We start from the raw sequence: 72089 nt of genomic DNA, 5'->3' as shown, positions 1-72089 counted from the left end.
CTAATTCTGGCTGCACACAGCTTTAAGAACAAATGCATAAGAAGTCAGAATTGAGAAGACAAAATCAGACAGTGAATACCAGTTCTGCACAGAAACTGAAGAAACAGTTGCTGTAACATTTATTCATTTATTAAATCGTTATGCTACCCATCACTGATACAATAACTTTGGGCAGCTTACAATATAATAAAAAAGTAAAAAAAAAGATAACACAAGACAATTAAGAGAGTTAGACAGAAACATTAGAAATAAAAACCAAGACAATGAGTGACCTGTGGATGGGAATCTTTCTATTCTGTCAGCCATCTCCAATGTAACAGGCCCCTATCGATGGCCCCAGGCCAGGAAGCAGAGCCAGGAATATGGGGCAGATCTTACTTCCAGTGGAAGAATATTCCTAAGGCAGGGCCAGTACATTAAAAAAAAAATTGGCAGACAATGATCGTACAAACTGACTATAAACAACAGCATGATAAAGTAACAACAATGGTACATTAGAAGATCTGCAAGAGATGCCATTTGCCTTCAAGTAAGAATTGGCCACACCACAAAATAGACAAAGTTAATGAAAAAGAAAGAAGCCAAAGTGCTCTGGGGCTTTAGAATTTAAAGAGGCAAGCACCTGCTACAACACCCAGAAATAACAATTGTTGAGAAGAAAGACAAAAAAAAATATTGAGAAGAAAGATAAAAAGTTGACTATTGCAATACTTGAATACAGGAGAAGATAAGACAAAGAACTGAAGGAAATCACAAATACAAAGACCTGCAACATTGGTAAAAAATAAATAATAATAAAAAAGCAAAGATAGAAACAATAGTAATAGGTGCTGAGGGTACAATCCCAGAACATCCGCAACACCATTTGTAGAGCATCAGCACTGACAAAATCTATCTATCTATCTATCTATCTATCTATCTATCTATCTATCTATCTATCTATCTATCTATCTATCTAAGTGTGGTAGAATGGAGAGTTCAAAGTGGGCTGGACATAGATCTCTTGTGGGTGCGAAGGGACTCGAAATTGATAATGTGCTTGACCCCTCCCTCAGACTCAGCCTGGTCAACTCCTACATCTTCTTTGTCTGCTTATTGGAATTGGCTAACAGATGTAATACTGGGATGGATAGCTTTTAAAATAAATAAATAAATGGAGATATTCCTTCTCCTTACACTCCCAAAAAACAACACCTCCAGCAGAAAATTTTGAATGTTGCCATGCAACAATTAAATCCAAGCTTTTCTACTCCCTTAAGAATAAAGGTATTTGAAAGAAATATCAGGATCAGAGTTAAATTATATACCGTTTCCTCTAGCAGGCATAAAAAGTACAATTATATAATTGCATATTCTATGCATTCAATTAGAATTTCTATACAACAGTGTTACCAGCTCTGTTTATTTCTTGTTGATATAAAGTTACTTATCTTAACACATGTTATATAGTGGCCTTTGCCTTCTCAGAACTCTCTAGAATGAATTGGTGGTGTTTTTTTTTTTTACAAACAATTCAACTGTTAGTGTGTCAAATTAGAAAAGGTTAAAATATAGTTATATAAGTTAATTTGCACCAAGTGCCACATATGGATAGTGCATGCCTAACAATCCCCGTTTCTTTTATGATTTCCTAAGTTGATAAGAAGTAGACAAACCTTAGTAACAAACTGGCCTAAATTCTGACTCAGTCTCAAAATCACAAATTCAAGAATGGCTTTACATGATATTGTTGTGGACATGCACACTTAATTGTTTGCAAAACATTGTCTGTTTTATGTTAACGAGCTCGAAGAAGTCCCAAGATGATGAAATTTAGGTGTGGGCTCGGCAGCAACTCCTGTTTCTGTTTCTATCATCACTTTTATTTGTCTTTAAATCTTAAAAAATTTCCTTCAATAGCTTTAAATTTGGTCAGACAGGTTCTCCCCTCCCTAGATGACAATATATGTTTTCTAATGAGAGTAGGGAGGGAAAGGAAGTTGCTGTAATTAAAAAATCAGGCATGAATTATTCAAGGTTGTCAACTGACTGTTTTAGAAAACGTTAAGAAAGGTGAGGTTTTCTTCTTCGGAAAGGTCAGAACCATTCAGAGACTTTTCAAAGAGTTGTAATGGTAAATACAATACAATTTAAGCAGAAATGAAATGCAGTAAGATTAAAGGAAGAGGCTGGAAAAACACACTAACCATCTCTGAATGTATTCAAGATAAATTTATATAAAATTATGCGTAAGAACCATGATAGTTTAGCTATAAAAGCAAATGGGGTATTTGACCCTATTTCAATTTCTCACTTTCCTAGTCCTTGTGTCAGCACCTTTAATTCTAGACATACTTTAAGTGAGCCAGAATCATGAGAACACAGAAATATATTACTCATCTAGCTTATCTGGTTTATTTTCATATAAGCACATGTTTGCTCTTCTAAATGTCCTACTATTTCCATTTCCTTCCATTTTTTTTTTAATTTTCCAAACATTTGCATTAAGTATTTCTGCTGTCCCCTTTATGGATTACTGCCTGGTTGTGGTGAAGGGGCTTGCGTAACTCAATGAAGCTATAAGCTATGCCGTGCAGGGCCACCCAAGATGGACAGGTTATAGCAGAGAATTCTGACAAAATGTGATCCACTGGAGAAGGAAATGGCAAACCACTCCAGTATCTTTGCCATGAAAACCCCATGGACAGTACTAAAAGGCAAAAAGATATGACGCTGGAAGATGAGCCCCTCAGGTCGGAAGGTGTCCAATATGCTACTGGGGAAGAGCAGAGGGCTAGTACTAGTAGCGCCAGAAAGAATAAAGCGACTGGGCCAAAGCCGAAAGGACGCTCAGCTGTGGATATATCTGGTGGTGAAAGGAAAGTCCGATGCTGTAAAGATTTTTTCTCCATAGGAACCTGGAATGTAAGATCCATGAATCAAGGCAAGCTAGACGTAGTCAAAAAAGAGATGACAAGACTGAACATCGACATCTTAGGAATCAGCGAACTAAAATGGACAGGAATGGGTGAATTTAACTCAGATGACCATCAGGTATACTACTGTGGGCAAGAATCCCTCAGAAGAAATGGAGTAGCCTTCATAGTCAATAAAAGAATAGGAAAAACAATACTGGGATACAATCCCCAAAATGACAGAATGATCTCAATTCGAATCCAAGGCAAACCATTCAATATCACAATAGTCCAAATCTATGCTCCAACCACTGGTGCTGAAGAGGATGAAATTAACCAGTTTTATGAAGCCCTACAGCACCTTATAGAATTAACACCAAAAAATGATGTCCTTATCATCATGGGGGATTGGAATGCTAAGGTAGGAAGCCAAAAGATAACCGGAATAACAGGCAAGTTTGGCCTTGGAGTACAAAATGAAGCAGGGCACAGGCTAATAGAATTTTGTCAAGAGAATACGATGGTCATAACAAACACTCTTTTCCAACAACCCAAGAGACGGCTCTACACATGGACATCACCAGACGGTCAACATAGAAATCAGATTGACTATGTGCTCTGCAGCAAAGATGGAGAAGCTGTATACAGTCAGTAAAAACAAGACCAGGAGCTGACTGTGGCTCAGATTATGAGCTTCTCGTTGCAAAATTTAGGCTTAAATTGAAAAAAGTAGGGAAAAGCACTAGGCCACTCAGGTATGAACTAAATCATATTCCTGATGAATATACAGTAGAGGTGACAAATAGATTTAAGGAATTAGATCTGATAGACAGAGTGCCTGAAGAACTATGGATGGAAGTTCGCAACATTGTACAAGAGGTAGCAACTAAAACCATCCCAAAGAAAAAGAAATGCAAGAAAGCAAAATGGCTGTCTGAGGAAGCTTTGCAAATAGCTGAGGAAAGAAGGGAAGCGAAAGGCAAAGGAGAAAGAGAAAGATACACCCAATTGAATGCAGAATTCCAGAGAGTAGCTAGAAGAGATAAGAATGCCTTCTTAAATGAACAGTGCAAAGAAATAGAAGAAAACAACAGAATAGGGAGGACCAGAGATCTCTTCAAGAAAATTGGAGATATGAAGGGAACGTTTCATGCAAAGATGGGCATGATAAAGGACCAAAATGGCAGAGACCTAACAGAGGCAGAAGAGATTAAGAAGAGATGGCAAAACTACACAGAAGAACTATACAAGAATGAGCTTAACATCCCAGATAACCACAATGAGATGGTCACTGACCTCGAACCAGACATCCTAGAATGTGAAGTGAAATGGGCCTTAGAAAATCTGAGCAACAACAAAGCTAGTGGAGGTGACAGTATTCCAGCTGAGCTATTCAAAATCTTAAAAGACGATGCAGTAAAAGTGCTACACTCAATTTGCCAGCAAATTTGGAAAACTCAACAGTGGCCACAGGATTGGAAAAGGTCAGTTTACATTCCAATTCCAAAGAAAGGCAATGCCAAAGAATGTTCAAACTATCACACCATTGCACTCATTTCACATGCTAGTAAAGTTATGCTTAAAATCCTACAAGCTAGACTCCAGCAGTATGTGGATCGAGAACTACCAGAAGTACAGGCAGGATTTCGAAGAGGCAGAGGAACTAGAGATCAAATTGCCAACATACGCTGGATCATGGAGAAAGCTAGGGAGTTCCAGAAAAACATCTACTTCTGCTTCATTGACTATGCAAAAGCCTTTGATTGTGTGGATCACAACAAATTGTGGCAAGTTCTTAAAGAGATGGGAGTACCAGACCATCTCATTTGTCTCTTGAGAAACCTATATGCGGGTCAAGAAGCAACAGTGAGAACTGGACACGGAACCACTGATTGGTTCAAAATTGGAAAAGGAGTCCGGCAAGGCTGTATACTGTCGCCCTGCCTATTTAACTTATATGCAGAGCACATCATGAGAAAGGCAGGGCTAGATGAATCAAAAGTTGGAATTAAGATTGCCGGGAGAAATATCAACAACCTAAGATATGCAGATGATACCACTCTAATGGCAGAAAGTGAAGAGGAATGAGAGGTGAGCCCGTTGATGCTTGCAGGCTTGAAATTCAACATTAAGAAAACCAAAATCATGGCATCCGGCCCTCTCAATTCCTGGCAAATAGATGGGGAAGAAATGGAGGTAGTGACAGATTTTATTTTTCTGGGCTCAAAGATCACCTCAGATGGAGACTGCAGCCAAGAAATTAAAAGATGCTTGCTCCTGGGGAGGAAAGCTATGGCAAATCTAGACAGCATATTAAAAAGCAGAGACATCACCCTGCCAATAAAAGTGCGCATAGTCCAGGCCATGGTTTTCCCAATTGCAATGTATGGCTGTGAAAGTTGGACCATAAGAAAGGCTGAGTGCAAAAGAATTGAGCCCTTTGAACTATGGTGCTGGAGAAGACTCCTGCGAGTCCCTTGGACTGCAAGGCGTTCAAACCGGTCAGTCCTAGAAGAGATCAACCTTGACTGCTCTTTAGACGGTCAGATCCTGAAGTTGAAACTCAAATACTTTGGCCACCTAATGAGAAGGAAGGACTCACTGGAAAAGGACCTAATGCTGGGAAAGATTGAGGGCAATAGAAGAATGGGATGACAGAGAATGAGATGGCTGGATGGAGTCACTGAAGCAGTAGGTGAGAACTTAAATGGACTCCAGAAGATGGTAGAGGACAGGAAGACCTGGAGGAATGTTGTCCATGGGGTCGCGATGGGTCGGACACGACTTCGCAATTAACAACAACAATTTCTGCTGTAGAACTTGGGTTGCTGCACTTGGCTTATTTGTAGAGACTGATTCACCACTTGCAGCATATGTTGTGAATGGTATGAGTTGATTAGGAGACCACAAATACGTAAAACAGCTTCTTGGAATTGAGAGCTGGACTTCTTCTGGTCGTCTAATATTTGGAAGCATCATAGTTCACATAAATAGTAGACATTGACTACAGTAATGTGTAAAATATGAAGAAAATTAAGAACCAAATGAAAAGATAAAATGGATAGATGAAGGTTGTGAAAGGAGTTAATTACAATCCTTAAGATATTAAAAAGAAAATGAAATAACCTTATAAGGAAATAAGATATTAACTATGGCATATTAATTAAATTTAATTACTTGGGTATTAAAAGCTAAGGGAAGACTTCTCCCCAGAAAAACCTTTACAAACTATAATATCCTAAGGAATCAGAGGTGACAGTGAGTTTTCATAAAATCTTTTTAAAAAGCTATGAGAGAGGGATTAAGTTTAATTAAGTAACTTTTGAAATAAATTCTTCAATTTTAAGTGTAGACTATCAGCAGTTGTGATACTTACTGAAGACTATGAAAGTATCATAAGACATAAAATCCTTACTTGGCTTCAGCTATAATTTATGACCAGTGAAAGAGCATCTTAGAGGTCTTCCTTTTTTTAAAGTGGAAGACGTACTCCAATTTCAGACAAGATCTTTGATGTAGAAACATCTTTATGGTCCCAGTGGAAGCTCTTGAGATAGCCTTTTCCTTTGTTGACATTCCAAAATTTAAAAAAGGAAAATGAGGCATGCAAAAAATAGGCAAGGGAACTGAAGTTGTAGATCTGTTACATTAAACCTTTGACCCTCAGTCATGATTCTAAAGAAATTTCCAATTTACAACAATCCTAAAAAAATTGTAGATTAATTCTATCATATTTTTAGATCAAGTGGTTTTTAATGGCTGCTGAATTAATTGAATCTTGCTGTTCCACATCCTCTTTATCACGCCCACAGTAGAATGTATATGCACAAAAAGTGCATTTTTTTTTGTTTCCTGCCTTTACTGGAAAAGCAATAAGATTTATTCACACCCACATACCTTTGATAGCTCTTCCACTGAAAGAATTTCTGAGAAGCAGGACACATAGTCATCCCAAAGGAAACACACCCAGTTTTTTTACTAATATTTTAAATTATGGGGAGTGGGCCATACCACCCCCCCAATTTTCATTTTCTAGGTGCCAAGATTGCATCACATAAATTCATCTAGACTTTACATCGCTAAAATGACAGTGCTCTCAAAGAGACCCTGAAAGCTTCATGCCAAAAAAATTGGGATATCTATCTTCCTAGAACATACCCTTCCGAGCTCACTGAGCATGCTTAGATTTCATTGAACTCTTTGGGATTTCTTTTATACTTGAGATATTATTTTTCCCCATTTTTTAAAAAAAATATTTCTGCAAGCCATATTTTTCTGAACCTACCAATACCTCCCCCTTGTATATGAATATTGTTATTTTGTCTGTCATAAAATCAGGCTTTTAGGTATGGGTTGCCAAAATCAGCATAGCCATTAGATGATAGTTGTTTTTTAGTGTTTACGGTGATCTTTTTAGTGTTATCTCTTGGTGTTTAACAATGAACATTAAGTTTACTGAGGGTGAAGGTTCGTCCTCTGAGCTTGTGAGTTGGTTTCTGAACGTTTTATTACTAAGCTAGGAAATTTTCAGCAGAGTTTAGGGGATGTCAGTGTTCTTCTGTTTATAAGGGCTGCGATGGGTTTTGTGATGGGTCAGGTATAAGTCGTCATTGAGTCTTGTGATGGGTCTTGTGAGGGGAGGTTACATCAGGTCAGGGTCATTGGGAGGTGAACTGCTGGTTGGTTGACGGTCGATATTGTCTCTGGTTGGCTGTGTGGTTGATTTGGATTCTGAGGGTTTGTAAGCTGGTTGTAGGTCAATGTGTCTGTTGATGGAATTGCTTGTGGAGGGCCAGACTTTGATGAACTCATGAGCATGGTGGGTGGTAGCCTGGCCAATGTTTTTATGTTGCTCCAATTGAACTGGTGCTGTTTGGTATCAGTGTGGGTAGAGATTAAGGATTTGGGATCACGGCATTTGGCTGCCAGCCGGTATTCATGGATCCTGATTTTTAACTGACGTAATGTTTGCCCCATGTAGAATTGGTTGCAATGGTTATAATTGATTTTGTAGATGATTTGTTTCTTTCATCCTTCTGTATCTTGTTTTTGGTTCTGGATAATTCCTGTTGGAGTGTGGCTGTGTGTTTGTGGGCTATTGCTTTTCCTAGGAGTGGGACAATTCTGGCTGTCATTTCCCACACCCCTTTTATGTATGGTAGGGTTAGTTTTTGCGTCGGCTGTATGGTGTGTTGTGATTGGATGCTGTGTGCTGGAATCTGACCCTGATCTGATGTAACCTCGCCATCACAAGACCCATCACAAGACTCACTTATACCATCACAAGACCCCTCACAGACTCTCACTTGACACACCCATACCTGAAGCCCTTATAAACAGAAGAACACTGACATCCCCTAAACTCTGCTGAATATATTACCTAGCCTGGTAATGAAATGTTCAGAAACCAATTCACAAGCTCAGAGAATGAACGTTCACCTTCATTACACCCAAGCTACAGATATTCGCCACTATTTCTAAGTTTACTGCTTATTTAGTGAGTGTCTGGATTTTTTTTTTTTAATGGAAAGTTGATAGCCCAATTTAAAAATCAGCATGAATGTGAATAGGACAATACTACTTGTACTGAAAATTGGGGGGGAATTATGCATAGCAGAAATAGAAAGAAAGAGATTGCCTTACAGGTAGTATGGAAGCAGGTAAGGATAACGTTGTACATTTAAAAATGATTAGTGGCCCATATTTGTATGGTGGAAACTGAATTGTGCAAATGACCTCTGAATAACTTTTGCTTAGAGAAGAAACCATCCTTCTTAGTGATCAGCACTTCACATATAGTTTATAATACTTATAGAATTGTTGTATAAAATTCCTAATTTGTAATTATTTGAATGAATATATATGTTGCTGTGTATACACACACACACACACACACACGGGGGGGGGGGGAGAAGCCCTAATTTTGAGGTGAGGCACACACTTAAAAATCAAGCTAGGGTGGGAGTGGGGCGTGGATCTGCCCCATATGCCCCGCATCCACTTACCTTGCAGCCAGGCCTCTCCTCACCGGCCCATTTCTTCTGCGGCCTCTTCTGAAGCCAGGCCTGCATTTTCAGTCATAGGTCTTTCCAGAAGACCTGTGCAGCCAAGAAGCGAGCTATGGATTGAATCCATAGCTCGATTCTGCAAGATCTCTGCAGCAGAGGACAGAGCTTTAGATTGAATCCATAGCTTGGTACTCAGCTGCAGAGGCCTTCCGGAATGGTCTGACTGCAAAATGCAGGCCGGAATGCAGCTGCAGAATGAAGCTGCTCCTTCGGCCCCAGAAGACGTGGACCTGCTGGGTGGGGCTGTCGGTGCTGGAGGTGAGTAAGATATCCCCCAAAAATAAGACCTGCTGCCTCTTTCGAAGGCAAAAACTAAATAAAATAAGACCCGGTCTTATTTTTGGGGAAACAAGGTGTGTGTTTGTGTGTGTGTGTGTACATACACACACACACACACACACACACACACAAAGCTATATTACTATTTAACTCTTAGTCTGAATTTTTCACTTCACTATTGAAATAACAGTTAGGTTTGCAGAATTATGTAGAAATTTCTGACCTATAGCACATAACCCAGGTAAAAGTTCTCTTTTCTGACTTTTCTGCTGCATGAAGATGACTCTCTCAATGAATTATCTCCATACTATAGTAGACTTGCAGGGCTAATAGTGGTTTCAGTGGGGCTAATTTCAGAGAAAAAGTTTGTCTTATATAAAAAAAGAAATTTTAATATAATGGCCCTAGTTTTTAGACTAGTTTTCTTGAATTTAGTGTCATTGGTCCTCCCAATGATCTCTGTTGAAGACCAGGAAATCTGTAAGATGCCAGATTGTTAAAGACTGGTGCAATAAAAGTAACCTGGTTCTAAATGTTGATAAAACAAAGGAGATTATTGTAGTTTTTAGAAAGAGCCAGCATAGTCATACTCCACTTAGTATCAAGGATGCAGTTGTAGAGGTAGTCAACAGTATTAAGTATCTTGGGGTGCAGATAACTAACAATCTGAATTGGTTTCTCCACACTTCATCCTTAGTGAAGCATGCAAACCAGTATCTGCATTTCCTGTGTCGGATCAGGAGAGCACATCTTTCTCCTTCTGTCCTGGCCACTTTTTATAGAGGCACGATTGAGAGAATTTTAATAAACTGCATCACTGTCTGGTCTGGTGGCAGCAGTGCCTCAGATAGAAATTCCACACAAAGAATGGTAAGGACTGCTGAGAAGATCTTAGGAAGCTCGCTTATAAGCGCTATGTGCTTAGAGCTCAAAGCATTGTTAGAGACACCCCACATACTCACTTTATGGTCTGTTTCTTTTGCTCCCCTCTGGGAGGAGGATTCGAAGTATTTCTAGCAGGACTACCCGGTTATGTAACAGCTTTGTCCCCTATGCCATCCGTCTGGTAAACAAGATTCATTTTCTCACCCTGCACATATGTACATAATGCAAACTAAACTACATTGTTTCTCTGTGACCTATATGTGGGCATATGCATAATTCTGTATTTATTTATTTTTGTCATATTTATGTAGTGTATATTGGAGGTGGTGACCCTTTGAGAGCTGTATGCAATGAAATTTCATTTTAATGTATGCCAATTAGTATACATTAAAAGTGACAATAAAGTTATTATTCTATTCTATTCTATTCTATTCTATTCTATTCTATTCTATTCTATTCTATTCTATTCATCTGAATTTTATGGGCCTCCAAAACCATTTTCTGATTTTAGGAAATCTCAAAATATTCTATTCTATTCTATTCTATTCATCTGAATTTTATGGACCTCCAAAACCATTTTCTGATTTTAGGAAACCTTAAAATATTCACAAGAAAAAATGTCCTATGATTCTGAGCCTCTTTTCTTTTCTGATAAGCTATGTATATCAGCCACAAGCATCCTATCATATCTTCCCCCTATGCTGAGGCCCCAGCACAATACACCCAGGCTGTAGGCACAGCATGCACATGGCACACCACAACCAGCTATCCTGCTTTCCTGACAAATAACAATTTGTTTTATGACAAAAGAGGAAATTGCCATCAGTTTCACAAGAGCCAGCTTGAGTTGTTTGATGTGCTCTGCCCTGAGGGAATAAGAGACCTTTCCCTCTCTCTTTCTCTTTGCCTCTCCTCTCCTTCCTTCTATATTGCTCCCCATTCCTAATTAAGGTCTAAGAAGTTCCCAGCACCTGCATGGAAGCAGCCTTGAGAGAAGAGGAGAAACAGCAGCTGGAAAAGGGAAGCCAAGCCAGATAGGCATCCAGATTCACCAAGAGTTTCGCTTACAATCCTTGAATATTTTCCAAGATAGAAGTCAAAAAAGTGATGGTAGCTGGCATTGGGTGTGACGTAGGAATCAGCAGAAGAGAAAGGACTAGAATAAAAAGCTGGCCCCACTACTAAACTCTTTTTTAAAGCATTGAGCAGTTTAAAAAAATCTGTTTATTTTTTAGAGATTTATATGCTACTTCCCATAAAATATCACAATGCAATTTACAATTAAATTTAAAAATATGAAGTTGAAACAGTTACTGTAAGATATATATTTAGAAAAATGCTAATGTTCCATTTGAGAATATGGAATCGATACAAATTTAGGTCATGCCCAAAAACACCTTCGAAGCATTTTATAGACAAAAATAATAGGCAAACACAAATGGTGACATACTAGAATTTTGTCAAGAACAATTTAAAATCAGGAGAATTGATGACAAAAGGATAAAGTTTTTAATGCTTTTCTTATTTACAGTTATTAGAAATATTTAAAGTAAACAAGTTTATGCTTTTCATCATTTTAAGACCAAATTTAATATGAACTGTATAATATGAATGTAATTGCTAAAATGTATAAACTTTTATTGAAATTTGAAACAGAAGAACAAATGAATGAATGTATGTTAAAGTGGGTTAAATTTCAGTTATACAAATGAAATGATAAGAAAATATGTGGTTGAAAGGATTGAAATTTACACTTTGTTATAATCTGAAAGAGTTTTTATGAAACGATGTAGCATTGGTCTATGTCATCAATTTTGGATTCATATGTCTGATGGGAGACATAATAGAGCTTCTTGAGCTTCTTGGGAACATTGCTTTAGTTTTATTTGGATTGATGCAAGGCCATCAAAATGTACTGTTCTATTGTAATCTGGCCTTGATGCACACCAATAAATGTATACTATAAATTAAAACATAGGTTGCAGAATGTAGATTTATGTCACACCTTCCTGGATAGGTGTAGAAATTGTGAACATATGGCAAACTTGAGAGCCACAATGGAACTATCTGGTACTGTTCTGATGCAATTTCATAATTAAAATAAAGAGAATGGAAGCGGTGATCAAATTCTCCTATTGTTTGTTTCTGGATATTGAATCAAACATTGCTTTTAAATCCATGAAGTTTTCCTCAAATTTAAGAGAACTATATTTTTCAGTTAAATGTGACTAGTGTTGATCCTTTCCTTTAAAACCATCTCGTTACTTCATTAAGATTTTATTCTGCAACATTCAGCACTTTGCACAATTCCCTGCTGGAATAGCCGAAGGAGAGCAGGTTGATATGAGCTACACTAGAGAAATCTATAGTGATTTGCTGTTATATTCTATTACCTGCAAAGACAGAACCAATATATCCAGCTCATTTTTCCTGACTGGATATTGAAATCTGGAAACTAAACTGAGGAGTTTTTATATGAAAAATAAGATGTTCTACAGTTGAGAAATTGTGTTTGGATATGGGACCCTATTTAAAAACTCTGGTTAAGTCTGTAAACCACTGAATAGATTTTACCATCTTTTCAACACTCTTAACTTATTAGATATTTCCAGGAGTTATATGTTGCTTACAGTATATGAGACTATCTCATATAATGATTCTAAGTGGCTTATCCAGATCCATAAAACCACAAAATTACCCTCCCTCCAGGTGTCAGACCAAACAGCCCACCAGGTTCAAGTACCTGAATTCCTTCCATTCAGAACATGCCTTTAGCGGAGATTAGGAAAAACAGATAGGAGAAGAAGCAAACAAATTCATTCATTTATTCCTGTTTAAGCCACCAAATGATTTTTATTTAGGAATTAGGAAGATGGACAGGATGGCTGGTGCCCAGAAGCTGACAGGTAGGGAGAAAAGGGTTCTTACCAATAGAAAAATTGCTCATCCAGAACTCTGTAGAACATCCAGTGTGAAAGATGATTTTTTTCTGCAAATTCAGACATATTACTGTTAATGACAGAAGCATATACACATTATTTCCAGAACAATGAAAGACCCCAATCCTATTTTCCTGGGCTTCTATGATAACTTTTTATTCTTATTTTTAAGTTAATGTTTTACTGTTTCATATTTAAATATAAACTGACTGCTAAATTTGTAAACAGTAAAACCCCCTTTTTAATATTAGCTTTCCAGAAAACTGCATCTTAGGGGAGAAAGTAATAATTTAACTATGCAACTGTTCTGACATGGCAGCCTTTTAGTCTCTGTCCCATCAGTTAGTAAAGGAGAAATATAATGACTAATCACTTTAATTTATATAGTAACTCAAATGATTAAAATTTACAGCTGTACTGATTTATTTCAAGAGTTTGGTCTGTGAAGATGCTCCAGTTTTGCAAAACGTAAGGCAATGTTGGAAAGCCAGACTGAAGCACTTTGAAATTACCATATGGGACTCAGCAAGAAAGACTTTCTACCCTGATGGGCTATGCTGGGGAATAGACATTAATCACCCTGTGGTTACAACCCCTTCTGTAGATTTATCCATACCAGGAATCCTTTTGACCTTCACCTGAACTCTTTACCTTTTTTCTTTCTGTCATGCTCTGTTCCAAAGGGAACTTAAGGCACAACAAACTTATTCTTTCCTTGCTACCATCTCTTTTACATCACCCCACCCTGTTCTGTGGGTGTGGAATTCAGTACATGAGTGATTTATAGTTGGGTTTGACTTAACTCACGTATGCCACATATATGCACATACACATGAAAAATAATTAATAGAGCTCTACATGTACTTCAGCATTTAGATTGATACCATCTTGCTAGGAGCTTCACTGCTGAATATCTCAACTTGGGGTAGATGGTCTGGAATGTGATAAGAAGCAAGACATTTGCATTCAACAGTAATTAATTTCTGCAATGCATATAGTCCAAGTTTGGATTACCCTGACGTTAAAAAAAGCAATCTAACAAGACAAACACTTGTTAGCTCTCTAAAATATACCGTAATTCTTATCATTTCCAGCTGGCATGGACAATAGTGAAGAATGAATGTATGAAGTCTTATGATGCCTTATAAGTTATGTAAATGTACACAGGTGACTTTGCATAATTTCCTCACCAATTTTGACAATTCTGTATAAATTATTTTAATTTTTCTATCATGGTGAAGATCAAAGAGCTACAGTATGCCAGGCATTGGTGCCAGGTCATCCCACAACACTAGAAGACATTTTTAAAAAGTACGTCTCATGCATCTGAAAGTGTCAATCATAATTTTTCAATGCTAAGCTTTTAATTTGTTAATTAAGCAGACTCCACTAAACAGTTTTCTATTGTCAATGTTAAAACTGCACTATTTTTTTCTGAAAAACATAGTTTTGGCTGCAAAGCCATCAGTCCTGAATCCCATATAAATATGCTATAAAATAATAGTACATGTACAACAAAGTACAGGAGCCAGAAGGCAAGGTGAGGCAAGCATTCCCACCAATGGGAAACCACAAAATTTGCAAATCTGTATCATTGCAACAAAGCAAATAAACCAACAAAACAAAACAAAACAAAACTTCAGTTTTTCTGATACTGAACCATCCATAGCCATATCCCCTTGTTAAACAAAGCTGTTCCTGAGAATGCCTAATCTCTCATACTGCTTCCAGAGCTCTATTTTGAAATGATTAGAACAATGAGCTAAGATATTCTAATGAAGAGAAGCAGGGAATATTGGTTCTTTTACAACAAAGACAGACATGAAACTTTAACTCGGGATTTGTTTTATCTACGATTCATTTGTTTTTCTGAACCCACTTGAAACAAAACATTTATTTTGAGTTAAAAAGCCATAATTGGAAATCAAAGTTTAAGACTGATTATGAATCCTGGCTTGTTTAACTATGCCTTGTAATTATGTCTAAATCTGGAAATTTAGTTTGATTTTTTTTGCTATGGCTCTTGTTGATATAGTGCATAGTCAAAGGAAGTGCAAAATGAATTTGGTCAAAGAAGACCTTGATTCTAAAGCTAAAATGCATTTTGTACTTTTTGTTCTATGTCTCACCCCTCCTGTTTATTTGGCAAATATTGAGATTTGGCGTCTAGATACCAAAATATCAAACCACATATTTGTCCTCACAAATCACAACAACAACTTATTTTACAGAACCTAGCAATGTTAAAAAAAGGAGGAGCGGAAAGGAAATAACATACTCAAGGCTGTCTGCAGATTCTAACATAAAACCTGCATCTTTTTCTCCCCAATCTGACAACACCCACTTGCAATGATTCAAAACCACAAAAAGGCAAAGTGCAATTCATAAAAGTCCCATATGAGTACTTGGAATTCCATATATAACTGGTGCCTTTCCTGCACAAGCCTGAAAGAAAGCAATAATACTTTAAAGAGAGTTGTGGGATTCTCAAAGCAGCAGCATATTTTTTTTTCCCAGATTAGTATAAAGATTTGAAGGGGAGGTACTATAGGAACTTGGAGACTTATATACAGCTCTAGATTAACACTGATTATGGATTTCTGCCAAGTGACAAACTAAAACTATGTGTCCAAAATCCTGCTGATTCAATTCCTCTTGGGTAACACATAGCTAGGATAGAATGTGGGTGACCTGCCCACATGCAAGGCCTTATTGAAGCAACGCAAACACACCACACTTTCTCAAGCAGCCATAGCTCATTTCACATCCATACCCATTTACAGCCCACCTAGCCAGCTTTCTGCTTGAAAATTCCCCTGCAGGCTGCAATCCCCATAAACTGGTCCTACCTCTTCAAAATATACCTACATCAGAGCAGTCATGATTTTATTCAAGTTTTATATGTTTTATTTGTTAGAAAAAAAACAATACTAGGGTGTGAGGAAGAAAAAACAGCTATAGTGCTGATTTCTAATCTAAATCAGGACTATGGCAAAAGCTAAAGGATAAAGTATTTCTGTAAAATTTGGTTTTAATCAGTGATAATTCGTGGCTGCTATTTCTTTGAAAAAAACAAAATAATTACTAATTCTTCCAATGATGTCATGTCTGTTTTAGCTTGTGTTGAGTCACAAAATGGGAGAAGGCAATGCTAGTAAAACCTGGTAGGAGAGAAAACGTGAAAAATATTCCTTTGTCCTCCAGTCCATCTGTAAAATGGAGGGAAATCCTAGGCTTTTGTTTTTGAAGACAAGGCATAGTTGCCAGAATTGAGGCATTTGATTCTCTTTTTATAAATTGAAAAAAGATTTAACTGATTAACATCAACTTCTTCAAATGGCTTCTAAATCCAAGTACACATAAGATGCAAAACTACAATTTAGTTTTAATCTTGCACATTGTTCAAACTAACCCATCTTGATTTATAAATAAAGCAATCTGTAGTTTATTATCTATACAAACCCAGCAAATTGTGGATTAATCAGTAGACCAAGGCTTAGCATTATATATCCTTATTTGTGCCTGGGTCAAATGTAGGGCTAGCTGACTCATGAAGAAGAGTCTCTATGTGTTAGTTCTGCTTCTCCTCATTCCTCCAGTCTTCAGCATAGCCAATCTCTCTCATTGCCCTTCCGATCCAAGCAGATGTAATAGTGCTGTTCTCACCATATTGAACAATTTACGTTTCTCTCCAGAGTGCCTTGTTCTGGAAAGAATGCAAATATTTTTCTTGAAAAAGGTGGGATATGATCTGAGTCCATGGTAGTCAATTGTAGGAGCCTTGTTGCCACTGCTTCATATAATAGAATTGGGGGGGGGGCAGAAATCCACTGTAGCAAGGAAAAAGTAGGAGGTTTCCATTTTCCTCTTAATAAATAGCTGCTGGTTGGGAGATGACTGCCATTGTTGCATTATGGTGAAAATAGTTTTGAAAAGTTTTTCTCAGTGGAATAAAATAATCAGCGAATCTCCTAGGCAGTGGCCATGATGGTGATACATTACATTAACAATGAAGATGGCTGACCAATAAAATAGGAGTAGCTTAACCAGCAATAGTGCTAGTGCTAAGTAAAATGTCCTTGAGTTAGAAAGTGACAGATGGGGTTCATAAGGGAATTAATCATTCAGAAACTGATGCTTAGGTACAGATATTATCTGCCTCATTAGAAAACTGCCTAAGTTGAATACTGGGGGAGACACAGAATCAAGCAGTAAAAGGAATAAAGTCATACGCATCTTCGACATTATTAAAAGTTTAGATTTCCCATCTGCTCTGTTTTTTTTTTTCAGAACAAAATCCCTGTGATTCAATAAATCATACTGTGTCTCTCATTGTATGAAAGTAATAACAGAAAATTTATTTGGGAAACTCTGGCAATTCTTGGCATTATTCATGAACTAATAATTTTAATACCATTAGTAGTAATTTTAATATTGCCAAACATATATTAATAAGTGCCTAACCTAGCAGTTCAGTTCCCATGTACTAATTTATAAAAAAGTGATATAATATTGCAAAACATTAACTCTTATCTAGGGCTTCTATGTCTGGTTTACAAAAATCTAGAGGGCCATTTAATAGCAGCAAAGACTGGTTATTTGCCTTCTATCTCTTTTGTGTCATATAGCAATTATCTGGATTTTTGCCATTCAAATCTGACAGCCTTGCTCCAAAGCAAAGCAGCAATGTGGTACTTGTGGAACTAATGTCCCTGTAGTTAATTCCCATTAGTTTTCCTATCCCATCTGACACTTTACATTTAATAGAGTATATGCCCTACATTTTGTAATAAATGCAAACTTGGCATGCTGTAAAGTCAAAGTAGTAGTCTTCTGCTTTATCTTTGTTTCCAAGATAAAGTCTTCTGCTTTATCTTTATTTCCAAGTATTTTTCTAAGCCTCCCTCCAAAAAGTTTGGAAGTGTGTCAACCTACTGAGAAAAAAAGGACCAAGAAAAGCAGTAGCATATGTAAGAATTCTGTTTAAGAAGGAGCCAGAAGAAAAGAAGGTCAAATTCATAGTAAATGTGTGCCTTGCATGACTATTATAAGAACTTTTTTAATGAATGCATAAGCTTTGCAGCAGCTAGCTTACCAAAGTCCCCAACTATATGTCCAGAAAACTCCAGGAATGCATCATCGCCCAAAACTTGGATACCTTTGCCTCATAATATAATTGTGTTGGCAGTAAAAGTGTTTAGGAAAATTCATATGAAAATGATTCCATATGAAAACAACTGGACTAGAAGATAAGAATTTACATAAAATAAGAAGCAGAAAAGATAGAAAGGTAGACCTGGTATTGTACTTAGGTTTTGTTCTTAAGAATCTGGCAGCTATGATTTTTACACCACCTTTACACACCACGGTTGGTGGAGAAAAACAGATAAAACAAAAGAAGAGGAAGGTGGGGCATGGTGGGGAGGGGGGAGAACAAATTACAGATCCCTGAAAGGAAGGAAGCAAAGTCTTAAGGCAGCGGCAGAGGAGGAGGAAGAAGGGATTTGAGGTAGGGGTGGGAGATGCAGACACGAGTCTATATGTCTGAGCCACAGAGATGCTTTTGAGCCACCTGGAAGGGCGGCTTCTGAACTGCAGACATCAAAAACCCACCGACGGACGCGCCGTCTCCAGGACAAAAAGCCCTTGCTGTGTGCTGAGTGCAAGTCTTTCCTGTTATCAGGTAAAAAGAAAAAGTAAAGTACGCATCCTAGTGGAAAGGGGGTGGCTAAAGGAAAATAAAAGGGAGAGTGACCCAGAAAAGCCCAAGCCTCCCTATTATTCTTTAAACAAGTTAAGAATTGAGAATGCAAATGATGAAATTCCTGACAAAAAAGACTGCAGAGAGGTATTACTAAAAAAAAGAAGAAGTTTGAAACTGAGAATAGTAAACTTGGAAAATCTGTTAATCAAGCAAAAATTTCAAAGAAGAATCCTGCAAACCTTTTTCTTGCTATGCTCTCCCCTAACGTTTATAATATTTACAGATGATACATAAGTTAATTTTGGACTTTTAGGCCTTAAAAATGGGCTAATAGTAAAAGTAATTAATAGGCTATACAAAATAATAATAATATAATCATCATCATCATCATCTTCATCATCCCAGCTTTAATATTTTCACTAATAACTTAAGGTGATGAACATATCCAATACCCCTTTCTCCTATTTTACTCACAAAAACGACCCTGTGAGGTAAGTTGGGCTGAGAGAAAGCGACTGCCCTAAAGTCATCCAGCTGTCTTTCATGGCTATGGTGGGACATGAACTTATGGTCTCCTGCTTTCTAGTCTGGTGCCTAAACCACTAGACCAAAGTAGCAGCAAGAGGCAAAATTAACAGAGGTAGATTATGTACGGAAAATTAGGATGAGATACAGTCCTCTTTTATTGAAACTGTTCTGTAAAACTTTACATAAGAAGTTATGTCATATATAGTTTTGCTATTTTGTTTATTTCCTTTTCTTGTTTCTCTTTCCAGTTCTGTTTAATTAAAGAAAAAAAATAAAGAAAGTTTAAAATAGTATTAAAGGGCAGAATATAAATACTGATTTACACAGGAAATGCAGATCTATAGTAGCATCAAAATCTCATTTTTTGACTGTGGGTGTCTCTGTTCCCATATAGGGTGTATCTGTGTTAAAACAGGTGCATTTGTCTGAGTTTGCAAGTCATCATTATGACAATGTTTCTGATGCAGAATTCTTGCTCATAGATAAATTAAAATTAAACTAGATAAGTTAAACATAAACTAGATTAAAGAGACCCTTTTTGAGGTATATGGGCAATTCAGAAAAAATGAAAAATAAATAAAAATAAATAAAAAGTGCTATTCATTTCTTGAGGTGGCAGAAAATTGCACTGTCAAATGTTTGCTGCCTGCACTGTAGCTATAGGCAGGTTGTCGACACACAGTAGTGTTCATTTAAAGATGTACAGAACATATTAAGGATAGAGATTGATGAGTTCCTCAGGCTTTATTTCATGCCTTGTCTCACTAAACATCACCAGCCCACAGGAAAACATTCACCAATCACCCTCCTTAATATGGGCTGGGGCAGACAGAAGTATTGACAGATGGCTTGACTAGTGAGTTTAGTCATCTGTCAAAACTCTGTCTGGCTTTGAGAAGTATTCTGTATGGGTGTGTTCAAAGGGACTCTGACAATCAGCTGATACAGGTGAAAATTTCACTCGTTTCAAGCAGAAATATAATGCTCTTTCAGAATAATCCTACACTTATGTATGAAAGCAGCCAGGGCAACAGCTGACAGGTGGAAATGGAACCTGAAAGAGCAAAGGACCCTTTCTCACTATCTCTTGCTTCACTGTGCAGTCCCTTTCCTACTTCACTCACAGTTCCAGTCTTCAGTCTGATCCAATTCTTGGAGCTGTGGATTGGCTCAGCTACGCAGACACCGGCTGATCTGAAAGAAGCAAGTTCTTCCATTGCCCAAAACAGAGTGGCTTTGAAGAGAGTGCCCAGGGAGCAAAAGATAGATAGCATATCTTTATCAGCCTAAAGTGTTTAATAGGTGCCAGTCTGAATCCACTTTCTAGGCGGTCACATGAGTGTGCCTCCAATAGAAAGGTTTCTGAAGCACATCAGATTGTTTCCATGGTAAAACTTGTTCTGATATATGAAAAAGAATTTTGATTTAGGAGCTAGGATCACCTTATGGTTTCCTTAGGTATGGGCTAGAGATCAAATGAAGGCAGTGTCATGAGAACAATGCAGAAGAAAAATGCTGCAAGGACATGCATGGACCAACATTTAGTGCAAGGAATATTTTGCTTATGGGTTTTGGGAGGAAATTTGAATACAAACATGGGAAGTCTATGACCTACTGATTTGTAGAGTATCTGATCTTCTCTGCATGCTCCTTTTCAAGGTTATTGTCTCTCTAATGACCTGCCCTTTTTCATGGATAGCTCCTTCTATTCCAAGGGAAAAGTTCCTATTTCCAATCTACAGGTGATTGAATAAATTATTTCCCCCAGTTCCCACAAAGTTATAAAATAGCCCTCCTCATTGTCAGTAGAAGCTGTTTTAAAGTTTTGGAACTGCATGAAGCTTTTTCAAGGGTTATACCAGGGGTAGGTAACCTTGGCTCTTTTATGACTCGTGGACTTCAACTCCCAGAATTCCTGAATCAGCTATGCTGGCTTAGGAATTCTGGGAGTTGAAGTCCACAAATCATAAAAGAGCCAAGGTTGCCTACCCCTGGGTTATACCATTTGGGAAGGAAGAACTTATGGCAGCCATCTGATTTCATTTTTGCTGAGCAAATAAATCTATTAGTGCAGGAAACAGTTTGCTTGAAAGCTGCTTTCCTTGAGTCTTCCCAGAGCTGATTCTCATCAAATCTGGCCACTTTGGGATACTCCAACTAAAAAGACAAGGTACACCATTTCTTCATTCCTCACAAAGGGTGAGTATGCACCCAGGGGGCGCCGCTGATGTGGCAGGGGCTGGTTCCTCGCTGTTTCCAGACAGCCTTGTGGAGCTAAGACTGAATGCATTTCAGCATAGATGGCCACCACAAAATTTTACATTGGCTCCCAGCTGGCCTGGTCCAGGCCAAGGCAGTGGGGGCCGTTTTCCTCACTGTTTCCAGGATGGCTTCGCAGGCCACATGAAACCACTTCGCGGGCCGCATCCGGCCCCCAGGCCTTGTGTTTGACATGTCTGATTTATAGGGAAGATCTTTTTTTTTTTTTTCAGGGCCCTGAAACAATCTACTGCTGATGTATTTCCAGTTATTTATAATAACTTTTAGTACCCTTGAATAATTAAAAGCATTGAATTTTTTTCAATGTCATAATAAAACAGCTCTGTTCATTCTTATCAAGAATGTCAGTACAGCTCTTGGCCTGAAATATATTTCTCCCTTAAAGATTGGATGGTGGGTGGCGGGCAAAGAGTTAACACAGGAGAATGACACAGTCAAATGAAAGCTTTGGAAAGATAGCACTAGATATATTGAGCTTCACATCCTACTCTTTCTTGTCAATGGTACTTCTCAACTTGAGGGTACTCTAGTACAACTTTACAAAGCCTTAGTAAGACCATACTTGGAATATTGCATTCAGTTCTGGTCACCACAATATAAAAAAAGATGTTGACACTCTTGAAAGAGCGCAGAGAAAATCAATAAGAAGATTGGGGGTCTGGAGGCTAAAACATATGAAGAATAGTTACAGGAATTGGGTATGTCTAATGAAAAGAAGGACTAGGGGCAGTGGTGTGAATTCAAATATGTGAACAACCAGTTCTCTGTGCGGGTGCCACTTCCGGAAGTCCATTCTGGGCCTGGGCAACAAAAAATTAGCTATCAGTTCTGCCGAAGTGGTGCAAACCAGCTGAATCCCACCATTAACTAGGGGAGACATGGTAGCAGTGTTCCAATATTTGAGGGGCTTCCACCAAAATGAGGGAGTCAATCTATTTTCCAAAACACCAAAAGGCAGGACAAGAAAAATGGGTGGAAACTAACCAAGGAGAGAAGCAACCTAAAACTAAGGAGAAAATTCCTAACGCTTAGAACAATCAACCAATAGAATAGCTTGCCATCAGAAGTAGTGGGTACTCCATCACTGGAGGCTTTCAAAAAAAGACTGGACAACCATTTGTCTACAATGGTAGGGTCTCCTATTTGAGCAGGGGATTTGACTAAAAAATCTCCAAGGTCCCTTCCAACTCTATTATTCTACGTTCTATGTTCTAATGTCTTCCAGATGTGAAGACTTTTACTTCCAGAATTAGCAGCAAATAAGGTCACTGATGAAACAAAATAGATTGTGTGATTCAAATAAAGCAAAGCACATAATGTGCAATACAGTAAAAATACAAAATGTTATAAAGTATCTGTCTCATAGTACATCCCATAATTGTTCCTGTATTTAGGATCTATGCTGAGACATTGAACCTGGAGAATTTCCAATGTTCTAATTAACATGAAAAGCAGATCTCATATCCAAACACAACTGATGATGAAGAACAGTGGAGATATGTTATCAGACTGAAACACTATGAAGGTTTGCTGCATATTGGTTTAAGAGCAGGGGACAAATCTCTTGGAATAGAGAAAATCTGGAATTTCAGTCACAGTCTATTTAAATATCCATAATTTTTACTTTGTCCTGATGTTCCATGTTGCGCTGTACTCTGTGTGTTTCGGCGTGATGTCATGTTCGGCACATGACTGTGGAAACATCTCCGGACAATGCTGGCTTTTAAGAAATGAAGATGAGCACCATCCTCTAAAATCAGTCATGACTAGTGGAGTAAAACCCACGGGGACATCTTTATCTTTATCTTATCTAATATAACATGTTTTCCACAGGAAGGGTATAATAGAGAATTGTGAAACCACAAAAGGCTAGTTATAGCGGTGGTCCACATATGTTATGTTAACACTGCTAACAACAAATTTTGTAAGATAGATCACTATCATTCATAAATTTATAGAGAAAAACTTCATGCACTCACTGCAGCAGAAATGTGCCTTCTCTTGCACACCAAGAATATTAATTTTCCCTAAAGAATTATATTTTGAATGATGACAAACCACTCCTAAATTTCCAGTTTGCAAAGTGAAATTTCCCCAGTTCATTTTGCACAACATTTAGGCCTCTATCCAAAAGCAGTTTTGGCTCCAGTGTATCTTTAGGAGCTTGCATCCCTGTAAATGGATTCCCTTCCCCCACCCGCTGCCTTATGAATCCATCTCCATCATTTTCAGGGGTGGGTCTCTTTTCCAGCCCAGCCCCCCTCTCCAGTTTATTGCCATCCAGCAAGCGGAACTTTCTTCCTAAATGCATGGAAAGTATTGGCGACAACTGCCTCGCTCCTTGTAATTTATGCAAATGGCCTCTATAATTAGCTGTAATTTCAAGGCATGGCACAGTGCTTCAAACGCTCCTCAGCAAGGAAATGCCCCGACGGTAATTCTACAGCATTAACTTTATTTACTCCACCTGTGTGGTCTCTGTGCTAGTGAGGCCTGAGTAAAGAGATGATGCCGGCTCTCTTCCTGAAGATGATCCTAAGCTGGGGGCAAGCCCCTACCTGTCCCCAGGGAACCATGGCCTTGAAAAAAAAAAATTTTTTTTGCTTCTGCCCTAAAAAAAACAAAAAAACCACATTCACGTTTTTTGTAGCTAGTCCTTAGGATGAAAAACTAAGTTTTTGCCCCCCAGATAGATATATAGGATAAAGTGAATTCTTCCTTTCTTTTCTCAATAATTCTAAATAAAGATGCTTCAGACAGAAGTTGTGGCTGTTTAGTAGTTCTGAGGCTTAACATATCTTTTAAATAATACATCATGACTGCAATATATTCTGCAATGTGAAAGCCCGTTTATTTTGAGAACAGTTTTAGATTTGTTGAAGTTGTCCTACTTTTTGCCAGATGTGGTGCTACCTATGATGTTTTTCTATGATGCACTTTTTTCATAGTGTTTATAGAAATGAAAACTGTGCTGATAAATAAAATAAATAAATAAATAAAATAAACTTTATTGTCATTGTATGTGTATACACAGTGTACACATGCAATGAAATTTACTTGACACCCACACACATATTCCCCAAACACACTCCCACCCACCACAATTCCCCACCCCTAAGACTACCCAACATCCACACAACAGACCAAGTAATACTGTCCAACAGTTCACTGATGGTGGCCCTTCTCTAATTAGAATTTTAATGTGATACTCGTGCCTTAATGAACAGGTGAAAAGAGCTACAAGATACGTGGATACCCATCTATGAATGTTCAACTTGTATTCATAGTACATTCTTAATAAAACCTTTGTCCTCATAGGTAGTACTATACCAATGTTTTCAGATAAATGATTGGTCAATAACTAGTCAGTGGCAAGACCAATACATCTATTAACCAGTAATTTAAGAGAGGAGGTCTGATCGCAGCTTCTTCCTTCCCAGGATATATTTCTGGACACACATTGCAGGATTCGTGTTCTTAATTTCCCCCAAAATGTAGTCAAGCATTTTGTTTTTTTCATACATTTTTGTTGCTTCTAGCAGGAAAACAATTGTTTTCAGAAATCAAAATGTTTTGTATAATTACCGGAGATGCCAAGATGATATTTATGCAATCTGCAAGTGAAGAATGGATTCCTACTATTTGGTAGATAGGATCATACATGAGAAAATCCACATATTTTGATATGCAAAGCCAACTTGAACTGGAATCCCCCACAGTCCTTTCGGCAAGTGATACTGGGATGTCAGTAGGTGGTGCTATTGTCAATAGGACTAAGAGCACTTTCCAAATTATATAAAAGGCCAAAGGTTTGTGTATTCAAAAATACACAAACTTCATAAATAAGAAATTTACTACCAGATGTTTGGCTTCCAGTGCAAAAATGTTTGTATTTCTTATAGCAGTGATAATAGGGAGAAAAGTATATATAGCTATGTCTAGTGAAAGGGAAAAGGAAGATGATGGCCAGGATTTGTATAGTTCCATGCTTCTCATAATTAGTTAAAACAGAAAAATAATTGTATAATAAACAGAATAAAAGTAAACAGACATGATTAATTTACTTCATTTATTTCAGGTATAGATACCAGGTTTCTTTATACAGAATGCCCAAAGACCTACCCTATAACTAAAGCTCACATCATTTATAACATCATTGGATATATAGGCAGTCCTTGAGATACGACTTTAATGCAGCCTGCCCATTAGGGCACATGTCATGGCAGCCATTAAGCAAAATGGCTTCCCTTCACAACGCTCACCCCTACTCTTCTTGATGCAGTTATTAAACAAACATGTGGGCCACTAAACACAGCATAGGTTGCCTCAGGGATTGGGGAGGCACATTGCAGGCCTAGGACCACCTGCCCCCAGCCTTCCCAGATCCAAAGATCTATAAAAGGTCATTCCAATGAGTGATGGATATGTGGGGAGCAGGCCTAAGCACTGCCGGGTCCTGCTGGGGCAGCATGTGAGAGACAGAAACAAGAGGGCGCTGTGTCATTCTTATAGTTGGTCATAAAGGCAGATGACCATGGGGCCACTGCAGCCATCATAACTTTGAAATGAGATTATAAATAGTTATTGGGTGGATGGGGGAGTATCTTTCTTAAATTTGAATGGCCATTAGTAACTGGTTGTATCTCGAGGACTACCTATATTCAGGAAAGTAAATTCGCATTCTGCTTTAAGCTTTTTTGTCTCATTTGTGAACAGATATAAAATACTTATGCATCTACACCACTGTTAATGACACTAATGAAGAAAATGGAGATCTTTGCAAAAAAAAAGGTGTTCACAAAAGTATTTGAATCTATATTTCATAGCTGGTAAATAAAATTATTTCACGTTGGGCAGAATGAATAAACTCGGCCTCTGCATATGCCAAAAGCTTGTACTTCCAACTTTCTGTAACAGTGTAAATGGTATCAGTACTCATGGATGCTTCTGTTTCATGTTCTATACAGATAAATACGGGCTAGTGCATGAATTGAGCTTAATGAAACCGGAGGTGAAGGATGAAGACATAAATATTTCAGGAGTTATGATTTTTTACATCACCTTTCTATGATCTTCCACAGCCAGTCAGTTGGTCAGAGTTTACAAAATCTGTTTATTTTGCCTCAGGCTTTTTTCTTTGGAATGTTGATTGCTCTCAGTGTTTTTTAACCATAAGTAGCTACATTTTGTCTCTAAAAAAACTATCCAAATTAACCAATTTTTTTCCTTTTTCTTGCTTTAATATTAGCCTCAGTTTATTATTCAATAGAGAAATTTTACATATTATTTTTAAAATTCGTATTCTTCAATCCTTCTCATCCCATTTAAATCCTATTATCAGTCTAGTCACTCTATGCATCTGATGAAAAAAAATGCAGCTCATCAAATCTTATGCCTTTTAATATCATTTGATACTCAGAAAAGGTGCTACAGATTCCTGTTTTCTTGCGTTCGAAATCAGATTTTCTCAGAACCTGAGAAGGATTAGAATTATACTACCAATTTATCTAGTTATTTGCTAAATTTATATAGCTACCCATTTCACCTACATGACTCTGAGCAGTATATACAAAGTTAAATAATACAAATAAACTTTGACACGTATCTTAAGCAACTGATAGATTTATGCACCCAAAGCATATTATTTAATTTTAGGAAGAGGATATAGACCAATGCTGATTGCAGCACTGGGCACCATAAGGATTGCAGCACCATAAGGAGTTTTTGAAAATTGAGCAGTCTTGACTGTTGGGAGCTGTGAGGACAGAACTAGTCTTTCAGTTTCTGGCCCAGTGTCTTTAATCACTACATAAAACTGGCATTTATCTCATGATTAGTAATTTATAACCAAATCTAATGCATATATTAGTGTAGTTGTGTTAGCTGATGCACTTCTGTCTTATTTTCTGTCCTATTACAAACAAATACATACATTTCACAATATTATAAAATACCTTATTTCTTTTCTAAGCCTGATGTAGTTCTTCCTTTTCTGTCAAGCTCTCATATTCAGTTAAAAAAAAACTTATGGAAGCTTTTGAGTTATGTGTTACTGTATTTTTATGTACATGTCCAGACTAAAATGGAAAAATAAACAGATGTCTACTTTGTCAAGGAAAGGAATCAAAATATGATACTCACAGATAGGAATGATGCATATTTGGAATTGGGAGTGAATTCACTTAGTTAACCACCCTATATATTTTAAGTAACCTTTTTTTGATGCGCTATGTATCTTCATTTATATATTTTCATGGACTTGTCATACAATATGTGGATATGGCTAGTGATACCCTTTCTATGTTCACACAACCTTCTGAGGCAATGTTTGCTTAACTATGATTTATTGAATAAACTACAATCATGCTAAACTACAAACCAAAAGATATCTTGGTTGAGAGAACCTGGATTTCATTTCTGAGGTTGAATGTAGTTTAACGCTGTTAGTATAATATATAGTGGAATTACATAGGTCAACTGACCTATTTACACTTGTCTCTTTAGTTAAAATCTTAAAACAAGCTGTGTGACCCCATGGTATCTGCTCTTTGGGTGTTACAAAACCAGAATTTGCAATTTCTGCAAGCTAACACATTATAGATGGTGTTAGGTTAAGGGCTGTGTGCAATGGGAGTATATTTCTGATTTTCCTTTTTGTGGGAATCCAAGTAGTTCAATGGAAACATTTTACCAGTTGCTGTTCGGGTAAGAAGATCATATTCTCCTGGAACAAAAGTTTAGCTTTATTTTTTTTAGCAAATGTTTCTGTTTAGGGACAGGGGAGTTAAAACATGAATCTAACTTAGTTCCTAAATATATATAGTTTAGGCAAACGGCAACTGGGTTACAGACTAGTGAAAACGGACTCGTAACTGTAGCGGAGAACCTGAGCGTGCCGTAGGTGAATATGAGAATTGTACGCGCGTAACGATCGGGCTTCGAAGAGTAAAATGGGATGGAGTGCATACAGCATCTGCAGCCAAGCGTTATTTCCCGGGATCAGGGCCAGTTGCTGAGTTGAGCCAAGTTGAGTAAAAGATGCGGATCTTTCAAAGGGGTTCCTATTGCTTCCCGACCGAGAGCGTATATGCAAGCGCATTGTCTAGTTATGCTAGCCTTCAGAGAGAGGAGCGTGCGCGTTTTGTTTCTCTACGTAGGATCCACTGCCAAGGCACTTGTCCATACTTGGAAGGGTTAAACCCATCAGGTACTGGGTGGGGCTGAGGGGCGTGACTTGAATTTACTCCGTCCTTCCCAGCTGTGAAGGCTTGAACCAGTCACTCTTAGAGTAGCTCTTAACTAACTTGCATATACCTGTCTAGCTTCCCTCGGTCACGGTCCCTCGCTCTGGGTTCCCCGAGGACTGCCTCATTTCTTCGGATTCTGGATTTTGCTTTGGAGACCGCAACACGTTTTCCTGACAAATCAATGTGGAAAAACCTGCTGGAAGACCGCTGCTTCCACCAGCAAGTTTAAACCAGTATGTAACTCAATTTCTTTTTCCTCTCGGTTTCTTTTCCTTGCCTTTTCTTTCGTGCTAGAAAACAAGTTCGCATTCAAAGATGCTGAACTTGTGGAAGAGTTAAGCTGCTGTATAAAGTAAAGACAGGGACTTGCACAACGAAGATTACAGGTGGATAAACGATAAGAACGTTCGTTTTGGCCTCTACTCTTTCGTTACAAATTGTCTACACTTTTGGCAGATACTTCAGTTTGGAGTTCCTTGTCGTGACCTTTATTCCCAGTATAAAAAAAACTTCTAAAAAATATAGAAATTATATTTTTATTTTGTGAGATACTCAGAACAATGGAGTAAATTAAATTTATGCGCACGTTTTGCTTGAGCACAAATCCCGTTGAATGGAGTATGGCTTCTCACTGAGAAAGCATAGATGCGTTTTCCAATTAAAATAACTGAAAGGAATAATGATTACAGAGAAAGCGGGCTTTGTGTAATTAGAGTCAGCTGTATTAGGAAAGTAATATAAACAATCACTTTTCTTTATATTTCAGTATGAAAGTATTATTTTTGTCAGTTTGAATTTAATCTAATATTCTCCAGGTAAGTATATAATGAATTATAGTCTTATTGGGCTGTACATTTAGTTGCATAAAAGTGATTTAATATTTGTATAATCTCAGAATACAGCTCAGATTTAAAATATTAAACATTGCTGAAAAAAAGACAATGACCAATAATGTACTGCTGGATAGTGTAAGGAGATGATTAATAAGCTTGTTTTGAAACTCGCATTTCAAACCCCCAAAAGATCTGGGTAGCACTTGACTAGGTGTCAATATGTTTCAAAGTTAATAACATTTAAAGCATCACTAAAGTAATAAAGTGCTTAGTGCAAGCATAAGTCCAGCAGGCAGATGCAACAAAACCCTCACTTTGAAAATGACAATATTTAAGAATTATATTGATATCAGTATAGAAGTATTGATATAATATATGATTAAATATGATCAATATAGAAATATTGATATCACTATTGATATAGATAGATCTTGATTCAGAATGATGTAGATTTTATGAATGAATTTGGGTTCTTCCTTTAAAATAAGAAATCAGTGTTCAAAATTACATTTAAAAGGAGAGGGAATTAGATTTGATTTATGGCTTGATTTAATTACTGTCCCTAGCTCAAGGCCAATGATAAAACATAATCTCAAACTGGAGAACATGGCAGCTGTTCTCTGGTACATGCAGTTTTTCATTATAAGAAATGGAACTAGGCTGCAGGTGGTTTTTACATTGATATTATTGGTGATTCTCTTTCATTGTATTATTAAAAGTATTGTGATCTTAGGAACTGGTTTCTGACATAGTGTCTGGCTTTGGAATTGGGAAAATTCACCTACTATTAGGATTGTGTTTGCATTATCAAGATTTATATCCTAATAATCTTGCAACTTCACAAATTATATTAATTGGACCACCCTTTAAAAATACTTGGTGATATATCGCCAAATGTAATTTGTGGGTGTGAGAAACAGATATTTGAAAATAGTGTATTATGGAAAGAGGATTCACTATGGTTCTCAATTGAATATGCATACATGACCAATACAAGGTTAATATTCTGTATTGTATAAAATAATACTGAGGCACTTTTTTGCATAATAAATGCTCTGTGGAAAGCCTTTTATTAAATCTCTGCATTAGGGCTAAAATAATTATGACTGGGTGATTGATAAACAATTACCATCCAAAGATGCTGGGCTTTCTTGTTTTTTTTCCCTTAAAAATGTTTAAAAAGGTTTTTGAAGCAAAAGCAAGAAAGTTCAGATGCTTTTTGGAACAATGGAACAACTATGACCTGGATTGAGAATCTCCATAGACCATTACTATTCAAGATATATCAAAAAGGTGCAAATGCTTTCATAAGGACAGAGAGATGAGAAATAGGGAGATCTTTTTTTTCTTTTGAATTATGGAAATCCAACTTAAGTGATTTGCATCACTGCACCACTGAAACCATAGCTAGGTCAAAGATATATCAGAATAATAATTAAAAAACCTAGACACAGTTAATGTTGAGTACTCATGGAGAAGACAGTTTGTACTGTTATTTAACTTCCATTTACCTCAGGCACAATGGGTAATGAAAGGAAGTGGGAATTTATACATTCAGGTAATATATTAGATCAACTGAAGGCTAACAAGCTACCAAGTGTATAGGTTTCCAGTTTTCCAAAAATTTATTGTCATACATTTTTCATGAATTATTAACCATTCATAAAAAAGGAGAAAAAAACATTTTTTTCCTTTTCATTTTTCTAATTATTTCATCATCTTGGATCACGAAGCAGAAATTTGCAAAAAAAATTTTTTTTGCTGGTTCGTAAACCATTATTGCTGTAATGGTTCAATGCAAAATTTCCATTGTTTCCCATCTATCTTTGGCTGAAAACTTCCTAGCAGATGTGCCCATGCATTCATCCTGTTTGTTGTCCTGACATTTCCTTCATGGAGCTCTGCATGAGGCTGCCTGAAGTGTCCTCTTTGCTTTCTTTGCATTGCGGTACGGCTGCTGGAGTGAAGAGAAATCAAGAAAATTGAGAGCCATTGTGCATGTTGATTCTCAGTGGGGTACCTATAAAATATTTACTTATATTACAACTGTGATCAGTATAGATTTGTAGGCAACCTACGAAATCATTTGTGGGGAGATGGCAATGGCTATGGTTGAGTAATTATTGTACATCCAAAAGGGTATGTTTCTTTGTAGTGAGTGAAGCAAATCTTCAGATAGTCATGCCATGAGTGAAGGCCTGTCATCTTCTATTTTTAATTTTATCCCCCGTTTTTTTAAAAAACAAACTTGTTACTTGTCGGAAACCATACACGATCCCATCAAGGATGCTTTGTGTGTATTATTTTTATTTATTTATTAAATCTATATGTTGCGCATCTTTCTACCATCCAATTTTATAAACATATTCTAATGTTTAATCAGACCAGCAGTATTTATCTATAGAGCATTCAAAGACTGGAAGACCAGTTGTTTACTTTTGCAAACAAGCTGAACTAGATATTTCGTGACTCACTGTTCACTTTTTAAATTGCAAGTTACGCCAATTTTCTTTGAATAAAAGTTTTTCTTGAAATGTATCCATTAATTTGTATTAGACTAACAAACCAACCCCCAGATTAACATTGAACTAACTAAGGAAAAACCTGCCTCACATAGAAACCCTACTAGAGTACTTTCTGATGATTCTTTAGAAAACTTGATAAGAAGTTCTACTACATATATATTTTTCTTCATGTTAATATTAAACCAGTAACAACTCTGTTGGTGTGGAACATTGTTCACCTTGGTGATGAATGATTTCCCCTTTCCTTAAACTTTTCAAGAATTTAATATAGACTTACCTGGAAATAATCCTATTGATCTTAAGTTCTGAGGAAGAGTTTAGAGCTGAATTGTATGAGAGTCCCAGTGATTAGAATTAAGATATGGAATAGGTTGTTGGATTTTATGCATATATCCACTAGGGATTTACTTTCTAATCTTTAGCAAGTCACATTTTCTTAGCAATCTCTAAGAATAGTTGAACAAAAATGGAAAAATTAGTTTAGTGTATTAAAACATATTGCTATCACATAAATTTTGTACTTCTTCAGTTGGTTTTGTGCTCTAATCAGTATGATGATATGGTATTATGCAACAAGTTGCAGGTGTTCACAGTCCAGTGGCATTTTCACTGTGTTGGAGAAGCGAAACTAAAATTGAAAGAAGGTGAGTTGTTCATTTAGGGAACTTTCCATAATTGTAGATATTGCATTATAGCATTCAGAATTAATCGATTCGTAAAGCAAAGCTGTCCATGATACAAGAGAATTCTGATTAGCTTCTTTCATGTGCGCACACACACACACACACACACACACACACTCTCACACTATACACATACACATACATATACACATACAGAATGTATATTTAGCCATAGAAGCAAATTTGATCAGTCATTTGGAAGCAAAAAACATTTTCATCATTGGGCCATTTTCACAGCCAAAATCAGACTCTGCTATAGGTACCATCCACATTAGCACTTCCACATATAATATTATTATAATTCCACATATAATATTAGCTACTTCTGAATAAACCTTGAGTGAAAATGGAGTGTGTGTGTGTGGGAGTGTCTATTACCCATTCCAGTATAAAATTCAAATGGATTTAAAAGGAAAAGAGTTTCTTTCTCTTTGACAGACAGCTTAAATCTCACAATAATATTTTTCTTTGTTTTTTGAAATTTTTGTAATACATTTGCAAACATATTTTAAGCATGCATAAAGAACAATTTAATACATAATGTTGAAGTCAAGAAGTATTTAGTATTAGTTTTATGCATATTTAGTAATCCAGAAACATGACCCACTTTTTAAGAGATATTTTTTCCCATTCCAAAGCAATTTCTTTTCATTTCCATTAATGATAAAACAATTGTTTTCTAAGCCTTAAGAATCATAGTTGTCATTGCTATATAGCTCACATCTTTCATATGCTTAATATGCTTTTATTCAATAATGCCCTTTTAAAATAAATTGTCCAAAGTTATATTTTGAAACTATGTAATAAAAATTGGGCCAATTGGCATGTTTAGCAAAATCAAGATACATGTATGATGGACAAATGTTTGAGGTTGGTTCACTCATCAAAGCAATGGGGAAAAAGTAATCTGCACAGAGTTTGGCCCACTACATTGATGTGGTTTATCATGTACTATATCTAAATGTATTGCATTGTCACGTTTCTAAAACTGATCTAAACATTTCAAATGGAGATTGCAATTGCTTGGGTGATTTAAAACATTAATTCTTTGATCCCAATGCCAGTTGCTAGACACGCAAGTTTTTGGCCAAATAGATTTTTGTATGTACCAGTTTGGTCATATGGTTAATGCTTTGGATGCTTTTTACAGTTATTTTTATAACTGCGTAAGTGAGGATGCTTTAAGGAAAGAGACAAGTTGCTGTCTGCAAAGCAGGTAACTTGGTTCAAGGTAATTGAAATGAAAACAGGCAAACTGAACCAAGAACAACGAACTACCTGAGTACCTGTAAAACAGGGAACAAGAACCTGTATGTATGTTTATATAAATAATCTATTTGGATCCAGAGGTTTAAAAAATACTTCTTTTTTAAATAAGATTCCAACCCTGCTTATCTGAATAGATCTGGTCCACATTTTTCAATTTTTCTCTGTTAGTATCACTCCAGATTCATTCCCTGAACACAGTTCTAAACTTATTTTGTGGCAAAGTCATATTTGCTCAGTTTTAACCAAGGCCACGTAGATTTTAAGCTAATATGTTTTTTATTAGAACCTCCAAATAGTATAGAGTAGGAAACATACATCTAGAATTAAAGAATTTGAGACCAGGATTTTTTTTTTCTGAATACATGAATAAAGGTTATGATGCTTCTGCACAAAGTGTCTTCTTGTTTACACCAACTATTCTCCATTATGGCAATGAAGAGGTGAAAGTAGCAGTTAAGTTTTAATTTCAAGTTGCACATTTCTCTTTGGTGGATTTCTGGGGAGGAGATCACAAGGAGAAGATGAAGTTATTTGGACGTCTTTAAAACGTTACTCAATTTTTAACGATATTTCTGTTAACAGGAATTGGAAATCTTTAATAAATTATAAGCATCTGCCAGCAGATTTTGGTTTTTTGCCCACGTTATTCTATACCACCTCATATCTGTTCTGAAGTGGAGATTGTTCTAAACACATACAATTCCTTACCTCTAAAGGCTACGGTTGCCAGATGGATCTCTTATTCCATCTGACTTCCAAAAAGTAAATGCTGTGGGTTATGTTGATATAAATTTCAAACCACCTAACATTTTGATTTTGTGCTATAAGGGCAAATATTTGTCTAAATATCTAAATACTTTTGCTACAAAAATAGCTAAAACAAAATGATCCTTAGTTGTTCTGCAGATTAAGAAATATAAATGGGATTACAAATAGATTTGAAATGTTTGAACATAATTCCAAGGGTTTTAACTAACAAAGAAAATACTTTTTCTTTCTGTGATTAGTATTAAGAGCCATGGTGGCGTAGTGTTTAGAATGCAGTACGTGCAGCCTACTTCTGCTGACTGCTAGCAGTTTGGCAGTTCAAATCTCATAAGCTCAAGGTTGACTCAGCCTTCCATCCTTCCGAAGTGGGTAAAATGAAGACCCAGATATTGTGGGGGGGGGGCAATATGCTGACTCTGTAAATCACTTAGAGAGGGCTGTAAAGCACTATGAAGCGGATATAAGTAAGTGCTATTTCTACCATAGAATCAAATTTTACGTTAATTTCAGCAAATACCTGTAGGCAGTTTAGCATTAAATAAGTACTGTGGTTCAGTTTTTACTGAAGTGCTTTTTCAACTAGAGTTATGAACAAAGGTATATGGGATTTTTTAAAAAAAGATTAACATCATAGTTTTTAATAAGCTTAATTAATTGATGAAATCTATGCTACAAACTTCACATGCTGTTTTTGAGACTCTGATGAGAGGGATACTTTTTTCTTTGAAGTGTGTGGCCATAACTACTTAATGGGAAAGCCACTACTGTTTACATACTGGCAGCCATACAAATTATATGAGAAGCAAAATTTAATCTGCAATTAAAACTTTAGTCAGCGACACTGATCAATGAACTGCAGCTCTCGTTTAAATATATGTGTGGGAGGGTGAGAGAATAAAGTTTATGAGGTTATTACTTGTATTCATTATCAAAACTCTTTCTCCAAGCTTGTACTCCCAAAACATGACTAATCAAATCAACTTAGGAAATATTAGTCTAAAGATTGACAGCTATAATAGATAAGATAACTGTGATGAGTATAAGCAAAAGCAGTTATAAATGCTTGGACATTATTTTTCATATGGAGAGAATAAGTTGAATTGGGTTTAAGATAGAGGTCCCAAGGTTGAATGTGATCCTTATAGTCTTGAATATGACTTCAGAGGACCTCCAAAAGTTATCAAAATGTTACTTTTAATGTTAAAGAAAAAAAATAATTTGGTTTCAAAAATTGTGTCTCAGTAGATCATATCATAAAAGCAGGAAGCATAATAAAAACCTAAAATCAGAATAAAAATGAAACTCTACCATTAAAAAATATACATAATGATCATTTGTTTAGCAAAGGCTATTCAGAATAGCTCTGCCATTAATTATTCACCCATATTTATATGATGCTTAGTCTTCTGTTTCTAGACAGTTTATGGAAAACGAAATAAAACATTCATGAAATAGTAAAATCCATCCATAAAACCAATAAATTACAAGCTAAGATATTAAAAACTATAAATAAACCCATAGCAACTATCAAATATCAGTAGGCTAAAAATAGGGTTTTCAATTGGCTTGAAATCAGTAGGCCAACTGTAAGACAGCTTTTCTTTGATTATAGCAACTTGGATTTGCTAATAGTGAATAATTAGCAATAACACTTAGACTTATATACCCCACTTCCTTGGTACTTTATAACACCCTCTGAGCAGTTTACAATGTCAGGATATTGCCCCAACGATCTGGATCCTCCTTTTACTGATCTTGGAAGGATGGAAGGCTAAGTCTACCTTGAGCTGGTCAGGATTGAACTTCTGGCAGTGGGCAGACTTTGCCTGCAATGCTGCATTCTAACTTTTGCACCACCATGGCTCTTACAAGCTACAGCACTTTGTACCAGTTGCGGTTTCCAAGGATTCTATTTTCAGCCTACTTTTACTCATTCAGATCAAAATAAAATTCAGATTAAGAATTCCAGCATTTACATTTACCTTAATGATATAATTTTTATTCTGCATGTACAGGTAATCCTCAACTGACAACCATTTTGTTTAGCAATTGTTCAAAGTTACAGCTCTGAAAAAAGTGATCTATGATCATTTTTCACACAACCTTTGCAGCATCCCCATGACCATGTGTTCAAAATTCAGATACTTGGCAACTGGCTCATATTTATGAGAGTTTCAGTGTCCTGGAGTTATATGATCACTTTTGGCAACCTAACAAGCAAAGTCAATGGGGAAGCCAGATTCACTTAATAGTTGTGTTACTAATGTAACTCCAATGATTCATTTAACAAGTATGGCAAGAAAGGTCATAAAATGGGGCAAAATTCACTTAACTGTGTTCCTTAGCAACAGAAATTTTGGGTTCAATTGTGGTCACAAATCAAGGATTACCTGTGTTCATCCCTTGTGCCTTGTGACGACATGGGCGGCAAACAAATTTAATAAATAATAATTGATATTTTGGTCTTCAGAATGCCGCTGAAGAACCAAATGCAGTTCTCACCCCATTAAATTTTTATTTATTTACATGTTTATTTAAGATTTTAAAGGGCCGTCTAGCTCAAGAAAATGAGTCTCTAGACAAACAACCTTCTCCCCCTCCCCTTCAAAACTGACTTAAAAGAACTTTCATCAATCTATAGAGCATTGCTTGTAGGCTTTATATGAATTGCCTGATGGAGAAATTGGGTGTTAGAACAGATACATGCAGATGGTTGACTAATGGTTTCCGCTGCATGAAAGAATGACATACATACATAACATACAAAATATAGTACTCTAACATTTGTGTGCCTGAATGAGATGAATTTTGCGAAATTTCCTAAATGAATGAAAGTGATACACTGATATCATAAGATGAATTTAATACGCTGTGTAGCTTTCCAAATTGATTTTAAAACTGAAAGGAAAACAAAGTTCCAGGTTAGAATTTATTGAGAAAATTCAAACGTTTTCTTCCTGGGTTGTAGAAGTGATATAGAAAGACAAGATTGACACATATGTTTACTTGAAAGAAAAGCATTCCATTTATTTTATGCTGCTGCAATCTTATTTCAGCACATTGATGGAGACAGGTGCTAAAAGTACAAACATGCATTTGATGCAAACTGAGTGGCAGTTGGGAAGGGTCAGGAAAGGAAGGGAATAATATTTGCCATTTAAGCACTGACTAAAATATAGAAGCCTGCATTAAAAAAAATTCTAGCTCTCCTGAAGCCTATTGATGATTGTCTTTTTTAAGACAATTCTCGGGTGCAAATTAGATTATTCAATGAAAGAAAAAAACTAAATAATGCTTTATATTTTTAATGTTTTATGTTCTAATTATTTTATATTACTGCCTACAGGCTCCTGACAGTGAAATGGGCACCATATAAATTTAATAAATATCTTGCAAGAATTAAATCAACTAAACATAACCAACTCTCCCTTAATTAATTAAGAAAAATCTAATAAATATAAATACCTATGTGGAATTAATTCAGTTGTTTATATTAAATCTAGGCCATGTAGCAGTGTATTGAGTTATCTCCTTATTTTTATAACATAAAACTTTTCAGAAAGGGATAGCAAACTCATCCTGAATTCATTCCTTAAAATGAGAGTGATTTAATTTTCAATGATATAGAATTATCTTCTTTGTTGTACCCCCAAATTGACAGTCGATTCAAAGATGAGAAATTACATATTTTAGGAATATAATTCAACAACATATTAGGACAGTAAAAAGAAAATTAAATTGTACTGATTTGAAATAAAAAAAATGCTGGAATATTCATGAACAGGAGAGTTATGTGGTAACTCAGTCAGCCAGTGTGAAGAAAGTGCTACTGAGTCTGTGCAAAAAGGGTATTGAGTTAGGAGCTGGATTTCCAGTCTCAGGTTTGTCTCTGTATCTCTCTGTAAGAAGTCTTCAATTGAGCTATGTTGCTGTAAAGAAGAATGTATGGTATTGTAAATATTTTTATATGAATATAAAGAAGTTATTTTGAATCAGCTAAATGCAGTCAACTGTGAGAGCTTCTGATTTATTTTTTTATCAATAGAGAAATTAAAATTCTCTAACAGGTTATGGGCCTAGAGCTTATTAAGGACTGCATTGTAATTTAAAGCTGGAAGAAATTGCCTGTGTTTAGAAAATATAAGAACAAGGCAAAATAAACAGAATGGCTGCAATGGAATTTGAGGAAAACTCTGTGCCTCATTTGGGCCAGAAGAATTACATTATATGGGCTGCAAAAATGGAATGTTTGCTGAAAGCTAAAGAGCTGTGGTATATTATTGAAAATCCACCACAAGTGTTTGCAGCAGTTGATCAGAAAAATCATGATCAAGCAATGGCTTATCTCATCTTGAATTTAGATAATGAACAATTTCTAAATGTTGCAAATTTAAAGACTGCAAAGGAGATTTGGTTGAAGTTAAGAGCTGTGCACGTGAATGTTTCTGCATGCAATATAGTGCAATTGTCAAGAAAACTTTGCAGGGCCTGTTTGCAACCAGGTGAATCTGTGGAACAGCATTTAAATAAAATGCAAAGTTTATTTTTGGACTTAGAACAACATGGGATTAAATTCCCTGAGTCCCAGAAGGTTTTATTGGTGTTGAACAGTTTAGATAAAACCTGGGACACAGTTTCTGCAATATTTGAGTCCAAAGAAGAACAAGACTTAAATTTTGAAGCTTTAAAGGCATGTTTGCTTAATGAAGAAGAAAAACGCCATTTTAGAAGCAGCCACGAGGAGGTGAAATTCCTGAGGAGGGGGTCCAGACTGCAAGTCTCCAGAGGAGAAGAAACAAGCAGATGGGACCCGGACCAAGTTGCAACAAAAGAAACATTTTGCAGGCAGAGAGCTAAGCAAGAAAAGAATTGCTACATTTGTGGAGCAAAGACACATATGCAAAGGAACTATTTGCAAAGGAACTGTTTGCAAAGGAACTGTTTGCAGCAAAGGACATTTGTGCAACCAAAAAGGACTGCTTTGCAAAAGGAACATTTTGGTGTTGCAAAAGTTTGCTATAGCAGCAACAGAGACAAGTGGCTAATAGATAGTGGGGCAAGTCAAACAATTGTTAATGACTCTGAATTATTTTTCAGGTTTGTTCCAGTAGGACAAGAAGCTGTGGCTTTGGCAAATGGCCAGAAAGCAAAAGTCATTGGAAAAGGCGATGTAAAAATTCCATATTTGGAATCAAAGATTACCAATGTGCTTTGTGTACCTGAGATGGAACATAATTTGTTAAGTGTGTCTAATTTAGACAAACAAGATTTTGAGGTCATTTTTGTAAATGGGAAGTGTCTCATCAAAAGGAATGGGAATATTTGTGCAAATAGCATAAAGGAAGATAACCTATATGTATTGCAGGGACAAAGGGTTCAATGTTCCCATATATTTAAGAATGTTGCAGAGCATGATTCATGTGTTCATCTTCTACATAGAAGACTTGGCCATGCAAGCTTTAAAGTTTTGTAGCAAATGCAAGATTTTGCAGAAGGGCTAAATTTAAAGGGATGCAAAATATATTTGGACTGTGCAGTATGCAAAGCATCGAAGTCAAAGGCATTCCCAGTTAGTAAATGTAGCACAAGACAAACAAAAGGAGCTCTAGAGCTAATCCATGCAGATCTGGTAGGACCTATGCAAGCCAGTTTGGGAGGAGCAAAATATGCACTGGTAATTGTTGATGATTATAGCAGGTATTCATTTTGCTACTTGCTTAGAGGTAAGACAGGTGCTACAACAATTCAAACAGTGGGTAAGTTTTGTAGAGAGAAGGTACAGACAACAAGTGTGTCAGTTGCAAACTGACAGAGGTACTGAATTTATGTCAACTAAATTCCAACAATGGTTGGGGCAGTTGGGGATAAGACACAGACGTACAAATCCTTACACAGCAGCAGAGAACGGTGTAGCTGAAAGAAGGAATGGTGTTTTGCAAACAATGAAAGATTCATTAGAGGATTCTGGTATGAGCAGGTCATATTGGGGAGAAGCCATATTGACTGCCAATTATATAGTTAACAGGCTGTGGAGTTCCTCCATTAATAATACTCCATATGCCATTCTATATGGGAGAAAGCCATCACTGGCACATTTGAGAATTTTTGGAAGTACTGCATGGGTACATATTCCAAAAGCAATCAGAAGAAAGGGACAGCAAAAAGCAAGAAAACTCAGGTTTGTGGGCTGTGAGCCAGGGTCAAAAGGATATCGCTTTAGTGATGGAAGTAAAAGAATTATAATTTCAAGTCTGCTAATTTTGCAGAACAAAATTGGGACAGAATTAATGCAAATTCTGGGTATGTCTCACTTAATGACGGTAATCTATTTAATGACAACTCATCTAATGAAAAAATAATAATTATTGAAGATGTCAATGTTCAGGGAGCAGAGGCTGAACAAGACATGAAACCAGAAAGAATTGAGACACAGGAGCAGTTAATACCACGTAGGTCAGAGCAATGTAATAAAGGAATTCCACCTGACAGGTATTCTGCCAGCAAGGTAAAGGTTTGCAATGTGTGGTATGAGCCAAGAAGTTATAGAGAAGTGTTGGCATTACCAAAAGCTGAACAAGAAAGATGGAAGGAGGCCATGGATAAAGAGATGAAATCCATGGGAGACCATGAAGTATTTAAATCAGTGACTTTGCCACAGGGAACCAAAGCTGTGGGTTGTAAGTGGGTATATAAGAAAAAGGTATTGCCAAATAATGATATACAGTATAAGGCCAGGTTAGTGGCACGATTAAAGATTAAAGATTTTTCACAATTAAAGAAGTGTATAAAGTCAATAGGTCTGATGTCTCTTCCTGTCATGAAGGGAGGAGTGTTGAAATATTCATGAACAGGAAGAGTCATGTGGTAACTCAGTCAGCCAATGTGAAGAAAGTGCTACTGAGTCTGTGCAAAAAGGGTATTGAGTTAGGAGCTGGATTTCCAGTCTCAGGTTTGTCTCTGTATCTCTCTGTAAGAAGTCTTCAATTGAGCTATGTTGCTGTAAAGAAGAATGTATGGTATTGTAAATATTTTTATATGAATATAAAGAAGTTATTTTGAATCAGCTAAATGCAGTCAACTGTGAGAGCTTCTGATTTATTTTTTTACCCATAGAGAAATTAAAATTCTCTAACAAAAAACTATAACTGTTTTTAATAATTTTTGATGAATGAATTAGAGCAGTGGTTCTCACTCTGTGAGTCGCGACCCCATTTGGCGTCGAACGACCATTTCATGGGGGTTGCCAAACAACGCAGTCCGCCATTGTTTTCCCCCTTTTCCTTAGCTGTGCTACTCCCTTTTATTTTATTGGCTTTCGAAAGCCAATAGAATAAACTCTCTTGAATAGAGTCTAATTCTATTGGCTTTCAAAAGCCAATAGGAATTGTCCAGGCTGTCTCTGCCCTGCTGAGCCCACCAAAAGCCCCATTCTGCAAACGGTGCTGCAAATTGTCTGCAGCGAAGGCGAGCTGTCTGGAAATTTCCACCCCTCCCTGCTGAGCAACTACTAAAAATGTAAGTAAAAGAGGGCCAGGGGTGGGAGGTGGGAGGCCGGCGGGCGCAGGGAGGGTTGCTGGCGTGCGTGGGGCCCGGTGGGTGCCTTACCTCCCTTGGGCTGAGCCAACTGGTGGCCCAGCCGGTGGTTGGCCTGCGCCGTCTCTGCCGCTTGCCAGCTACGCCTCGGCCGGCGCAGGGGGCGGCACCACGCATGCACGGCACTCCCGGGCAGGGAAAGTCCTTGACTTCCGACCGGTTGGGTAGTCCTCGATTTATGACCGGTTGGGTAGTCCTCGACTTACAACCGGTTAGTTAGTCCTCGACTTACGACCGGTTGGGGGTCGCGGCATTAAAAAGGTTGAGAACCACTGAATTAGAGTCTTAAATCAAAGAAATTAGATTTCATATTTTTAATGCCTAGATCCATTGATTTTTCCAAAACTGGGAAATTCAGTTCTTCCTTCTGTGGATGAGATATATAACTGATATTTTCAATTCAGCTTTTAACACTTTAGAAAATTGAATATTTGACTTCCATTCAAGACAGCTTATCTTAAATACAAATCTCTCCAATTAAATCAGCCTCCTTTGGCTTTTACGCTTCAGCTAAATCTCAGTGGAATACATTATGTGAGAAAACACCATGTGGGACACACACATGTATTTGTGTGCATGTATAACTTAATTCTGATCATGACAGAAGAGGTTTCATAATGATGGACAGACTTGTAAACAAATTCCCCAATGCCTTCCCCAAATCAGTACCTCAGATCTAATAAGCAGTCACATTAAAGCTGAATTATCAACAAAACAAATTCTGAAGCACAAAAGGTACACAATAGGAATCTATTTTATTGGGCAGGTAAGAGAGATTTTGGAAAAAACTTCAGAGTGATGTCCTAACTTGCTTATTTTCTAAATTCTCTGAGGCATGTTTTCTCCATTGCTGGTGTAATAAAATTCACCCATTCAGTATTGTTATTCTTTCTTCAAAGAATGGAAAACAAAGCATCTTGTCTTTCATTTAAATCAATAAAACATTTACAGTAGTAAGAAAGTATAACACTGATATTAATGGATGGCTTGAGAGCAATAGAGTTTGTAAAAGAGGAAGTAGAGAAAGAGCAAGAAGACAACGTAAGAGGAAATTGAAGAAATTATAATGTAACTCAAAAAATCGCCAACTAAGGCTTGGACTTTTAACATTTAACCTATCCAGTTGAAGAAAATCTAGAGGGAACTGTACTATGATGTCACCCCCTAGTCCTTCTCTTCATTAAACTAGAAATACCCAATTCCAACAACTGTTCTTTAATATTTTAGCCTCCAGTTCCCTAATCATCTTTGTTGCTCTTCTCTATACTCTTTCTAGAGTCTCAACATCTCAACATCATGGTGACCAAAACTGGATACAAGTGTGGCCTTACCAAGGCATTGTAAAGTGGTATTAACACTTCACGTGATCTTGATTCTATCCCTCTGTTAATGCAACCTAGCACTGTGTTGGCTTTTTTGGCAGCAAACTGCTGGCTTATATTTAAGTGATTGTCCACTAGGACTCCTCTCACAGCTACTTACTATTGAGCAAGGTACCACTTATACTGTATCTGTGCATTTGGTTTTTCTTGCCTAAATGTAGAACCTTACTTTTTTCATCATGGAATTTCATTTTGTTAGATAGCGCCCAATGTTCAAGTGTGTCAAGATCCTTCTGTATCTTAAGCCTGTCTTCTGGAGTGTTGGCTATTCCAGCCAGCTTGGTGTCATCTGCAAATTTGATGAGTTCCCCATCTATCCCCTCATCCAAAATCATTGATGAAGATGTTGAAGAGCACTGGGTCAACAACAGAGCTCTGGGGCACTCCACTACACACTTCCCTCTATGTAGATGGAGTTCCATTGAGGACCACATGCTGAATATAGCCAGTTAGCCAGCTCTGAATCCATCTGGTGGTGATGCTGTCTAAGCCACATTTTTCTATCTTATCAAGGAGTACGTTGTGGTCTACTTTATCAAATGCCTTACTGAAGTCCAAGTAAATTATATTGACAGCATTCCTCCAGGTGACTAATTTTGTCACAAGATCAAAGAATGCATTAATATTTGTCTGGCATGAAGATGGGAACTACATCAGTTCTTTACCAGCAGATCCCCATTGCTCCAGGATCTTTGAAAGATATAGTTCAGGTTCTGAGATTACGTCTGCCAGTTCCTTGAGAACCTTGGGGTGTAATCCATCTGGTTCCAATGATTTGAACTCGTCTAGAGTGGACAGTGCTCACTTACCATTTTCTTGCCTATTTTAACTTGTGTTTCTAATCTGTTCTTATGGTACTGTTCTTGATAGGTTGGACTGTTTTTTCCCTTTGTGTAAAGACAGATGCAAAAAACAAGTTAAATAGTTCTGTTTTCTCCCTGTTGCTTGTCACCTTCTTGCCACTTTCTTCCACTAATGGACCAATCTTTTCCTTAACCTTTTTCTTGTTTTTTACCTATTGAAAAAAGCTTTTTTTTTGTTATTTTTGACCTTTGTCATAAGCCTTAGTTTATTTTGAGCATTATTTTGAGCATTAGCTTTCCTCACTTCGTCTTTGCAGGCTCAGGCTATTTGCTGTTATTTTGTATTAGTTATGTGCCCTCTTTCCACTTTTTATATTTGTCCTTTTTGTTTTTCAATTTATCAGAGAGTTCATTATGCAGCCATGCTGGTTTCATGCAACTTTTGCTTTAAATGTGTTTGTTACACTTGTTATCCCAGTATACAATTTTGGCACACCAGACAACATATCCATCCAAATATCTCGAGTATTAATAATGGGTGCACAATTGATGCATGCCTCTGAATGGAATGGGAGTTCAATGAACAATTTAAACAAGTAAGTACTTTATCTGTAAATATCATACTGAAATTGAGCCTTAGGGTTATGATAGAATATCAAGAACAAAATATCAGAGAGGCAGATGATATAGGGGTTTGAATGGAGGATAAAAGAATGTAGTTTTAGGTAAATTAAACTTGCAACTGAGGTGCCCAAAGGGGAAGTAATCCTGTTTCTAGCAGTTTTCCCCTAGAAATATCACTTAAATGAAATTGAAACTTCCATGGTCAATTTTGCTATCAAAGAAAATGAAAAACAATAGCTTGGAAACAAAAACAGAATTCTTAAAATTAAAAAATCCCTATGAAGAATGGTAAGGATTAAATTTTTTTAATGAGCATGTTTATTTATTTAATGTATGGGATATCATACATGAACTAGCAAGATATGTTAACATTTCATCTAGATTAGTAACACACAATAAAATATAAATGTTAATAACATCCATGTTCCAATACCAATGTCTAGGCTATCTAACCATTGAAGTGTAACATGGTTTATATGAAAAAAATCAGATAGTGAACTGGTATATGCCCTCAGCTTACAGCTGAGGATAACATATTGTGCATGAAAATGCCAACATAGTAGAGCAGAATTACTGCTAACAGGATATACTCAAAATGTGAATATAGTAGTTTTCACTACTAATTTCACTACTAATTTCACAGTCTAATTAAAATAATACTGGTTTTGTAAATTAATTTAATTCACATAGGTAAGAAAAAGAAGCAGTTTGGTATAGTTATTAAGGTGCTGGCATAGAGACTATGACATAGTTACAGGCATGAAAGCCAGCTAGATGATATTGGGCCAGTCACTATCTCTCAGCCCAACTTCCCTCACAGTGTTGATATTGTGGGGGAATTAGAGGAAATAGTATTAGGCATTTCATTGTCTTGAGTTACTTATAAAGTAATAAAGGCAGGATAAAAATCTAATAGATAGATGATAGATAGATAGATAGATAGATAGATAGATAGATAGATAGATAGATAGATAGATAGATAGATAGATAGATAGATACATAGATAGATAGATACATAGATAGATAGATACATAGATAGATAGAACTTTGTATCAGGGAGGCTAAAAAGGTCTCAAATCCATCACAGATTCTTTCTTGCAATTTAATTAAGCTGGATTACAACAGATACCTTGAACGTATTTTAAATTAATAATTCAAGATCTCATTCTAAATGCTGAATTAAACTTGTCTTCATTTAATAAAATATGTAAATTAAAAATAAAGCCAGGCAAAGAATCATGTTCCCAAAAGAATTGCCATTCCTTCAAAAAATTACAGAAAATTGTAACTAAGTGAAGACACTTTGATTTTTGTGGGACAAAATTGCTAATTTCTATCTGAGGTGCTTCCCCACCTTAAATTTCATTTGGTTTTGCCTTAATATTTATTGAGGGGGGAATTAAATCTACTCATCTAATATACAAGTTTCGCATTTTTTTGAATTGGCCTTCTGAAGAAGGTATTTCAGATTGAATATGTTTTTGATAATTAGAAAAAAATTATGCTAAACCTTTAATTCAAATAAATAGAAGAGATTGGTTCTTTGAGATGAAATAACACTATCTTAAACCAATTTTCAAAATTGTATGTGTCCATCTGTGTCTTTCTTCTGGAAAACTCAAGTGCCATAATGAAAACAGAATTGCTTGCATGTCTTTGATTCATTAAAAAAAAATAGCTTTGTTTATGCATTGAGTGCATTTTCTTTAGAAGTTGTCCTATCTTTCACATGAATATTATATTGTTGTATGTTTGTAATTGATTAGCTTATAATTTTTATAAGAAACAAATATTCAATAGTTTACATTACTTAATAGATATTATTTAATATATACCTTCTTTTAAAGCAGTTGTACGGACTAGGCATCCTACACACACATACACACACACACACACACACACATACACACACACACACACACACACACACACGGGGTTAGTATCACTAAACACTTTTGATAATGAGACTTTTAAGATACTATCATATCTTTTCATAGTAAATCTGTTTTGCAGTTTAAAAATTAATGGGGCATAAGTGGCTAAATATGAGTTTTTGTTGTGCTTATAATGAATGACTCCTTTTTAGATTTTTATCTTTCTATCCTTGAAGCTTAGTTTAAGTAAATATAAAGTAAGACCAGTTAATATGCATGATATTTTATATGTACTTTCTTAACAAGATTTATCTTAACAGATAAATTTATCTTAACAGATTGGGGTAATGTATATATCTGTGTCATAATTGTTTTATTTATTATGAATTTTAGCATAATTTTTTTTGCAGTATAATATTATATGTATGTGTGTCCAACTAGTCTCCCCTTGATTTCAAAATATATACTGGAACAAAAGATACAACACAAATAAAATTTAGGTATTGCATCCAGGATCACTGAAATCATTTGAACATTAGGTACTTAGATCTAACTTCAGATAATCAGCTAAAACTAAACTCACTTACCTGGAATGGAAAACAAACATTCTCTTTATTTTCAGGATGAATTTATGTTTTATAAAAGGCATTGCTTTTGAAGAGGTTTTCCCATTTATGTGGAAAATAGGGAGAATGCAATTTTTCAGATGATAATTTTGCAGATTTTTTAAAATGCATATTTATATTCATCTATTGCCTGATCAATCGGTTCTAGTTGATTAAAATTAATAAAAGTAATACATTAAGGCCATAGTCTTGTTGAGACTTTAATCTCATGCAAATGTACTGGCAGTAAGGCCAGTGAACAAAGTAAGACTTGTTTTTTAGTAGATTTGTTTTGTTCCAAATGCTATTGGCCACCCAGTATAGAAGATACTCATAACCAGTGCTTTTTTTGTAAAAACAAAAGGTGCTGGAACTCACACATGTCATAAAATCCGCCTTGCCTACCCTACAAGGTTCCATCCAAAAAAGGTGCCGGAACTCCGTTCTGGGCGTTCTATGACAAAAAAAGGCCTGCTCATAACTTGGGGATTTGGTGCTAATGGAAGGAGTGCAAGCATAGAATAGCCACCAATCCAGTCTTCTTAGAGGTTATCTTTTCTAAGCAGACTAATCTTAATTTACAACAGGACATAGAAGAATTTTTAGAAAATTTTATCACACCTTACCTTGAAGGCTGTGGGCAGGTTGCAATGTAATTGAAACAAAACATAAACTTCGTAAACAGAACCACTTGAAACACGGCAGTAAAAACAAATAAAAACAATCCCTAATAATTATATTTTATATAATTTTCTTGATTGTAAACAAACACAAGAATAAATTATATACTCCAAATGGAACTTTTGGTTATGGTGGGTAATATTTTTTAAATAAAGTGATCAATATGACATATTTATGCAATGATGGTAGCATACTATATATCATATACATCTCAAATAAATATGCTTTTTTAAAAAAAAAACTTATATTGGTGAAATAATGTCTTAGTAATATTATCTGAGAAAATATGCTGATGTTTTGCTGATGATTTATATTAATGCTTAAAATTGCATGGATTGCATTTTCTAATCACTGTGAAGTGTAATATGATTACACTAAATCAGTCATTGGAATATTTTCTGTCCATAGGAGATCATAGTCATAAACAAAATTAGAAATTTCAAAATAAAAAACAAAATCATAACTATAAAATCAGAAAAGTAAAAAAAAGAAACAGACTACCTATCATCAGACATATCTCTGGTAATCTGCAACTGCATCTTCCAGCCTGTGGTAGAACAGGCAAACTGCAACTCTTCTAGACTAGAAAAATCATTGTCAAATTGAAGATATTATTGATTTTATAAATTATCTTTCACATGATAATTGTAATTGCAAGGGCCTATTTCAAAGATAATGTTCTATGAATATTAAAAATGTTTTTTGCTTAAAATCATACAAAATAATAATTTGTCGTTAAAATATTTTACTACTGTTTCAGATAAATATCTTTTCTGATAGTGGTATCTATCTTTTGTCAGCAGTGCGGAAATGCAGATTGGGTTCCTGAGAAGTTCACTTTTTGATAGAGTTCAATTTTATTCATACTTCTACTCCCTCTTTGTTTTATCATTTCAGGTAGCATCTTTAAATTCTGTTGAATGTATAGTACATCTATCTCTAGAGCGGCACAAAATATTGTCCAGTTATTCACAATTGAGCACTTTTGTGGCCTTAGTAAAATAAAAAAAGAATATAGCCATGAATTTTCTATTTTCTAACTTTTTACCATTTGCAAGAGGTCAAAGAGAAAGTAAGGGAAATATTGTGAAAGAGATTTTTATTGCTTCAAAATAAATTCCACCATTAAGAGTCGTAAGACTCTTCCAAGCATTTTTTTTTAAAAAATGATCTAATATTTAGAAAAATTTACAAGATCATATTACTCTGCACTTGTAACTCACCCACCTTTTCCCAGTTCTGTATAAAATATGCCAAGAGAGGAAAAGACAATCTGATTGTACAATATCTTTTGATTGCTAATGCTAGCAGTTCTCCAACTAGCTGTTCGATAATGGTGCAATATTGTAATGCACATTAGTCAGTAACAACAAGAAAGTTTGACTGAGTGGATGGGTGGGCAACAAAATAAAACTATCATATAAATGGTTTGGACAGAAAAAACAAGAAAACAGAAGAGAAAAAATATAGAAAGGAAAAATATGAAAAGATTACGTGAAGGACTATTTTGTGTGACACCAAGAGAAGTAATACTATATAATCAGGATAAAATGCTTGCATGGATAATGTTCTCTTTCCATTAAATAGCTATTTCTATTAGTAGCATTAAAAGATGCTCAAAAGCAAATTAGGTTTATATACTAAATATTATATATTTCCTAGTAGCAATTTCTTTCATTTCCTGCAAATGAAAGGAAGTTCCTAACTGAACAGGATTGCCTACAAAATGCTGAATAGGGCTTTCAGTATTGTGGTGTTTATTAACTTCAACCACTTTAATATGAGTTTTGAACTCTCTAACTGGGTCTCTAACTGCCACAGCCAACTTGCCCCAGCCAACTCACCGCTACAAAGTCGCCACAGCCAACTTGCTATGAGATAACTCACCACGGCCAAGTCCCCACAGGATAACTCGCTGTAGGATAAGAGTTATACTAATATTGAAGAAATGGTGGAATAGAATCATTAAAGAAAGGATGCTTAAGACAGGACGAAATGAAATTGAATGACAAAAATTAAAATAATGTTTTAATTATTTTAAATAATCAAACTGGATTATTGAATTGTCCTGTGGCAAGTTAGCTGCAATGAATTGATTGTGGCAAGATGGATGTGGTGAATTGGCCGTGGCGAGTTGTCCCATTCCACCCAAACTCCCCAACCAGCATATTGGATGGGGAATGCTGGGAGTTCATGTTCACTCATCTTAAAGCTCTTGAAGTTGAAAAACATTGATGTATTGCACAATGCTTTATTTTGCAAAGCTGATCTTTCTATCAGTGATGTAAATCTAGGATGATTTCACCTCTGACTAAAATACCCGCTTTTCAGGAAGTTAGAGTTTGACATTGCAAGGCTTCTCCAGATGATTGGTTGAGAGGACTCGCCTATCTAAATTAATCTTTACAGGAAAATCCTATAGTTCAAGTTATGCTTATGTATGCTTATGCCATATTTACAGGCCAAACAGAATACAATACCTTTATAAAATCTGTAGTGTTTAATTGGTAAAGAATTTATTCTTCTGTATTCTGAATTTTTCCAATAAAGGATCATTGTCTTTATCTTTCAATCTTCATTCTCATATTGCAAAAGACTCCATTTCTCTTACTGCAAAATGGTTTCAAACCTATGGTGTTATGTAATATCCTACTCTATATTTCCCGGTTGTATTAGAGCAGTTGCAGAGTGTGACATATGTGACTACTCTCCAAATTGTATTTTGATAGTGATGCATCAATAGTTGAGTGACCATATATCCTCTTTTTCAGAAGGATTTCCCAGTGTCAGATCAGTTTAAAAATTAACTGTAAAAAGGAAAAGAAGAAATCATGCATCTAAACATGATAAGGCTTGGGTAGCAGACTGAAAAGGTGCGCAAGTCACAAGGTTAAGGAGATGTCTATTAAATAACTTCCTGGTTGCATGTATGTATGTAACATAAGAGCATGCAAATTTTAAGCAGATATGAGGTTTAAAAAAAAATTTTCAGAGGCAAGTGGTTCGAAATTTCATTTTTGATGTGTGCAGTTATGCCCACAGTAAAAAAAAATGACAATAAAAGGTTATGTTATCTATCTTATCTTACTATTGGTCTGGATTCTTCCCACAGAGAGTTATCTTAGAACTCCACTGGAGAATGTCAGCTCACGCTAATCAAATATTTATAGGCATTTCTGAAAAACAAAAATAAGACTGGTCATTTCAGCAAATGACCAGCTTTTACAGCAAAGCAGCTCTTTTATATTTTAAGTTTTTATTCATCATGGTGATCATTTTTAACACAGTCATTGCCATCATTACATCACAAGTACAGTTTCCAGAATTTCATAAGAAAGAAAAATAAAATAAATGAAATAAACTTGCTATCAGTTGCTACATTAGCTTTGGGATTATGTCCCAGTGAATAAATTGGAGAAAAGAGATAATTTCTGAATACACAAAGAAAATACTGTATTTTAAGCTGTCCAGAGTCACTGCTCAAGAGTTAGATATTAAAACAGGTGGCATTTAATAAATAAAAATAAAATTGGAAAGGAACACTGCAGATGAGATGTTAGTCATTAATGCAATCATGCAAAATCCCAATTATGATTAGTAACTGGGATAAAAATAATCTTCAACAGTTTACTGAAAATCTATCAAATGTAATAGTAGTTCCAATTTCTTCTGCTGTAATTGTATTTTCAGAATAGGATCTTGAAGGGTAAAGTAAGAAAGAAAATGGATAGTTTCTCCTTCCAAATAAATAGAAAGTAATGTATCTCATGAGCAGCATATTTTGGTTCTGTTTAAAATTTAAACTGACACAGAGAAATCGATAATTGTTTCTATCCATTTTTAAATTGTTTTCTCTATTACTACATCTTGTGAACTCTTTAAAGTTCCTAAAAAAATTAATATGTGTCCATTTCTCCTTATACATTTATATTCATATGAGCTTTGCTGAATTTACATGTTTTTGTAAATACTATAATAATTATTTTTACAGATATTCATATTAGGTAGTGAGTAATAAAGTTCGCAGGAATGCAAATTTTGAATATTTCTATATGTATTGATTTTAAAATGCAAAACGATTAAGATTTACAATAAAAGCAAATCAAATTAGTATTTCCAATAGCCATGTATTATATACTATTGAGTATGTAATAAATAAACTATTGAGACATTTTACTTTCCCTTCTGTTGTTGTTTGTGTTGTCTCCTTGATTGAGACAAGAAGAAAGGTGGAGTTATGATACTCCTGGGCATCAAAAAGGATGTGAGTGTTCACTGCTTGCACAAGCAGGTTGTTTGCACGAGGAATAATTTAGGAGGAGGATTAGTCAGTTATGGTAACAACTTGATTTGATCTAAAAAGGGAGGAATGGAAGAGTGATAAATTAGAACAGTTTCTCCTCTGATTAGACCTTCCCAACCTGAGGGAAGTCCTAACTACTAATCCCATCATTCTCCATAAAAGTTGTAAACCACTAAAGCTGAAGGGCATCAGGTTGGCAAAAGCTGACGTGGCATAGATAGAAGTATGAGATTTCTGAGGTGTGTGCAAATACAGGAAGCATAATTCTCCACACAGAAACACAATGAGTCAGAGCATGGTATTCTGGAGAAAGGGATAGGCATTCTTTGGGCAGTTCCATCAACTCTGATCTTATCTGTTTTCTGGACTATCTAGAGTAATTGGTTGAAAGCTGATAGGAGTAAACATTCTATATGGAACAGTCACTGTTTTGTCTTTGTGTGTGTTTGTGTGTGTGTGAGAGAGAGAAGGAGAGGGCGAGAGAGAGAAATTGCATCATTTTAAAGTCCGTCTTCTATATTACATTTGAAACATATTTGAAAGACAAAGATAATTCAGCAATTCAGATCAGCATTGGTTTTCCCTCCCTCCCTCCTCCCTCCCTCCCTCCAGAGAAATATAGACTGAATATTTTGTATTCTAGGTACTTGGCAAGCCTTCTCTTTCCTCTGGGCTGAAGTGAGAGTTGTGCAACTAAATGAACTGCATATAGATGATATAATTATTGTTATCTGTTCTTAGAAGCTGACGATTAGAGGGTCTGTCTCTAAGAGAGGCTTTTAAAGAAGGAAAAGAGAGTAAACTATGTTTAAATCTTTTCTCCACTCCATACTCCTACCACAACCATCTCTACCACAGTGCTTGTTTTTTTTCCTTTAAAGATAAATATAAGATAACTACCATGAAAATATATAGCTAACTTGATTAGAAGTATCATGGTATGAAGTGGCTCTTGAGAACCGTTGTTCTTTCAAGGGGCTATGGATATTATGGCAGGTGTTCATATCAGAGTTATTTGAAGGAAATTGCTAGTTTGGCATTGCTGGCTTTAAAGGACTGGAGTGTGTGAACGCAGCAAATTTTTGGAAAGAAAGACGGTCATATTTCTCAGTGGAGTGTCTAGGATAACTTCTTTACAGTATATGCACTCAGCAGAACATTTCAGCATTATAGGACATTGATCTTTGGATTTGGGATTTCTTCCACATTTTCTTCTAATGATATATTTAAAAACTGGCTTTCTTCTTCTTCTGAAGGTTTCAGCAGTAATTGTAAACAGCACTGCAAACTATAGTTCTTTTACAACAAGTTCTTTTATAGTGGACTTAATTTAAAGACTCATCTTGTTCAGCAATGTATTTGTTTTTCATGTAAGAGAAAGTTTTAAAAAGTTCATGTGTTTGTCCAGAGAGTTAATACTGGAGGAGATTTATATAAGAAAATTCTTGGCTCAATTGTCCAGAACTACTGTTATTTTAGAATAGTTCTTTGTACAAATTCTCCAAACATTGCAGATGAAAAGCTCAAATTATTATTCAACAACTGTCAGACAGCGTAAAAGGTGTACTTTCAAAGATCCATCAGAACACTGAAAATAGGGCAAGCTTTTAAACACAATAATACAAACCAATTTTTATCAGTCCCAATGTATTTTGAATTCAGAGCTTTTCCTTAGGAAAATAATTATTGGCAAAAAGTGATAACACAATTTAGTCACAAAATTACTCCCATGAACTTGACATGCATTAAGATTTGAGAAGTTTCAATTACATTTTAGGCACATCTTTTCCATTTTGTCAAAAACATTTGGGTTGGAACCCAAGCCAGAAAGTTGGGTTGTGCTAACTAAAAGTGAGTTAATTTTTATTCATGGATATTGTGAGTGGTGATGTCTTACTTCTGTTTCTTCCCTATTTCCTCTTTCATGTTCAGGTGTGTCTTAGAACCTACTTACCACGGGAGATCTGCAATGCTCACAGCCGTCTGTGGTTCTCTTGGCAACCAGTGCTCAGAGACACCTTGTTCTTCTCCAAGCCACTTGGAGCTGCAGCCTCTGCAGACATATCAACCTCACACCAGCCCAGAAAGTGGGGGAGATTTCCCATCCCCTCTGCAACCCACAGAACTCCAGCACTTGCCTTTGGCTGCACCTGACACGGAATACTCGGGTAACAGTGGTTACGAACTGCATGGATCTTCAAGAGTAGATCTGGACAGCGAAAGCCAGCTGCCACCCGGGTCATACTCTAAGCTTTTGCAAGCAACGCCAGATATGTCTCAGCATTATGAACCTTGGTTTAGACCTACACATTCAGGCAACACCACTGATGACAATAATGTCAACCCATGGTGGGATCTCCATGCTGGATCTAGCTGGATGGATCTTCAAAGTGGTCTCCAACCACCAAGCCACACAAGTGGTCTTCAGCCAGCATTGGGTGGCTATGGTTCTGCAGAACATCAACTCTGTGGTCCACCTCATCATCTGCTGCCTTCAGCACCACACCTCATGAATCAAGAAGTTATCAAATCCCTAGATTCTACTCAAGAGCCTCACTCAATGGAGCAAGCTGGTGATAGTAGTGGAAGGCCGAAAAGCTCAAGGCGTTCAGTGACCCGGAGCTCTGGCCAAGCTGTTTGCCGATGTCCTAACTGTCAAGAAGCTGAAAGGGTGGGCCAGTGCCCTGACAATTCCAAAAAGAAGCATCTCCATAACTGTCATATTCCTGGTTGTGGCAAGGCATATGCCAAGACATCCCATTTGAAGGCTCACTTGAGATGGCACAGTGGTGACCGTCCATTTGTCTGCAATTGGTTGTTCTGTGGAAAGCGCTTCACCCGCTCTGATGAATTGCAGAGGCACCTTCAGACCCATACAGGAACCAAAAAATTCACCTGCCCTGTTTGCAATCGAGTCTTTATGAGAAGTGACCATCTAAGCAAGCACATGAAGACACATGATGGTGCCAAGGAAGAAGCAGAAGGAGAGGCTAAAACTGGAACAGAGCTTTCTGCTAAAATCAAACGGGAACCTGAGGGAAGCGCATCGAGTGCTACTTCTCAACCTAATTGAGCCATTTTCTTTTCATCTTCTCTCAAGGATATCCAATTCTTCCTATTTCTCTATAATGGTCACTCCTGGGTCTGTAATTTGATCTTTCCTACTCATGGCTACAGGATCAATCCATCCTCTGACATGAACTTTAGTCTGTCCTTAAATGCGATGTTATTTATTTTGTAGGAGGAAAGGGTGATATTTTGGGGACAATTTGTTAAGGCCAGGCCTTTAGCAGTTTGTTTGTTTGGGAAATATAGGAAAATACTGTTAAAAGAATGGTTAAAGAGGTGGGTGGGTTAAGTGGCATCTTGAGGACAGTTACAAATGGAGGGATGTAGTCCTTGCCTCCTTTCATTTGAATGATAGGTTTCTTGTTTTTGCTATATACAAAATCACAAACATACAAAGGGTTATAGTGGAACCTCATTCTTTAGTTTAAGCTTTTAGAGATTTAGGGATTTGGATATTAACCGTCCCATGTTTGGTTCCAGTTCAGTAGGTAACATGGTAAATCCAGCTTAGTATGCAAAATGTCAACCACACCTCAGTTTAGATTTTTTGGGGGGGGGGAGGATCACGAGTAGAATTCTTGGCTTGCATCTCAGAGAGCTACCTCACTCTGTTCCCAAAGCAGAGATCCTAGACCATATCCTTACTTATGGATACAGGTGGCTTTAAAAGTAGATTAGCTTTTTTTATGGCAGTTGGTGGCCCTTGTAAATTATTGTAACATGGAATAACATAATCCAAGCTTTAAATTTTTCTGAAGTCCCAACTGAAATATAGATTTATATTTGCCTTTGGAGCTAGTGTTTTGCTTAGATTTCTATTAAAAGATAGGTTTTCTAAAATTGTTTGTATTTTCAATAAAAAATGAAGCATCTGGTCTCCAGGAGATATGACCATTTCCTTTTCTGAGAAGAAAAAAGAATGAGAAGATAGAGAAATGTGCAAATTGAAGGAATTGGGAAATGATATTTTTCCTGCCACTGAAAAAAGACACCTGAATATTTTTGGGTATAGGGCAGGATGAAAATACCATATTTTCTAATAATTAATATGCTGTTCTGTTAATATCTAGAATGCTTTTGTATGATTGGATGTTTCTTTAATTTCACAGAAATGAGAGGATTTCCTTAAAATAAGGGAGAAAATTCATGTTGTGTTGATCGAGTAGAAATGGCTAGCACTTTTTCTGTACGCACACTTTAAAAATGTATGTTTTCTCAGTCCTCCAAATCTTTTTCCCTACTTTAAGGTTTCTTTGCAAGGGAAGTATGTACTAAAGTGCTGGGTTAGGACTCAGTTTCTGATTGCCTCAGGGCAAATTCAGCAATTAAGGATGTGTTTTTGTTTTGTTTTGTTTGTTGCATTCTTACTATAGCAGATGGCAAACTAGTTCAAGCACATGAATTGGTTATAATTGGTTATTGTAAATTGAGGCTATCTTTCACTTACGTTAATACCAGTCTTGATTTCCAGCTGTATAAAAAGTGATTTAACTTTTGCTCACAGAACTGACTCACAAATTTAACCAGGTTCTACAATTAAATCAGATCTGATTTAAGATCTGATCCTAGAACAATTTTTGTTTCAGATGTGGCCTTTATGTCAGACATCATGTGCAAATTCTTGCAAATTGCTATTACGTGTTGTGCAAGCAAAATAATAGAAGCATTAAAAAAATCTTATTTGTACTTGTTTTTTTAATTTGGATAGAAATATGCAGATTTCTGCTCAGAAACTGAATGTGGAAGGGCTGCACCATACTGTATACTCTGGATTGCTAGTAATTCTTTTTGAGCCAGGTAAGTGCTTGAGGTATATTTTCACGAATGAAGGCAAATATACATGTCCCAGGATAATGTTGCAGGATTCAATCTGGGTCGGTCACTGGGACCAGAGGTTTAGTTTTCTGAGTTTTTGGACTTGTGCTGAAACCCATCCTCAGGGAGCTTCTCTCTCACCAGAATGGATGTTTTGGGCTATTCTATGCACAGTATTATGTGATGCCTGGTTGTGGGTAGTTTTTTAGTTGTTGACTGAGGTGTTGATGGCTGGTTATTAAGTCGTTGACTGCTGTTTATTTGTGCTGCCAAGTCCTTGGCTCATAAGTACCTGATAAGCTGGTGGTAAACAGTACTTCTGTTGACTGATAAAGGGCCCGTTTTCCAGGCTTCAATCATTTCCCTGGCTACTTTGGTACCTGCTCGGCAACAATCTTAGTAGTTTGCGAAGTTGAATTATGTCTTTGTTCATTGCAATGTGAGGCTACCAATCAGTTTGGGTCTCCTCGTCTGACCGCTCCCTTGTGTCTTTGCAATTTGGTGGTTCATTTTTTTCTGTCTGTCCTACATAGTCATGGGGACATTGGATGAGTTGCCCTATAAATATGATTGCCCCGTGACATGCATAGGTTGCCCTTGTGACTATGTAGGACAGATGAGGAAGAAGAGAAGATTGCAAGAACACAAGGGAGCAGTCAGATGAGGAGACCTGAATTCATTGGTAGCCTTACATTGCAATGAACAAGGACATACATTCAATTTCTTAGCTACTAAGATTGTTGGTCGAGCAGGTACAAAAGTAGCCAGGGAACTGATTGAAGCCTGGAAAACAGCCACCTTGTCAGTCAACAGGAGTCTTGATTTTACCACCAGCTTATCGGCTACTTAGGAGCCAAGGATTTGGCAGCACAAATAAACAACACCCAACAACTTAATAACTGGCCATCCATCTTCAATCACCAACTAAAAAGCCACACACAACTAGGCATTACATAAATACTGTGCATAGAATAGCCCAAAGCACATATTCTAATGAGAGAGAAGTTCTCTGAAGATGGGCTCCAGCATGAGTCTGAAAACTCAGAAGAATAAAACTCTGGTCCCAGTGAGCAAAGGTATATTTTGCACAAAAAGCAGTAATGTCCTTGTGCCCGTCTCTTAATCTCTCAGCAGACTACTTGAGCTTGCCATAAACGATAAGACTGGTTGATACTTAAAATATTTTTTAAGATCAAAATTTGGAAATGTATTTTGAACACAGTTGTCTTCACTATAACAACAGCATTAACTTCCATAAAAACAAAATATTTCTCCCAGTTTTGTAGTTTCCCTCTAAAACGTAACAAGTCCAATACTATGCCAACTGATATAGTAATTCTCTGCTAACTATATTCTATATGATAGTGAAGTTTTGTAGGCAAATCTGATTTAGGGTGATTTACTCAAGAATATACTTCAACCCACCCCCAATTTGTTTTGATTCTTCAAAGCAACTTCCTACACCTCACAATCTTACCATTTTTCTTTCTCATTAATGCCCCCATCTGGGAAGTTCAACCACACTGCCTGTTACCCAGTGGGGATTTAACACATGCACTTTCTGGCTGGTGGCAATGTTCTTGGCAGCTCCTGCCCCTTCTTCCTGCACAGTATGCTATGCATTTCATACTATTGGCAGAAGGGAAGACCTTTAAGGAAAAGAACAAAATCATGTGGGATCTCATGCAGCCTCATAACATGAAGGTGTCCAGACATGTCCAGGCCAGAAAACAAGAGAGGAAGGCAATAGCTAAAAACAATTGCTTGGGAAATGCTCATTAAAAACTTAACTCAGCTCAAAGGAAGAATCCTATATTTTTTTCTAAAAGAGGGAGAAAATATTGGCTCTTTCCTTTTAATGTACTCTCTCAGTCTCTCCAGCTTTAGCAACAAAGTTTTTGGCTGCAATTATAACACTTACAAGCAGTTGCAGTTACGTTTACAAGTTTAGATGGGCTTCATTCGTTAAACTTTAGCTAGGGATGTGCAAGTTAATGATCCTAAAAGAAGATTCTCTGCATGGGGTTCGACAAAACTTTCTTCCTATTAACCAAGGCAACTAGTGACAACAGATTTCACCAACAGAGTATGTTGCAAGCAGGGTAGTGGGAGGGAGAGAGTAAATAAAGTGGTTAATTTGAGAACTGAGTTTTAGTTTAATGGCACTCCAAAAATTAATATTGGATGAAATGTGATAAACTCAAGCAATTTATTAGCTGTTAGGCTTTTATGAGGAAATTCTTCCTAATTTTATATGCCTATGTGTGTAAGTTCTATAACAAGGACAAGACATCATGTATGTGTTGAGAGGCTCCTTAATTTTCCTTCTTGCTTGTGATAGAATGCAGATATTGAAATCAATGAGTTTATACTCCTCCCTGACTCTAAATGCCTGTAATTAAGCTAGAGATTCTCTGGGATGAGAGACAAAACATGCCCTCCTTGTTGTTGCCTTTTACTTTCAAATATTAAGTGGCACATGAGGATTGCATACAACTCATACTTTGTGCCACAATTTGAATAATCACATAAGCACCTTAGATGGTCACTCTAGTGTGATCATGAGTGTCGTATGTATGTTGTATGTTTCCTTTAGAAATGCTTTTCACTAGAAATCCTTTCAGAAGGAAACTATCAGCAAAGTTTAAGCTTATAAGATCTTTATCGTGGGATATTGTCCTGGAAGTAATCAGTCTCGGAAAGTAAAAGGCAACAATAAGGAGGGCATGTTATAAGCCTAAACTTTGCTGATAGATCCTTTTCTTTCTGAAAGGATTTCTAGTAAAAAGCATTTTTGAAGGAAACATACAACATACATACGACACTCATGATTACACTAGAATGGCCATCCTCAGGTGCCACTTAATATTTGAAAATACCTCTTCCTGCTGAACATGACCTTTGCTGGAAAAATCCTCACCTGCTGTGTACGTAGAAAAAACAAGTCCAGACTCTCCACTTCAAAATACATTATTGCTTGTCTGGCTCCAGAAATAAATTGCCTCTGTCTTTATAGATTCCTATCCTCTATTCAAAGGATTATTCCTGTTTAAGTCTGGTTTAAAAAAAATAAAAGAACAGCAGAAAAGATTGGATCTGCCCTTCCTTTAAGCAGCATATTGACTAGCAAATTGGTCCCTTGGTCAAAGGTTTCTTCGTTATGGCAAGATACAGTGCTTTAACATGATTGTCTTTATTTTAAATTTTGAATGTACACATTCAACATAGCATATATATAAGGCCTTAATAATGCAAAACAAAACAGTGTCTCTTGCCTCATTTTTTGTTTCTAAATGGCTATCGTATAATAGTGACATTTCATTTTCTGGAGAAGACAGACAGGCACTAAAGATGAGTAGGCCTACATGTCTCTCAGTATATATGCCAGGTTGTGTGTGTGCAGGAGAAACTTCATTCCTGTGTGGAAATCCCTCAAGCAATGGCTGCGTCTGCCGGCTGCATTTTGTGCAACTTGGCTTGTCCATTGAGTGGCTGCCAAATGCCTAAGACACCTGCTCCTTTCCCACACCCACTTCTCTCTCGCCTGCCACTCTCTTTGCCCCGGGGAGAGCTGATGCAGGCGAGGGGGAGGTGGGAAGAGTTCCCAAAAGCCAGAGAAGCAGGCCCAGCAAGGATTCCAATGAGATGGCCCAATTGTGTGGGGCAAAAAAGGGTGTGTTGCAGCACCTGTCTCCTGTACAATCCGGGCCTTACATTTTAATTTTAACTTTTCTGTTAAAAAGAAAGCTGAATGAGTGAGCTCAGTAGGAGGCACTTCAGCTAGTGTGTTGTAAGGATAGTTTGAGAGTATTCATTTGATACTGAGACTTCTTCCCTAATCTAGAGGGGTTTCATCTGAATTTCTTGTCCCCTGCACTTTCAGAAGATGAGACACACTGATTTTTGTAAGAATGTGACAATTACAAGCAAAATATTACTTTTTTATTTTCTTGGTCTTTCCCACCTAAAAGCTCTATTTTAAAACAAAATAATTAGCATTATGTATTAAATATTATTGCAATTATAAATCCATCCCACCCAAGTCTAAACATTATTAAATATTTGAGCAAATAACAACAATAGCAATACTTCAAATACTAGCTGTATGTCTGCAAAGAAATTAAAAGGAAGGGATGAAGGAAGAAAATAAATACAAAACAATTACAGAACACAGATTTCAAAACCTTGCTTCAGTTCTAAGTGGAAGTTAAAGCCTTGGAGTTGGTGCTGTCAAGATCTGCTGTTTACCCCAAACTTTATTTTTTCATAAAGATACATTTTTAGCCCTTGGCATTGTAACATGTAATACTAAAGCATTGTTCTAACCTTATCAGAGTTATCCTAAGTGGCTTTTTTTTAATTTAAAATAATCCCATTTACAATTTCTGGGCTGTAGTTCAACTCACTGAAGGACACCTATCTGGGTTCTTTGTTGAAACAGTTTTGCAACATCAGTTACAACAATTAACAGTTCTAGAACTGTGGTAAAAATGTGTGATAACTACTATGATAAAATAGACTGTGGATTTACCTATTTATCATCTGGAATATCTTATATGGACTAGCAATATATATTAATATTTCACCTAGATTAGTAAAACACAATAAAATATAAATGTTAAAAAGTTCTTGGTTCAAATATCAATATTTAGGCTCTCTAACCATCATTTATATTAAAAATTGTGGATTTTAAATGCTAATAGGATTGTTTTCTTCAAAATAAAATCCAAAGTCTCCAAATTCTGAAGAATGGCACTCATAATTATGGTAGCAATAGTTTCCTTTATAACTTGTTCCAGTCCAGTTTTTATGCACATAAATGTTTGAGGGGGCAAATATAGAGTAATAGGTGGAGGAATCAATAGAAATGCTGTATATATAGATGATGAAGGTTTTCTTTTAAATTATAATTAGAGGAAATATTATTAACAAGATCTGGAAATTATCTTTTTAAAAGTATCAAACTCTAGGATATTCAGTTCTAGAACAATACTTGACAAATACAATATCCTGCTTGACCTATTTTATGTATGCTTTGATCTAATGAAGTAAAGCTCTGTAAAAAATGTATCTATAATTTTCCTTGGCACAAATAGATAATGAAGGCATGTTACAACTGAATGGAATCTCCAAGCTGTAGAACCGAGTAACTGCAATCCATTCAGCTGAGTTTAAAAAACTTTCCTGTAAAGGAAATGTCTTGGTCTAGTTCTTGGATTGTTAACAAACAGAGCCAGTTTTACATATATTTTTGAAATCCCTTCCAGGGAATGGGTGGATTTTAGCTTAAAAGATGGAAAGAACTAGCAGAAGAAATATGGAAAAAAGAAATATGGAAAAAGGGGAAAAAAGAAATTAACTCATTACAGTGCAGTAAAAGGGCATTCATAAAATACTACACATTCTCCTAGTTTGGCTCTTTTTATCCCATTTCTTGCTTGTTAGATCTGAGCGATATTTTATGGATCTAATTTTCCAAAGCTTGCCTTATCATTTTTTTGTTAAAAACAGTGAAAGGAATGGATGAGTGAACAAAGAGCAGCAGGGATTATTGACAGTTGAAATATGGCACCTGAAATACAAGAAGTCCTCAACTTACTATTAGTTGCTTAGTGGCCATTTGACTTTACAATAATCCCCCAGGAGTTATTTGTGACCCATTTCCAATGGGCACTTCTCCCCGTGGTCATGTGACCACACTTTGGTGCTCAGCAACTGACCTGCATTTACAGCCTTTGGCAGCTTTCTGCAGTCATACAAGAGTCACATGACAATTTGCTTTGTGACCATCACAACTTAGAATTGTAATTATGAAGACTATCTGTATAGCTAAAGGATGCCAAACCTGATGTCCATGCAGCTGCAAGAGCCTTGGATGCTCTCCCTCACAGTCATTTCAGAAGCTGTTCCTGAATTATGTTTAATGTGATAAACAGGGAAAATATTGAATGCATGGAGAATAATTATGTTAAATGCATATCATTACATTTTGAACAACATGACAAAGACTCAATGCAGCGCTGAACCCAAAAGAAGAAATGTATTCCTGCTTATAGCTCATCTCATTTGCAGGGCAGAATAGAGGCTCTGGTTATTTTTTCTCTGCCTTCAGTTGAATTCCTCCTGAACAGAACAGGAATCAAGTGAGAGGTATTGCATATTTTCCAAAAGTAATTTCTGCTTGGAATATTTCCAGGCAGCATAATATAGGCAGAGGAGGCTTACTTGTCTCTGGGAAGTGTTCAATAGAGTTAACATATATCAAACTGGTAATCACAGCTTCTTCCAGCCTTCTTGAAGCCAAGAGGAAATTCTTTTGTCTTCTGCCAAATAGCGTTGTATTTTGCCAGTGATCTTATTGGAAAAAGACTGAAGTAAATGTGGATGCAGGAATTTCTCCCAAGCTTTCATGCAAGGTGGTGTCATATCCAAACACTTCTGAATGAAACAATAACTCCTACACTGTATGAAGAAGGGTAGGAATTGCTTTAAAAGGAGTCTCTTTGGAGCTAAGTTCTGTTCTGGAGACTTCATAAACTGTCTATTTAGTTTTTTTTACTACACTGTTTTGCCCCTTTTTCATTATCCACTATCTATTTCAGTTTTATTTTATGGAAGACTCTTAGGTGTCAACCAGCAGCAATGAAAATGGAGACTGGAAACAACACCAGAAGGATGTAGAGCAAGCAGTGGATATTCTTGTGGTGGAGGTGGCTGCTAGATAGATGGCAGACTCCACCTCCCCCCCCCCTTGCTCTCTGCTCTCCACCATCCATCTTTTTAGTTACCGTATTTTATGTATTTATTCTCATTGTATTTCTTCGTCATTGTTTGCTTCATTGTTCTATAATTCTATTTTTGTTTATGTGCCTTTTCATTTTTCTTCCTTTTTGTTATTGTAGATTGCCTAGAGAAATCCCATTCTAGGCAGCTAGTCCCACTTTGTTTATTTAACAAATATTTAAAAACATTTCCCCAATCTTTCTTACCCAGATCCAGTGTGCAGAGCCTGACTTGAAAGCATTAGAACAAAATGTTACAAATAAGGATAGATTGCAAAACATCTGGTGTCAGTGAAAAGGTGAATGAAGGTTCTTGCTAATTAGATCTGAGAATAGAGTAAACTCTGGTATGCAAATAGTGTTATTTTAAAAATTGTTTTTCTTATCAGATAGTTATAGCTTTATTTCATAAGCAATCCTTTAGTTCACTTTTACAGTTTAATAATATTTTCTTCTAAAATAAGTCATGACTTGAAAATACTGAAATGTAAGTTGAATAAAGTGCATGTTTTAATGTTAAATCTCCTGTGTTTCTAAGTATTTTGTGTTTTTTTCTTTTTTCTGTCATTTTTGCATCATGGTCTTTCTCACTATAAGTGGTCACCTTCCCCCAAAATTAATAATTGCAAAGTTAAGTCTGGGGCTATCAAAATCTCATAATACGTAGAAAAGGGGGCATAGGAATAGATGTGTGTAAGGGAAAGGGGGAAAGACTACTTAGTGGCCTTAACTGTCCCCAGGAGTTATCCTCAGAAGTGTTGAAATTCCATAAATATAAGATCATATTTGGGATCTTTTCCTAATTTTATCTACCCCACTCACCAGGGAGGGAGGCCAGGTATTTTACAGGTCTCCTTCATCAATGAAATTCCCCTAGTGGGACCAAGAAAAAGAGTTGTTTCTGTGCTTGTTTCCTCCTTGTGGAACATCATTCCCATGGAGATAAGATTCTTCCCCATCTTGTACTCTTCCAAAAGGTCCTGAAGATATGGTTTTGCCAACAGGATCCTGAGTTGACATGGAGCTGATCAAATGTGTTTGAATACTGTGCCAGGAGGGGTGGTAGTGTTGGATTTGTATTTGGGGTTTTATTTTTGTAAGCTACCCAGACTCATCACAAGTAAGTTAAATTTTAATAACAAATAATAATGTTTTAGATTAAAGTATGTATTAATAGAACAAGAAAGGTCAAAGTCGGGGCCCTGAAGTTGCCTGCTATGGCGGCTGCATCATTTGTTCCATGAAGGATACCATTAAAAGCATAGTAAAAGATATTAAGATAGATGAATTTCACGTTTTGGCCATTCATTTCATTTAAAATGGAACTGATAAAAACAAGAAAGGTGTTTCCCTCTTAATGTTTCAGGCACTTCTGAAGTGTATCAAACACTTCTGGTTGGATGCACCTTACCAAGTTCTTCCAAATGGAGATGCAGTTACCCCATTAAATGAAAGTAATTCCCTTTTTATAATTGACATCAGATGCAGTAGCTTCCTTCGTGCTTGGATGTTTTGGCTTCTTTCTGCTGGAGTGACAAGATTTGTTGCAAAGGAGTGTTGCTACAGAAGAAGGCTGGACTATGTAGGCTGTCATTGGAGGGGATCCCTGACATGCTCTAACTTCCAACTGCTAATATCCAATAGAAAATCAGGAATGGGCAAAGGAATCACAATTGCAAGAGGATATGGTTAACCCATTCAGTATCTTGATGAGCACTCTAAATCCTTATTCTGAGGTAAAGAGAGTTTGAGCACAAAACCAAGAGGTGAAGCCAGAAATACTTGTCCACCTACATGTCAGGCCAGAAAGCACAAGCTCCAATTCCCTAATCAGGTCTCTGAGCAGTGTAAGTTCACCAAGTGAACACACCAGTTCTAGTACTAGCTGTAGCCTCATTGTTTTAACAACTGTATTAGGAACAGTTGTCTCAAGATTTGCTTTGTTTTCATGATGCTTTCAGAAATCTAGAGGCAGAAAAGTAGATTATTTGGAAGAACTATGTCTCTCTCATTTGCAGACTTCCTGGATTTGCAGATACAGATGGCCTTTAATTTTTATGAAAAAATATCCAACAAGTTATTAAGGAAAGGAGGGATGGAAGAGCTGTGTTATATCTTCTGACTGGTAATGGTTGGTACCCCTGGTCTGATAGATCCTGTCAAGCCTCAACCATTGAAGGTGGCTAGGTGAATTTGAGCCAGTCACACTCTCACCCAACTTATTTTGCAGGGCTTTGGTTGTGGTGAAAAAAAATGGGAAAGAGCACTATGTATGTCCCATTGAGCCTTGTACAAAAGGAGGGATAAAAATCTAATGAATAAACAATGAAGCATTCAACTGATTAGTAATTTCAGAATAGCTCACTATTTGGCACACAGTTTTAGTCCCATTTTGTGCTTATTGCTGTTATGGTGAAGATCACTGGATGCTCTAAAGTTGAATATTGGAAAAGTTGTTCCTTCTGAATTAATTTCAAAATTCTGGGGTTACTTAGCAACTTAACTTAGGGTTACTTATTAATTTAAAAATCAAAAATATTATCTTGTTACTATTTTGACATTGAGGATGAAATCAATGACTCTTGTTCTTAGATTTTTTTCCATTAACATCTGAAACATCTGAAAAATAAATAGTAGGATTAAGATTAGGATTTGTACCCTCTGTGAAATTCTGTGAAGAAAGCAAAATAATGGTATTGAACAACAGAGAAGCTTTAATTTAATATGACACAAGAATTTGAAAAAAAAACATTTCAAGTTTTTGGGTGGGTGGGAAGGGAAGTAAAGGAAATTGCTAACTTAGACTTAGACTGTACACATACAGACAATCTCAACATGTAATTAATTTGAAACGTGGTAATTGGTTTTACTTACACTCAGAGTAAGGCTACATATTCTTGTCCATTAAAAATATAAATAGTATAAAAAATCAAATCACACAATTACAGTTTCAAATCCATGCAGGGTTCTAAATGTAGAATTTGATTATAATATGCAAATACTGGGATGGCTTTGTTAGAGAGTTTTTTTCCTCCAATTTTTCCCATTCAGCTTTGGAAGATTGCCCAAAGCAAAGAGATCATTCTCTTGATTGAGATGGTTGATGGTGACTTCATCTCATGCAGTAAAAGGTGTATTATCCAGGCTTAATGGAGAAAACTATTTATTGAGAGTAACTTTGGAAATATGCATCATACAGTTCTGCTTTAAACCTTTTCTAGTTGGGTGGTAACGTGTAACGTGTAATGTGTCAATAAGCATTTAAAAAGTGGAGAAGGGACAGATAGAAAGCAAAACTAAACACACTGTTTTCCAAGATTAAACTAAAAAAATTAAATCTGTAAAGGATGGAGAGGAGAACATCCTATGAGTTAAATAATTTTCTAATATAAGCTGTGAGGGAGCTCTTCACAATAAGGTAGAGATTTTTCATACTGCGACTTCACCACCTTATTCAGGCTCCAAACCTCAATCTATTTTTTTTTACTGATCTCTGAGATCATGCAGGAACCACCAGGAGTCATTTGGTATTCCCCCCCAGGAGACCAATAGGAGAATGCAAACTTCAGCATTCAGTTAAGCCCCATATCTGGAGTTGCTATAACTTCTATAGATATAAAAATCCTGTCATCTATATTCCATAAACAAATGAACGCATGCTACCTTCTTCCTATACACACTGGGAATGTACTGTGAGTCTTCCCAAAAGTGCTTTTTCAAAAGGCAACTGGGCATTCTTTGCTTTTTCTTGAAGACATTTTGCTTCTCATCCAAGAAGCTTCTTCAGTTTTGACTGAATGGATGACTGAGAATCTCCATAGATATTTACCGATTGTGAACATTTCTCTGTTTTATACAATATCTGGGTGATTGCTGCTAAAAGAAGAGCCTCCAAGCTCCAGAGTATTTTAGTTTTCAATACTCTGCGTAAACTGTGATATTAAAAGAGCAATATATGCGCCTCTTTGCAGCCGGGCCCTTTTGTCAGCAGCTATAACAATAATTACATATGGTGGCGGAGAGGGGGAGGTATATTTTAAAAAATGTCAATATGCAATTATTAGGATCAGGACACTTAAATTCTCTGCAGAGAGATAAGAATAGGGTAGAATAGATAGATATCCAGAGATGGGTGAAACAAGTGTTCCTACCAGTGGAAGAATTCACTGACCACAAATTCTGCAGAGCCACAACATTGCAAAGACAAGAAGAGCTTCCCGAGAGTATCACTGTGTCCACAAGTGACGTATGCCATGGCACTGCAATTCCAGTCCCATCCCTTAGTCTGATAGGTTGTAAGAATAATCTTGAGGAACAAGAGGAACATAAGCAAGACAGTGATCAGATAAATGACGTGTGTCCAAAGCATAAATGTAATTTGAAAAAGAACATCTCAGATTTGACCCACCCTAGATCTCTTGTAGATAAAGATAGGGAGTGAGGAGGAGTTTTCTGACTTACAAGATTCTGTTACTGTAACCCTGTAATAAAAATAGTTTAATATTCATAATTTTGGTTTCCTAACTCTGGTCTACCTCAAAGAACCAAGACTTAGATACGTACAAGCAACATTGTGATTGAAAGTATGAAAATACAAAGCTCGTTTTCCAACATTACTTTATATGTTTCATCATCTAGGCATCTTTGTGGCTAAGAAAGGACGCCTATGCTTCAGTGACAAAGGAAAAGTCACTTTGCATGTCCTTAAAAACAGTTTTATTTTAACAATACTTCTGATATTTTAAACGTGGAGTGAATATTGTATATTAGCTGGCTAATATAACATTTAAAAGTCACCAAATAATTACATAAATATATATGTGAGGATGGGTGGGTATATGTGTACAATCCTCAAAAATATTTTAAAATAAATGTGCACTCATCCATGAAGTCCCATAGACTTAAAATAAATTCTGAGCCAAACAATATTTTAAGCCAAAATTATATTTTTCACATTGCTAAAAGATATTCAGCCGCCATGATGTGTCCTTGACTACAAAGATACGGACAGTGCAAGCAAAGTTTTCCCTGTGACAGTCTGTGGAAGCAAAAGTTGGACTCTGAAGAAACAGGGTAGACAGAATACAGGTAGTCCTTGCCTTACGACCACAATTGAACCCAAAATGTTGGTTGTTAATTGAGAATTTGTTAAGTGAGTTTTGCCCCATTTTATGACCTTTCTTGCCACAGTTGTTAAGTGAATCACTGCAGTTGATAAGTTAGTCACACAGTGCTAAGTGAATCTGCTTTCCCATTGACTTTGTTTGGGAAACAAAGGTTCGCCGTAACTGTGAAAAATGGCCATAAGTCTCTTTTCTCAGTGCCGTTGTAACTTTGAACAACCACTAAATGGACTGTTGCAAGTCGAGGACTACCTGTATTCATGCAATTAAAGTTTGTCTCCTGAGGATACCAGACAGCCAAGCAATCAAAGAAATGAATCATTGAACAAATCAACCCAGAGTTCTCACGTGTGCCAGAAATGATAGATACAAATTAACCCAATTCATATACATTATGTGAAGAATTGACTCCAGGAGAAGATTTTAATGCTGGGAAAGATGGAAGGAAAAAGAAGAAGAAGGTGACCAGACAAAGTGGATGAGTTCAATTACATGGCGATGAGTGCACATTGGGGGACTGGAAAGAACTAGTTAGGGCTAGATCGTCATGAACAAAACCTGTCTATATAAATGCTAAAAGTTGATACTGTCATTATCAATTTGTAGAGATAAAATTGAGTTAATAGTAGAAGCTTTGCTTGGAATTCTATTTCTGTAAACCTCAAATTTATTATAGTGGCTACATTCATTCATACATAAACTAACAGAAAATAATCCAGCCAGAGTCTTAAACTTCAAAAGAGCTGATTTTAACAAACTCAGAGGGAACCTAGAAAAGATCCCAGGGATGAAAATCCTAAAAGGGAAAACAACCCAAGAAGTGTGGGAAACTCTGAAAAATGCAATCATAAAAGTCCAGTCCAGCACAATACCACTGAAAAAAACCCAACAAGAAATTCAAGAAATCAGCAGGGCTGCACAAAGCTCTCTCTGACAAGCTGAATGACAAAAAGGACAAGTACAAAAAAATGGAAAGAGGGACAAATAATTAAGACTGATTATCAGTAGACAGCCAGAACATGCAAAGATGAAGTCAGGAAAGCAAAGGCTTAGAATGAACAAAAACTTGCAACAGAAATCAAGGACAATAAAAAAAGTTTCTTTCAACATATTAATAACAAGAAAAAGGTCAAGGAAACTGTACGTCCACTAAAGAGAGAAGATGGCAAGGAAGTAATAGGCAGTAGGGAAAAAGCAGAGTTGCTTAACTCATTCTTTGCATCAGTCTTCACACAAAAAGAAATTATAGCCCAGCATACCAAAAAAAACTACTGCAGACTAGAAACAAAAATTAAAATAAGCAAGAAAATTGTAACAGAACACCTATCCAACCTTGACTAATATAAATCCCCAGGACCCGACAGATTACATCCCAGAGTTCTGAAGGAGCTGGCAGATGTTGTCTCAGAACCATTGCATCATATTTTTCATAAACACTGGAGCACTGGGGAAGTACATGAGGATTGGAAAAGGGCTGACGTGGTTCCCATCTGCAAGAAAGGGGAAAAAAACAGACCCAGGAAACTACAGACCAATCAATTTAACATCAATATCTGGGAAGATCCTGGAAAAGATAATAAAAAAACAAATCTGAGAACAACTAGAAGCAAACAAAGTTATAACCAGTAGCCAGCACGGGTTTGTTAAAAACAGATCATGATAAGCCAATCTTATTTCATTCTTTGATAAAGTGACTAAGTTAGTAGACCAGTGAAACAATGTGGACATAATATACTTAGATTTCAGTAAGGCATTTGATAAAGTAGACCACAATCTGCTGCTTAGTAAGCTAGAAAAAGGTGGGATAGACAACATCACCACCAGATGGATCTGTAGCTGGCTGACAAATCATACTCAGTGAGTAATCCTCAATGGTATTACATTATATAGAGAGAAATAAGCAGTGGGGTACCATACGGCTCCATCTTAGGCCCAGTACTCTTTAATATCTTCATAAATGACTTAGAAGAGGGAATAGAAGGGGAACTCATCAAATTTGCAGATGAACCAAACTGGCAGGAATAGCCAACACCCCAGAAGACAAGCTCAGGATCCAAAAAGATATTGACAAACTTGAATAATGGGTCCTATTCATTATTTTAATGTGGAGAAAAGCAAAGTTTTACATTTAGGCAGGAAAAATCAAAGGTATAAGTACAGATTAGATGAGACCTGGCTCAGAAACAATAAATGTGAGAGGGATCTTGGACTCCTAGTGGACGATCACTTGACTATGAGCCAGCAGTGTGCAGCACCAGCCCAAAAAGCTAAACAATCCTGGGTTGTATAAATAGAGGCATAGAATCAAGATCACGCTAAGTATTAGTATCACTTTATAAAACCCTAGTGAGACCACACCTGGAATACTGCAACCAATTTTGGTCACCATACTACAAAAAGATGTTGAGACTTTGGAAAAAGTTCAGAGAAAAACAACTAAAATGATTAAAGGCCTGGAAACTAAAACATATGAAGAATGGCTGCAGGACTTGGGTTTGGCTAGTTTAAAGAAAAGAAGAAACAGAGGTGACAT

The 72089-nt window shown here is 36.4% G+C and overlaps 1 protein-coding gene across 1 annotated transcript; it reads left to right on the top strand.

Moving 5' to 3' along the window:
• Positions 1-28845: 28845 nt before the first annotated feature.
• Positions 28846-64954, top strand: SP6 (Sp6 transcription factor). Its single transcript, XM_039333238.1, has 3 exons — positions 28846-29057; positions 54700-57633; positions 64254-64954. Exon 2 carries the CDS (start codon positions 54737-54739, stop codon positions 55838-55840), a length of 1104 nt encoding a protein of 367 aa, XP_039189172.1. The 5' UTR covers positions 28846-29057; positions 54700-54736; the 3' UTR covers positions 55841-57633; positions 64254-64954.
• The last annotated feature ends 7135 nt before the right edge of the window (positions 64955-72089 follow it).

This window comes from Crotalus tigris, unplaced genomic scaffold (genome assembly GCF_016545835.1).
Source record: "Crotalus tigris isolate CLP2741 ecotype Arizona unplaced genomic scaffold, ASM1654583v1 scf7180000024472.5447098, whole genome shotgun sequence".
Taxonomy (NCBI): domain Eukaryota; kingdom Metazoa; phylum Chordata; class Lepidosauria; order Squamata; family Viperidae; genus Crotalus; species Crotalus tigris.
Note: the sequence above shows the minus strand (reverse complement) of the source record. Positions and strands in the feature narration are given on the sequence as shown.

Excerpts from the sequence above, each read along its gene's own strand:
- SP6 (XM_039333238.1), top strand. The coding sequence starts at position 54,737 with ATGCTCACAGCCGTCTGTGGTTCTCTTGGCAACCAGTGCTCAGAGACA.